Raw genomic sequence first — 72,089 nt, 5'->3', positions numbered from 1 at the left:
GATCTCATGTGTGAGTGACATCATCAGAAAAGAGAAGAGATGTTGCTGCAAGAGGGATCTTGATTTAAAGAGTAGGACTCATGAATAAAATAAATGATGTGCATGGATACATTATTTATTATATACACTGCAGTACTGGCAATACTGCAATACTACAAAACTGGCTGTCCAATTGAGTAATAATTAGGTGTTGAAATTGTGGTTTAGATTACTTCCAGATCATTTATCACTGTCAAAATGAAAGTCAAGTTGAACACATTGCATTATGGGATACAGTATGCCATATTTCTAGTCTATAGCCTAGGTACTGCATACTTTTACAGATGTTTTTGACCTTTCAGGCGTCTACAAACTTTGCATACTGCATTCCAAGTAAGAGACAGTAAGACAGCCTTTTTCACAGATTTACAGGGTCCCTATGCAGTGTTCACTGCTCCTTACTCCCTGAGCACGCGATGTCTGTTGAGGTTGTCACAAATTCGCGTTTTTGTAGTTTACACAGAGACGATAACGGTAACTTTCACTTTGAAAACCATTTTCAGAAGCTTCATTTCAGGCCACCAAAATGCCGTTTGTCGTGTAAACGAACGGACAAAAAGTGTTTAGTTGAAAACGGTGTTGTGTAAACGTCCCCTTAGATGTGTATTTTATCTTATTTAACTGTAATCATGATAGTTGCGCTGTAATAATCTTCCCTGCACCACGCTATTGTTGCATCTTGCACAATTTATTGACTTATTTATGTATTCTTATGTACTCTTATGTATAACTTATATATTAAAAACGCTGGAGCCTCAAATAATTTTTATGCATATTTTAGTCAGTCTTCTTGCTATGACTGGTGGGTAATTTTCTCTCTCCACTTCCTGTGAAGTGATGTATCGATGTTCCCAGTGTCCTTTAGACTGAACATGTGCGCTCCCTTCGGATCGGAATCTCATTTGGTTGAAGACACTGTGATGTTCACTTCGCTGGACATTTACTGTGTAATGGAGCACACTTCCAGCCTTTGCTGAAGTAAACTGTGAACTGTATAGCATGTCTCCGCAGCCAGTAGTGTGAGTTGTTGTGGTGCAAAGCCCTAGACGTGAGGCAACTTCCCTGCCTGCATTGCTGGGCTAGATAGGAATGTGTGGTTTTGAATGTTTTTTTTTTTTTGCTCGTCAGACAACCTTTGAAAAGGCCATAACAAAGACTGAGAACTCAGATATCTTGCATTGCTTTCCCAAAGCTGTGATTGGTTCAGGAAGCAGGAAGGTGAATCTGTCTGCATTCCTGATCATTACACAGCCAGTGTTAAAGGAAGAGGTCACTTAAAAATAAAAAATTCTGTCATCATTTACTCACCCTCAAGCTGTTCCAGACCTGTATGAGTTTCTTTCTTCTGCTGAACACAAAGGAAGATGTTTTGAAGAATGTCGGTCACCAGACAGTTGTTGGACCCCATTGACTTCCATAGTATTTTTTTTCCTACTATGGAAGTCAATGGGGTCCAACAATTCTCTGGTTGCCGACATTCTTTAAAATATCTTCCCTTGTGTTCAACAGCTAAATGATGACAGAATTTTCAAGTGATTTTTTTCAGTGAGCTATTCTAGCTTTGTCCTCTTCGAAACACTGTTCATCCTGGTTTCTTTCATGCTGTGGTTATATTCTTCCTTCTCAAACCCTTCATTCTTCAGCTGTAAGTGTTACTTGCCGCCGGTTCACTGGAGCATGTTCTTGGTCAGAGCCGTTCCTGGAGAACGGTGTGGTTTGGACGCCATTGGTTAAAGTGATGTCAGGACAAAAATGCCTCAGCAATGTCTGTGGGAGGCTGTTTGCTCATGGCCTCCAAGCATTTGACTATTGTGCTGAATGAATCTTGATTATTTTTAATGATAAGCCATGCCTCTCAGGAAGGATAGACAGTGAGAGGAAGTATTCAGCGCTGTATTGAAGACACCACAGTCACAGACTAAAGTGTCTCAAGGTTGGCTTCTATTCTGATTCCCTAACTAATATTCCTCAGGCCTGTTGTGTCTCTCCGTCTCCTCTAGTGGGCGTATAACTAACGGTCTTGAATGATAATGAAAAAAAAATCTGCTGGGCTCTTAGTGTTTTGACTGTCCGGGAAGTCCAGATGGTTCCACCCCAGTTTTGCCACATTTTCCCCTCATAAAAGCCACCAAACTTTGAGTCTTGATATGCAACAGCACTCCAAGAAAAGCCTGTAAAAACAGGGACCGATGAACTGCGTTACTGTTAATTTGAAGGAATTTTCCGTGTTGATTTTTTACGTTTGTATTTTGAATTGCACGTTCCACTATGTTGTGTTTTAGGGTTAAAAGAAAATGTCTGTAAACTTGGCAGAAAATTACTGGTGCCTTTTCTATTTTCCAACATTTTTTTTTTTCTTACAGTGAATAAGACCTTTTTCCACTTGGAAAGAAGCATAAAATGCATTTTTACATGTTGTAAAGACATTGGCTGCGTCTGAAATCGCATACTCTCTTGATTAGCTACTTTTTTTGAATAAGTATTTTGTATGCGCTAAAAGGGTAATGGGTATGAATGTAATCTGGTTCTGCATTCTCCATGTTGTCATTATCATGTGACCTTCCAGCGCGCTTCACTGCCATTTATTAACATTAGCAACACATTATTAGCTGTTTGATAACGTAGTTAAGCCCAAGGCTAGTCATATCAATTACCATTATGTTTCTGACGTTGTAGAGAGCGATACATAAAGCGCTTTACCATTCTGAGACGAGGACTTGTAGACGAGCCTGTATGATTCACTCTTCCTCTTCTTTTGTGGATCAGTTTCTGGGTCAAACATGGCTGAATTAAACCAGTTTAGCAAGTGGATCTGGTCATTCGAGCTGCTGCGATTGAGTGGAGGCGGAGCTCATTTGCATATTTATGATCTGCGTAGATTCAAGCTGTTTTAAGGCATGAAGAAATTTTCAAAGGAAAAAAACATTTAAACGTCATTTTGATTCTCAAAGATTAAGCGTAGCGTCAGTTCTGGCAGGCCTCGTTAGTCAATCGCATCAGCTGATCCACGTCTACCTATAGGAATACAACGCCTATCACTGTATACATATATAAGCTCCTTCTGTATTATCAGCAGCTATTGTGTTTCTCAGGAGCTCATTACCCTCCTCCCTCCCCAGCTCCACCTCTCGTCAGTCAGGATTTGGCATTCATATTCCCCTTGAATCAGAATAATTTCTCGAATTATGTTGTACTTTAAAATCTTGAATTAATGATATCTGCAATACATTCATGTTGGTTCTGTTCTGTTTACCCTAAGTGGGGTTATTGCTGCTCTTACCCATGCTAGACTGCATGGACGCGCATGGAGTTCTCGCCCAGAACAGAACCATACCGCCAATCCAAACTGTATGCTAATTGTCAATCGTATTTGACGATAGTGGTCCTGACAGAAATTAGTTTTAAGGGATCAAATGATTGACTGCAGGGGGACTTTAATGCGAAACCTGACGGATCCAGTGAGAACTACATGTAACAGAACAAACTTACAGTTAGACTAGATGTAAAAAAAAAAAAAAAAAAAAAAAAAAAAAAAGGGGGGGGGGAAATGTCACTACTTTTAAGAGGCTTTTTGTTGTTTTTGGAACTTGACAGATGTGATCGCCATTGATTGTATGGAAAAGAGCAACGTGAACATTCTGCTAAACATCTCCTTTTGTGTTCTATATAAGAAAGAGAGTTGTATGCTTGGGACGACTTGACAACAGCATTTTCAGACCGGTAGTCTGTCTTTTTTATGTGGTTTTGTAGTACTTCACTGGTTTATTCATGCTTTATGATCTGTGATAACCCGGTGGAGGCTGTAGACTAAACATGCTCTGACCACACAAACCTGCATTCACCTCTAATGTCCGGCCTTGTGAATCTGAATGTTGTGAATATTGTTGCTCTTCTCTTGGCTGGACTTCATGTTCCTTTCTTTTCTTCAGTGGTTAAGTTCTTCCTCGATTGAATGCTAGGAAGGGGTCATATCAACAATCAGCGATTCCTTCCTCTAATTTGTTGTGTGACTCTGAATCCAATTTGCATTACTCTAAATATACTGAAGATTACAGTGTGTGTTTTGATATGTCTTCATGATGTTGTTTTGAAACGGTACATTTCACATCACTCTGTTGGTCGATTTTATCACTTTGAATGGGACTGGTTATAAGCTCGTGTTACGTAGAGCCGTTAGGAGTGAACATGTTTGCTTGAAGTGTCAGGTTTACTGTGCCATTCAGGTTCCTCCACTTGTAATTATTTTGAGAGAATGTCCCGTTTCAACATATATTTTGCTTAAAGAATTGTGAGAGTTTTGACGATTTGATGATAGTTAAGAACATTTCCCTCACAAATTACTTTGTTTTTACTGTAATGCATGTTTTTTACTAGTAATTATTATTAGTTCTTATTTTCTGTGGTGATCCTTATTTTCATTACTGTAATCATTTTAGTTTTTTTTTAAATACTATTGTGAAATGTTTTTTTTTTATTATTTTTTTTTATTATTATAATCTGCATTAATAGCCTAATCCACAAAATACGTCAGGGATCAAATTTGTATATCACAGAATGATTAATTTATTTATCAAAGTAACAATATACAAAGTAATAAAATACAAATAAAACAATCCAGTTATAGGAATGTTACAATGTTTTGAATTTAAATACTTTAAATACTACACAGCCTGCTACAAAACTGATATCACTTTACTTGTAGAAATGATTTAAAAGTTTAAAAATATATTTTTTTTTTGCATTATAGTAATAAGATTTTCCAAGATGTTATTTCTTGGTTCATATAAAATCATCTCTCTGTCTCTCTCTCTCTCTCTCTCTCTCTCTCTCTCTCTCTCTCTCTCTTTTGTATCTTTAATAACTTTTGTGTCTTTAATAAGAATCAGTATACGTTTAATTGATACAGTGAAAACTAAGCAGTTTTTTTTTTTTTTTTACATTTGACTATTCAGTTTCTGTTGTTAAATAACCCTAATGTAGGATAACCTGAAACCCTGAACCCTGTGGTTTACACTGATGTTAAAATAACACTTGCTATGCTGCAGTAGAACACTGCTGTTCACTTTCAGGAGCTGAAGAGATGTTTTCTTGTCACAAAAGGAATGTGAAACACGTATGTAGATTACATAATTTTAAATGAATAGATAATTTGACTTTATTTTACACACTTTAAGCACATTTATTGTATCGCATATCACATTTTTCTTCAATATCGTGCAGCCCTAGTTTGCACTGAAGTAGACCTTTGTTCTGCTGCTTTACCATTGTTTCTTCTGGCAACAAAATGCCAGCAAGTTTCAGCAACTGTTGAGAAGAACAGAGATGAGAGAGCTTTCAAATCTTAGTTGTTTTGCAATGGTGGAATTTGAAGATCCAACACAACTGTGTTCTCCAGCTGTTACGGGGATTGTTCCTCTTGATACTGAATGTTCCTGATCTTCAAGATCTGACTTGTTTAACAGGTGTTGTGTTGTGTTGTAACCTGAGCTTCAGGAATGCCGAAATCAGGAATTCCTCTGTGGTCTGGTAACACATTTACACATTCATAATGAAAGGAACCTTTCAATTGAAATGTATGCAATGTGAGCAGGGCTCCTGTAAAACCTTTTATTTGTGAATAATGTTAGTCACGATTGTTTTCAAAAGGGATTTATAAACGCATCATCCATTGGTTATGATTGGACAAACGGATAGTCCCGCCCCCAGATCGTGCCATTGGTTTGAGCAGTTGTTGTGTCTGATTTGGATGTTTTGTGCCACAATGTTTTCGCTTTTTGGAAATCAACTGATGATTTAAGCTGAGATATGAAAAAATATTTCAACAATCCTTAATATTAGCCTACACACACATCTACATAGAATAGAGGCTCGTTAGAAAACATGCATGTGACGACATGTCTGCAAAATGATATAACATTGCTTCCTCCATGTTTTGAGACACTTTCAGAGTGAAATACCCAGCATGATCAGTTTAATCAGTTTAATCTGTGGATCTGGCAATGTTTTATGTTGGTTGTCCGTATCATGGCAGTTCAGAAATGAAGTGTTCAGTGAGTGGCACTGCAAGGTTAATGATCTCGTTTGAAAATAACGTAGCACCAAAACTAAACCCGACCCTAAACCTAACCGATAGTGTTAACAAAAGCCAAGACATTGAAGCAACAATGCCATTTTAGCTTGCCTCTAGTGTCTGAGCTCTTTTCTGGTGACTCATGTTTCACAGGACTTGTGTAATATTGTATTAGGTGAGCTACCGAGCAAGTTTACTATGGTAGAAAAGATGCATATGGAACTGGTTATGTGATGCTAACATCAAAATGTATTAGTTCACCAATCATGCGCGTGGTAAAAGGCCATAACATAGTATTTTATAATGAATCGCATTTAAAAAAGTCTTTATTTATCAATGATCTGCTCCTGTGAAAATGATTAGAAGATGTTGGTGTTTTACTGTCTCTACTGTTCATTTCAGCTGGAAACTGCATATGTATAGATAAGCTATTGGGGTTTTGTAAAAATGTAAAGGCGTGTTTTTTTCAATGAGCCTGGGTGGTATAGATCTCCACATGTAAATGAGATCTGGTATGATTAGCTAACCTTGTATTGTGAAATAAAACATAGTTCACACTCTTTCATCAGGGTGCGGCCAAGTTTCTTCTGAAAAGGCATTGGTATGTAAATGTGAGTGGTTATATGTTAATGAGCGTTTCTGCTGTCGTGTAACTTGTCCCAGATCATGAGAGCTGTGCTCTTACTTTTCATAGAGACTCATGTTTTCATGAAATGGGCAAAAAAGGAGGTCTTTGGACATATCTGAGGGCCACAATATGTGGAGGTGGGCTATCTTAACTTGGGAGCCCTGGCAAATGCATAGCAGTTCGCTAAAACCCCAGACCCATTTATAACCCACATGCAACTTGTGCTTAAGGCTATGAGAAATAAGATTATGATGCACAAGCCAAATTTGATGAATTTAATGCTGAACTGAAACAGTAAGAGTGTGTTTTGAGGTCATCATGCCCTCATTTAAGGTCTGTCTCTGTGAATGTTCTGTTATTTATCATGTGGCCTGTTTCCTTAGCAAATGAATGAGTCTTTGTTACGTTAGCCGCTCAGCCGTCCTTGAAATTAGTTTACCACTGATAGACTGTGGGAGGATATTACAAAATGTTTTATTTATTTTCGCAGCCAAATGGCAGCAGTTTTTGCGCTGACTGTATGTGATTTTTGACTAAAATAAAAGCACAATCTGTTTATTTGAACAGTCTTTCTGCTTGGACATGCAAAGATATGACATGTTCAGCATGTGTTTCCAAGTGATTCAGTGGAGTGATTCAGCATATGTCTGTCCACACTGTTATTTTTTCCCCTCCGGTAGCGACTTTTTAAAGCAACAGGATGTTTTAAGGTGAGTGACGGTATGTGGATTTGAGAGATGCATTGAACTTTTCCCTGCCCCTTTTTTCTCTCGTGACTTTATTGCATTACTCGGTACATCTGTGATGGAGACGTTGGTAGTAAAGAAAAAAGCAAAGCATGCACGCTTTCCCCTCCCCCTCTCCTTCTCGCCTGCCGATCCCTCCTCCCTCTCCGGCGGACACGCCGACCGCGTCTCCCATAGCCTGTCAGGAAGTGTTATGACTTGCTGCCTAGGTCTTTGTGAGGCAGGAATGCTGGTGTTTCAGATTAGCCTTGAAGGGTGTGGAGCGAGCACTGCCTCTTCTGCTGCGACCGCTGCTGCCTACAGACCCATTCTCTGCACGCATCCCAAAGGTTTGGCTCTCTTTTTCTCTTTTTTTTGCTGCTTCTCCTCTCCTGTTCATCTCACACTCTCTCATTAACGTTATACACTGGGGAAAAGCAGTCTCTGTTTGTCTGTCTGTCTCTCTTCCCAGCTGCTCTGCCAACAGCACAACATCTGTGAAAGACGTCTGTTGTTTGAGTTCACATTTGTTGCCTCTGTTTGCAGTTTTGGAGTGAAAGAAGCAGTTTTTGTGCAACTGGTCGTGTTAACTAAGCTTTTCTTTTTTGCATCTCGTCAGACTGGTAAATCCATTTTGTGTGGTGGAGCACATGCTCCGCTTTGTGTTTTTCAATCAAAACCCAAAGAAAGCGATTCTGTGGCTGTTTTTCCGTTGCTTTTGCTTTGTAACTTAACACTGCATAATGGTTTTGACTTTGTTCAATCACTCGTGCAGTGTTGGCAGTCCTTAGAGACTCTGAAAATCTAGTGACTAGACAGGATTCTCTGGTTGCTTAGATTTGTGCATGACTCAGTCCCATGAGGTCAAGCTACTCCTCACTCATTTGGGAAGTAAACAAACCTTAGTCAAATTAGACTTGATCTATGCTTGGATTGTGATGAAGGTTATTAAAGCATGACTTGTGGAAGAATCGATTCCAGCTGATGATTCAGTAAAGGTATGTAGCACACAGCACTGTGTCCATGAAAGGGATGCCACAAGGGTGGAGATTTGGGCCGTTTGTGTTTTGTGTTTTTCTTAAAAATTCCAGCAAAGTTTCTGTGTTGGCCTTCCGAATAGCTGAAAGATGACGTCAAATGTAGACCTTGAGACAAATAAGCGCTGTCTTTAAGAGTTATTCAAACAATAAACAGTTTAACCATTATGTAACATTGGCATGCCATTGTCTCCTTTTAGAGCATTTTTAGAAGTCTCTAACTTTATGCTGTCCCACTGGGGTGTGGTTGGACAGCTGGCACCGCTAATGACATAACTAACTGCTGGAAAAAAGCACGAGCTGGATGCGCTGCGGGTGTGTCCTGAATCATCATGAGTTCTTGTAAGGTAGTGGATAATAGGTAGATGTGTCTTGGGTTGCCTGAAGTGCTGCAGTGCTGTGATCGCTGCCCGTAAGAGCAGATCTCAGGTCAGTGTGTGCAACGGAGGCTGGAACGCTGCATCTGTTCTCGGTTCAGCTGCTGTGGGTGGACTCTGCTCAACAGGTTTTATTTTGTTGTGGCCTCGATTCAAACGGTACGTCAACATAGTGTGTTCACTGACACATTGGGCCAATGCCATAATACTGCATTCAAATGGACGATATTAATTATTGTTATATCCTGGACAAATATTTACCATGGTTTTAGTGTATTGTGTTTAGTGTTTTACTGCTTATTGTGTGTTTGGATGATAAGGTTTATGCCACACTTATGTTCTTTAATGGGATTGATGGTTCAATGAAGAACCTTTAAAGGGATGAAAATAGAACAAAATGGGAATTCTGTCCTCATTTATTAACCCTTGTTTTGTTCCAAACCTGTATGAGTTTGTTTCTTCTGTTGAACATTGGGTGTCGTCAGCTGTCTGATTACCCACATTCTTTAAAATATCTTCTTTTGTGTTCAACAGAAGAGAGAAACTCATACAGGTTTGGAACAACTTGAGGGTGAGTAAATTAATTTTAGTGTTTAGTGTATTACTGCTTATTGTGTGTTTGGATGATAAGGTTTATGCTATACTCGTATATGTAAAGTTCTTTATTGGCATTGATGGTTCCATGAAAGAACCTTTAACATCAATGGGACCTTTGCATTACACAAAAGGTTCTTTATAGTGGAAAAGGGTTATTTTTAGATTATTAAAATGATCTTCACACTAAGAAAAAGGGCTCTTTTATGAACTGTTCTCTGAAATGTTCTTTGGGGAACTCAATTGGTTCTTCTATGGCTTGACTTCGGAGCCTTTATTTTTAAGAAGGTAGTTAGGTCCACTTTCACAATTAAACAAAAACAGACCGACTGTTGCACAGTTCAGTATAGACTGCATCTGGTGTTCAGATCTGAACTCATCTATCATAACTCAGAGATAAAATAACGCACTGATCTTCCAAAGAAACACGTCCAGACTTTTGGCTGTGGATTAAACTCTTTCCTTTAGTTTGATCTTTTTTGGTTTTCTACCATTTTCAGTGTGCAATAACTGGATATGTGACTGTTTGCTCGTTTTTTCCAGTCGACTCTGCAGTTGACTCAACACAAAAACTAGCCTAGTCATTTAAATAAATGAAGTAGTGTTTCAATCATTGTCTTGGCAAAGAACCATGTGACTGCACTGCTTGCATTACAGTCATGTTACATTCAAAAGGACCTGTCTTGACACGCCCTCTCGAACATATGTTTTGCCCATATATAGTCTGCTCTTGTTTCATACTTGATAGTCGTTTGCATGTCATTTGCATGTCTTATCATCTTACTGTACAATCCCACTTCCAGGTTTCTCTTGCAGAAGACAGGCGCCATTGTGCATTTACCACAATTTGGAAGTCCACACAATAAAGTTTTTGTCTTCTCTCCATAGAAGGACACATTTTATTCGACTGAGAGAGCTTCAGGTTGTTCTTCGGGGAGATGGCAGGAAAGATATCTAAAGATGAGCTGGAGGAGTTGCGGGAGGCCTTCGGGAAAGTCGGTGAGTGTTCTTCCTGTCCAACCAGTTTTGTCTCCTCTAATCACAACTTGGCATGCCGCCTGACCGTAAAGGTGTCCTTTTTCCTTTACATGTCTTGTGATTTCTACTGATTTGTCTTTGTTTTCTTTGCATGGATGGAAACAGCTAGCCTACATCCCTGTGCAAAGCCTAATTTAGGATCTACTTTCAAATGTCTCATTTGGCTTCTAGTTTTAAATGCCATTGATGAGGAAACTCTAGATGTTTTTTTTGTGTGTGTGTGTGTGTGTGTGTTGATGGCCTAATTGTTTTGTAATGGTGTTATCTCTCCCCCTGACTTCACGTGCAGCGTGTTTCTTTAAAGTCTGGATTGTTATTGCTCAGAAAAACATCTGGGTTTTTCATTTGAGTTCATGAAGTTTTTGGCATAACCTGTTGCCTGGCTTTTAAACTGTCCTCATGGACTTTTGTCTCCAAAACCAACCAAGTGTTTACTGTCACATGTGTGTGTATGTGTGTGTGTTCCAAGTCCTATTCAAACTAAATCTTTTGTATAAATATTTGAATAATACTTGGATCTGTTAACAAGTAATTATTTTATTTGCTAGCATTAGGGTAACTGTGCACTGAATATTTGCCTTATTTTGCACACTGAGAGTGTCAGCTTCGAAATAAGTCAAAACGGTACAGATAGAAGGCTGTTCTAATGTTACGTCATCAACATTACGTCAGTGTCCTTGGCGAATATTTCAATATTAACATGAGCGGAGAGTGTAGCAGGATTGATATTCAAAACGGTAAGCACACTGCTTTGTTTATGGTCTGCAGCGTCAGTTTCCCTTTTTGAATGACGAATATATCTTCAGAAATAGACAATTGTCTCATTTACACGACAACACAGTCGACAACATCGTCGGCTTTCATCAGCGCTGATCTTAAGACTTTTGCTCATTTTAAAAACACAAATTAAGATATTTTAAATGATCTCTGAGATATTTTTGTCCTTCCAATGAAAGTTCATTCACCCAAAACTTTGAATCTTCAAAACGTTCATAAAGAGATCGTAAACCCATTAGAATCAAGTGGCTTAATTCATCAAGATCACTTTATTTGATTAAAAACAGGTATAATTTAGGCTTTTATTCACATATAAACATTGATCAACACACATACATAGAGCACAAGAAATATGGTCAACGGAAGCTCAAATGTACGCACAAGGACAATGATTGTTCTCACGTGTCAAGCAAGTCCATTTGAGATTTTTAGAAATGGTTAGATTATTAGATATTATTAGAATTCAACTACGGAAAAATATTGCCACTGTTTTACTGTAGTGAGATACTAAGATACTTATGATGCTTAAATAACATGTTAAATCAGCAAAAATAGTATAACAATTTTGCTTCTTTGGCTTGCAAAATGTCATGCAAAAATTGCTTTTTTTTCAGGCTGGCCCGACTATTGCATTTTCAATAGAAAAAAAATAAAATAAAGCTCAGCCAATGTCTCTAAAAAAATGTGATTGGTTCTTTTAACTAAAATATTTAACTATATATATACTTTTATTAATATGGTATGTCTGTAGTTTTACAAAAAGCAAGTCATTAAAGGGGTCATGAACTGGAATTTTTTCATTATTATTATTTTTTTCCTGTGGTGCACTTATGTTAGTATTTTTTTTATATAAAAATGTCATAATTTAGAAATAAAAGGCCATTTTCTGCCCTGATTTTAGCCTCTGACTTTAACGCTCTGTTTGAAGGGGTGTGTCTGCTGTGAGAATGTAAATGCTGTGATTGGCTAACAGCTTTGCATATGAAATGAGCATTACATGTGGAACTCTTTTAAACATTTACTACGCTTTTTCTATTAGGCTACAGCTGTCGAGATAGTTGAAAAGTGTTGATTGCAGCATTATATTAAGATCTACTCCCATGGCATGAAAGGTTGCAGCGATGAGCACTGTAGCCCATGACAGACATGTTTGTTGATCGCATGAATGCAGTGATATTGTCATTGCATCTCAATTTCTGCACTCTCACGAATGTCTTCATCATAACTAACAGTGTAAGCACGATGTAAATAAGAGTTGTGCAGTCTCTTGAATAGACCAGCTCCACCAATCATCGACCCAGCCATCTCAGACTTACCCATCAACTGTAACAAGCCAACCAGAGAGGAAATCAAGAAAGCCATCACTCGGTTGAAGGATGCGTAGGGGGCTGTTGTAGTCAGCATCATTGATTATAACGGGAGGTTTGGCGAGAGTCCAGAACTCAGACACTGATAAACACACGCTGTTTGATTGACAGCTAAAGGGCGAGTTCTTTGATTGCATTCTGTATATTATTATTTAATTATAATTTAATCACAATATAAATAACAGATTAGTTTCATGCTACTTTGAGAAACAATGTGAAGTTGAACATTGATTGATTTACTGACGCATAAAAAGCAATAAACAATTTAAAGACAAAGAACGAAGGGAGGATTAAAGGAAAAGGAAAGAATTATTATTATTTTTTTCTGAGGTTAAGTGCTCACGGAAGAGATGGGTATTCAGCTGTCTTCTGAACTTTGTCAGGGATTCTGCATTCCGGATGAGGATGGGAAGAGCATTCCACCAGCATGGAACCGTGAATGAGAATGTTCTGGAAAGTGATTTTGTGGCTTTCTGTGATGGAACAACAAGACGTCGCTCGTTGACCGATCGTAGGCTTCTGGCAGGGATGTAGACTCGTAGGAGGGAGCTGACCCTGTGATAGATCTGTAAGCAAACGTCAATGCCTTGAACTTGATGCGAGCAGCGAGAGGTAGCCAGTGCAGAGAGATGAACAGAGGAGTGACGTGGGCCCTTTTTGGCTTGTTGAAGATGATCTGCAGCATTCTGAATCATTTGTAGAGGTTTAGTTGCACTTGATGGAAGTCCAGCCAGAAGAGCATTGCAGTAATCAAGCCTAGATATGACCAGGGCTTGATTAAGTTACTTACTTATGGTGGCATTACTGTCAGGTCCATTTCTTACTGTAAAAGTCTGTTTTTTAAAGCCTGTGTCGAAATGCGTGTGAACAAACAAAGAATGCTCTACTGAGACATTCACATAGTTGAATATAAATAACCACCACATTCATAGCATTAGGATCCTTTGTAAGGTAATGTTTTAGTCCAGTGATCCTCTATCTTTCATCTCTCTAACGCGCCAGTGGGCGGAGCCAAAGATGTGATGATGTAGAAGTAGGCATTGATCTTCTTCTGCTGATGCGGTCTTTCATCATACTACTACGCCATAATGTGACAAAATCCGAAATGAGCTTGGATTCAATAAAAGCTGGTTTTGAACTAACAAGGAAGTTTTTGACTTCTGATCAAGGAAAATTAGTTTTTTTTTTCAATTCATGACCCCTTTAAAGGGTATACTGCGATTGGTGATCTTAGACTTCGGTGTATAAGTCTGGGTTTTGAAGTTTGTGGAATTTGGATTTTTTCTAATGGTCCTTGACAAGAATGTGGTTCAGACTGCATTTCCCCATTTATCAGATATCTCCCACAGACTAGGCAGAACTTTGGAGCCTAAATTGTTGCCCGTGTCCTGGTATTGTAATGCACATATACTAGAAAAACCCCAGTGGCTGACAATTCTTAATGGTTATTTTCTAATGTTGTTTATTCTGTTTTAGTTTTTAGACACACATAACACAACAGCTCTGTTTCAAACCCAGTGCGCTGCCTATCTACTGTAGCGTTTCTAGTGGCTTCTTTTGCCTCTGTGAAAAATCACTCTTGAAGTCTTGGAGTTTAGATGCTAGAAGATGGCTTTATTTCTTTGTAATAAAGTCTAAGTTCCTATAGCTCTCCCCCAAGGTGGGGTCAATTCATCCTCTACATTTTCAAACTCTGCACCAATATTGTTTATCAATTCTTCCATTTTTGGTTGTGAATCCAGTCTGTTTTTAAAAAGTGGAACGAAAGGACCCAACCTATTTACATTAGAGGCCCCTGCTCATCCTACAAATATTCTTTAATGGGACGCACAGCTTACCATTTATATCATATATCTAATGGCAGAGCGAGAGACTCCAACATACGCAAACACATTCTAGTCTCTTACAGGCATCTACACACTCACATACTCAGATGCATGGTTATAATTCACATATTTAGGTACATGATCATAATACTTGAATAAAAATGGCTATATTCAATTTTAAATATTTATATTATGATTAAAAAAAAAATCTAGACCTCGTTCTGGCTAGTATCTGTCATGTTGTGTGTCTCTTTTGTGGATAAGACAATACCAGAATGCTTTGCTTGAAGCTCAGTGACAATGTTAAGTGTGGCCTATGTTTTACTCTTAAGCATAAATTCTATAAAAATAAATATTTTCCTTACATTTTAGGAGTTTAATTTAAGTGTACAGATGTATTTGTTTTTGTGCCGGAATGTTACATTGACATTTTAGGCTGATTAAAACCTACTCGAGAGATTTTCACATTTCCAAAACATTTTATTTTACATGCAAATGCAGGAAAATACAGTTTTTCCTCAAAGTTGCAGTTTGCTGTTGATAATTTTGGCTAATCAAACTATTTCAATTGGATATCTCTCTTTTTTTTTTCAGTGTTGCTGTGGGTTCTTAATATTTTGAATTGCAACGTTAACTAATTGCAACCTTAATGTTTTGTGCTTGTTGGGAAGAGGAAAGATGTTGCACCAAACCAATACTTTTCATTTCTCTCCATAGATTTGAATGGCAATGGCTTTATTTGTGACCATGAGCTCCACGATCTGTTCAAAGAGGCCAATCTGCCCCTGCCAGGGTACAAAGTCAGAGAGATCATCCAGAAACTGATGGAAGATGGTGACAAAAACAAGGACAACAAGATCAGCTTTGAAGAATTCCTGTCTGTAAGTGTCTACGAACTGTTCCGTAATATCCAAAAATAATTCGAAACATCTACATACACATGCTAACTACGCTTAAAACTTGCTACACATATACATCACTTTTCATTGTAGTGCTTTGAAAAAATAAAAAGTAGTTGTGTGATTCAATGCTTTGTTCAGTCCATAAACTTAATTTGCAAATCAAATGTTATTGTCGTGAGAAAACATTTACATGATCACATATGCTGTTCTAAAATTGTACTGTGCAAGCATGACTTTAATGGATGAACGCAAGGTGCATGGTTTAGAGTGAGTTAAATGATTACAGTTAAAAGGTTTCTGCGTGATTAATAAATTAGACTTAAATTAATAAATAAATTAAGAGCGCTATGTGATGCTGTTTAGTTGGAACGGAATTTGAAACCCAACAAATTTTTAAAACATGCCATTTAAAGCTTAAAATCCCTGATTTGCATATTCGGCAGTAGCTTTCACCATATATGGACACCAGATAATACACTGCATTTTGAGATTAGCGTTTCAGTGCTGAATCCAGATGGCCTGTTCACCATTTCATCATTTTTAGTAATTAGTGGTACTAAAAGAATGATGAAATAATTACTGTGTGTGGATCTCATCCCATGTGCTACTGACATGATACCTTAAACTGTGCAGGCTGGTTGAGGAGAGTTGTGAAATAGGCCGAAAATTCCCATAAACTAATGGTGAAAAGTTTGGAATAACTAAGATTTTTAATGTTTCTTATTCTCATTAAGGCTGCATTGATCAGTAATAGAGTAGAACCAGACAAATTGTGAAATATTATTACAAGTTAAAGTAACTGTTTTCTATTTAAATATATTTTAAAGTGTAATTTATTCTTGTGATGCAAAGCTGTATTTTCAGCATCATTACTCCAGTCTTCAGTGTCACATGATCCTCCAGAAATCATTCTAATATGATGATTTGATGCTCAATGATAATTATTGGTGCTCATTTATTAATAATGAGTCGTATTATTATTATGATATGAAGGGTTCAGATGCAAATCTGAAATTTCCATCTGATAATTTTTATCAAGCTTGAATATTTAAGTTCAGTAATTGCACTTAAATGGCAATGAAAATTACCTATGAATTGTCATTTAAGTGAAATTACTGAACTTAAATATTCAAGCTTGATAAATAGTATCATTCTAGAAGGAAATTTCAGATAGCACTTAGAGGCTTTTGCATCTGAACTCTTCATATATAGTTATGTGATAATATATATATATTTTTTTTTCTGTTATTTTTGATCCATTTAATGTGACCTTGTTAAATAATTCTGCAGTCCAGAATATCACAGAGACTCTTTTGCAGTCAGTAAATGTTGATATACAGGCTAGTTTATTGAGACTGTTGCCGCTGCAAATGGGGCATCATCTAGTTGAGCGGCCCTGTGTTTGTTTGCACTGCTGTGAGGAGGTTATGCGCAGCTGCTGGCACCCTTGGCACTGACAATCATGCCTTAATTACCCACACATGCCACACGCCATTAAATATGTGCATCTGTTCAGTTTCACGGACCTCTTGTGCATTAGTGTATTTTTAAATTAGTAGTACATAGATTATTTGTTATGTGTGGATGAAAAGTCTCAGTGAACGGATGTTGCAGCAGTTTCTGTATCATGTATCATGCATCCAGAAACAATCTTATTTATAATTAATTTTATGGTCCCATGTGTCTGTCTGCACAGATCTTTCAGGAGCTGAAGAGCAGTGACATTGCAAAGAGCTTCCGGAAGGCCATCAACAGGAAAGAGGGAATCTTGGCCATCGGCGGCACATCCGAGCTGTCCAGTGCGGGCACACAGCACTCCTTCTCAGGTAAAAACGCCTCGGATATCACCGGATCAGACAAACCACTGTTTCCTTTTGCTATAATTGCAAATTATAATGGCATCAGATGATAATAATATGTTTTTTGAATGGACTGCCGTATTCATACCTTGAGATCTACAAGCTACTCTAATGCAGTGGTAATACCAGGTTCTAAATCCTATAACATTATAATATAGTACCATGTACTTTTTGGTATTTTTAGGTTGGTAGCACTTTATTTTTTACAGTCCTGTTCCTCATACATACTATTTACTTATTATAATAATTGCAATAACTGGGTAATAACTAGATACTAACCCTGAACCTACCCCTAAACCTAGCCTTAACCCATGTAGTTAACTTATATTACCCAGTACTTTCTTAGGTAAGTACACTGTAAGTGCACGTACTGTAAAACAAAGTGCAACCTTAATGTTTTTAGTGGTTAGTGGTATGTGATCTTGTTTTCTGTGTCTTTGTCCAGAGGAGGAGAGGTTTGCTTTCGTGAACTGGATCAACACAGCGCTGGAACAGGACCCTGACTGTAAACATGTGCTGCCCATGAACCCCAATACAGATTCTCTCTTCAAGGCTGTTGGTGACGGTATTGTGCTGTGGTAAGTCAGACACACTCCTCAACATGCCTGTGAGTTTTAATTATTTTAAATTATTTAAGAAACCTCCTCATTGCATATGTCATTGATTCCTTTTAGTAAAATGATCAACCTGTCAGTACCTGATACTATTGATGAGAGGACCATTAACAAGAAGAAACTAACACCATTCACAATACAGGTTTGGTTTTGATTAATTTTTGCAGCCGTCTCTGTTTGAAGATTATTCTTTAAAATATGACTCTGAATCACTTTCAGTGCCTTTTTTTTCCAAATTTCTTAAATCGTATGTGTTAGAGAGAGAGAGAGAGAGAGAGAGAGAGAGATTTGGGTCTAACAGAGATCATTGCTTCTGTATTGCAGGAGAATCTTAACCTGGCTCTTAACTCGGCCTCTGCCATTGGCTGTCACGTGGTCAACATCGGAGCTCTGGACCTTCGGGAAGGCAAACCGCATCTGGTTTTGGGCCTTTTGTGGCAGATCATTAAGATCGGCCTGTTTGCTGACATTGAGCTGAGCAGAAACGAGGGTACGTGTGTCTGTTGCACAAATACGATCACACGTCTAGTCCAAACAGTGCTGGCATTGCCACAGCTGATGACAACATCCAGGAATCCTGGCAAACAGATTTAGCGTCTCTTTTCTAGTTAAATGTTAACCCGACTGACTGATTTGACTGTTATGGCGGACTTGAGCTCTTAGATCTGACAGTTTGTTTTCTCCCTTAAATTGAACTTAAGGGAGTTTGGGTCTGTCTCAAAGGCTCTGTACAGATCTATAGAGAGAGTTGTCTAGCCTACTAAGATGAACCTTCTTAATGAATGAGAATCATACTGAAAGGATAAATAAACAAGTTAATTTATTACATAATATTGCTTTTCATCTGACACACTGCCAGGAATGATTAGTCACAAAGCAGACTTGAGATGATAAATGATAAACAAATACAATAATTGCCTTGGCTTGACATTTATAGATCCAGTGAAGATTCTCTATGCAAACATCAATGGTTTGAACTACGGGCAACAACTAGCAGCCAGTAAAAGTGAGAAAGAAAAGTGTAGCATGCCCTGTCTTTTGGGTTCTCATTGAGTTACAGACAACAGACCTACTGGATTGTTTCCAGAGGTTTGTGTGCGTAAACAGAAAGGCCAGCTAGAAGAGCATAGCAGTAATCCAGTCTAAAGACAGTGTTATCATCGAAGAACATTGCTAAACAGTGATTTTGTGGTGAATTGTTGGGGGGGTTCCCTCATCCACATCCGCATCAGAGTTTGCCAGGCTGGCTGTGATCTGTGCAAGTACTTATTAGAGCCATGTGTCCTTAGTGTATCAAGAAAATCAATGCGAATGTATGGTAGGTACCAGCAACATTGTTTAAATCAAGAAAGGAAACGGACCCAGCACCGAACCCTGAGGTACTCCGGTGGGTGGTTAGTTAATATGACTTAGACATCTCTCCCTTCCGAGACGCCCTGAAGGATCTACCTTTAAGGTAATACTCACACCAGTGGGATGTAGTTCCTGTAATGCACATTAAGAAGAGGGTAGATAAAAGGATTTGGTCATTTAATGTGTCAAAATCTGCAGTACTACAGCATAATGAGGACACATGATCTGGAGGCTGCTTTTAAAGTCTGACTGTTGCATAGAAATGTTTCCTGTAAAAGTAAGGAAGAGACCTGGTTGAAAACAAGTGTTTCCATCATGAACAAGTTAATATAGACTGGTCTGTAATTTTCTGATAGTGTAGGGGTTTTAAAGTTGAAGGCTTAACTACTTGAATGTGGTGGGAGAAGTATGGGCACCTACAGGATACACTACAGCAGGGATGAGCAAATCCGGTCCTGGAGGGCCACTATCCTGCAGAGTTTAGCTCCATTCCTGAAAAATCGAATCTACATCTTCAGGATTGCTTGAAAACTACAGGCAGATATGTTGAATTAAACGCTGCAGGACAGTGAACCTCCATGACAGAACCATCCCTGAACTAGAAATCTAGTATTTGACACAGAAAATGAGTTGTGGTGTACAATGAGGTCGTGGAAAGAGCCTGGTCAGTTTGAAATGAAGTGAATTGGCTTTCTGAAAGCACAACTGGACCTATCTGCCCGAAATTATCAGTGGTTAGAGGATGCCTATGTCTCAGTGTGGCAAAGGTAATAGCCATTAAAATCAGCGGGTTCACATTATTCTCTGATGCAAAATCTAGGTGAAAACAGTGAGATTAAATGTCACTGTGTTCTTTTTCCAGCTCTTGCAGCGCTGTTGAGGGATGGAGAGACACTTGAGGATCTGATGAAACTGTCTCCAGAGGAACTGTTGCTCCGCTGGGCCAACTTCCACCTGGAGAATGCTGGCTGGAGCAAGATCAACAACTTCAGCCATGATATTAAGGTCAGCCTTAAAGTGTCCATTTACTGTACTCTGCTTGTGTGTCTGTGTGCTGATGAAGTATCAGATAGAGTCCATGCTGTTTTCATGAGGATATTGAGCATGAGAATTGTGATTGTAGTCCTGTCTATTTTTTTATATTAATTTAGTTGTAAAATATGTAAGCTGCTCTGGGATCCTATGGAAAAGGGTTAAATGCATAGTTTTAATGCATGAACACTATAATATCAGGGCCTTTATTCTCTATCGAGATTACATAAAACTGATATCAAATTTCCTCCTTATTGAAATAGCCAGTCAGTGTAACAGAGGACTAACAGTCACAGATAAAGTTGTTGTCATTAGTGGCGTTTATTTTGCTAGGACCAGAGAACTAAAGTGCAACAGAGTGGTTATGAATGATGCCTGAATTGTGGCTTATATAGAATATAGGCATGGCATTACTCTTCTATGCAAATTCCGAGCTATATATAGATATTATAGGGACTTGGGAATGGGCTCTTTTGACTTCATAACATCTGCATATTAACACCCTAGCATTAAGGCTCTTTAAGAAACCATAACACTAAGAAACCCTCAGAAATGTGAACGTGTAATTATAGCTTTTTATTAAATGCAGTTGACTTTAAATGATAAATATAGTACTTTACACTAACATTAAATTACATGTAGCTACAAGAATTATTTGAATAACATGAAACCCTGTGTGGGTGAATTGGAAAGTTTTGCGTAGATGTTTTGCATATTTTAAATCTCTTGAAGAACTTATGGGTAGATGCCCAATGTACAGCTTTACTTTAGCTTTAGCTTTAATCATGAAATAAAAAATCATGTTGCCAAATTTATCCAAATTAGAATTTACATAACAGCTAGCTCCATTTTCTGTTCCATAAAGGCATTTCGCCAGAGCAAGAGTGCAGTTACTTTGACTTTCAAATGGCTCTGGATGGCAAACCCACGAAAAAAATGTGTAAAACATGTGAGGGATCATTTAGTGTCTAATAAAAGATGTGTGACCCCAGCTCTGTTAGGTGATTGACTCGTGACATGTCATGTATTTTCATGAAATTCAAGTAATTTGGTGATGAAGATAAAGATGAAAAACACAGTGAATGATTTAACTAATATCTCTCTCTATCTTCCTCTGTGCTGCAGTTAACAGATTTTTCAAAGTGTGTAAAGGTACTTTCCTAAATGTACTGTGAGATCAGTTATGTCTATTTCGTTGTTTTGTTTACAAGTTCATTCATTCACATCTACCACGGTCATGTTCTCAGGAATTCACGCATGATTGTCTGTCTCATATTTTCACACATTTCTCTGGATTGTGTCTCATGTAAATGTAATTCACAGTGTAAATTATCTTTTGATGCCTTCAAGTCCCTTTGGTCAGATTTTGTGATTTTTGGACGGAATAAAATGGATGCGTTGGAGCATTGCAGTATTGTAGTTGCACTAGTCTGTTGCCTCATGGTATTTTTGACAGGCTTTATAATTATTCTTCAACAACTGTACGCAAAAATGTATAGAAACTAATTCTCTGTATGATTAATACCAGCTGTGGCCATGATTCTTTTACCCTATTAAGCTGACTTTATGATATTTGATACAGCCTCTAAATTATCAACATGATCTAACGGTTGTGGAAAAACCTGTTGTACATGATGTACTTCACAGACGTCCACCTTCAGCTTGTGCTTCACTTGTCTCTTTGCTGATTTTTATAAAGTAAACATAAGAATAACTTTTAAACTGTTAGTAATATTTCAAGATGGACACTTACTTGACCGAAGCACCTTAGGTTTACTTTATTATCCAGACATATATATATTTTTAAACTCTTTGAGTATCAAATATGATCATCAGGCTTTTGAGAAAGGAATTGCATTGCATTATATGTTTTAAAATTACAGAGCTTTGATCATAAAGCTAAGCATTTAAATATCCTACAAGACATATTATTGGAGATATTAGAGTGACGACTATCTGCTATACTGTTATTAAGAGCTCATTGATTTACATTACAATTAGAACATCATCTTATTACTTTTTTGTTCATATAAATATCACCAAATTGTATATTTTTGTTCAGTTTTAGCACACAAATGTGAGCTTCATATTCTCTCTATTTATGACTTTAAGAACCATGATGTATCAAATATGATACTTGACAAAAAAACTGTTGTAGATGTTTTTTTTTTTTTTTTATCTTGCTTAAAGTTTTAATAAACTGTCTATTTAAAAATATATATTTTTCAGAATATTTTTTCATGTGCCAGGCTCAGCTCAGAACCCCTCCAGTACTCTGTACAGATTGTTTTTCATGACTGATACTGATTATTTTTAAGTGTCTGATAATCAATGAATTTATGTTGGCTTTTAACGCAAAAATAACTTCGGTTTGTTTTCTGTTGAGCGCAGGGGGGTAATGGTGTTGAGTCCGAGAGTGTGTCTCTAGTAATGACACCATTAGGACATTCATATGCTCTCAGCTCATAAATAAAATCTTGCTGACGTGACTTGAAGGCCGCATTATTACGCTACACGTTTCACTGAAAGATTTTTTGTGTTCTCACTCTTGAATCTGCAGGACTCGAGGGCTTATTTCCACCTGCTCAACCAGATCGCACCTAAAGGACAGAAGGAGGGCGAAAAACACATTGACATCGACATGTCAGGCTTCAGCGTGAGTTCACATTATACACTTTTAAAGTTTTATAAACCAGTATACAAATGGAAGACTGAAGTGGTTATTGAACCACTCTTCTGATGCATCCGGTAGTGTGCTGTTCTCAGTAGAAGAGTGTGTCTTATATAGATATATCAAAGCTTCATTCACTGGAGCGGCTCATTGTAAGTCTGGAGGACAGAAGCAGTTCCTCTCAGATCCGACCGGGATCTTCCTGGTTTATGAAGCGCCGTTATCAAGCATCAGCAGATCAAACACTAGTTTCTCTGGGGTCTAAACTCGGCACAGGAGGGTGAAAGTTTATCCAAACCTGGGATTGATTCGTATAATCATTGCCAAAATGAAGAACTGCAAATTCTGAGCAGGATGTTTTTTACGATAGTGGTTTCCGGTAGGAGAATCATCAAAAAGCCAGTGTTTATTGCACATTGTGTTCCAGTCTGTCGTGGCAGTCACAACACGAGCGGCCACCGCAGACGCCAGATCCTCCCCCAGCATGCCATGGGGCAAGTCATTCACTGCTTTGGTTTGGGACAGCAACAATGTTGGCCGTTTCCCAGCAGCGTGTAAACAGCCCATGTGTTCAACCCCACGCGCTGTTATTGACTGTGTGCTGAATGAGTCGGCTGTGGCCGAGACACGCTCAGGGTCGTTTCACCGTCAACATCAGCCAGTGTTTCAGCTCTCTGCTGCCTTTGAAAGGAAACATTATTCATTATCTGAGACTCTTTTCCAAGCCCCAGTGAACTGCATCAAGGGCTGTTATTGCGACATATGCTGTTCCTTTCTAAGAAAGACTGGGCAAGATAGCTAAAAAAAAAATATTTTTCATGCTTTTGACCATATTCAGTGTTGAAATGTATCTACCGTTCAACATTTTGGAGCCAGTTAGATTTGTTTTTGAAAGAAGTATTTTATACTAACCAAGGCTGCATTTATTTGATCAAAAATACAGTAAAAATAGTATTATTGTGAAATATTATTACAATTTAAAATAACAGTTTTCCATGTGAAAATGTAGTAAACTCAAATTTATTCCTGTGATCAAAGCTGAATTTTCAGCATCATTACTCCAGTCTTCAGGGTCACGTGATCCTTTAGAAACCATTCTGATATGATGATTTGCTTAGTTATTATTTGTGATAATTTATCAATTATTATTGGCGATCAAATAATAATTGTTATTATTATTATAATTATTATCGATAATGAATAATGTGCTGCTTTAAATATTTTCAGGATTCTTTGATGATTAGAAAGTTCAAAACCACAGCATTTATTTCAAATACAAATCTTTTGTAACAAACACTATAAATGTATTTAGTGTCACTTTGAATCAATGTAATGCATCCATGCAGATTCAAATTATTCATTTCTTCAAAAAAAAACATACTGACCCCAAACTTTTGAACGCTAGTTCAAGGACCGATCCTTTCAAAATGATAAAAGAAAAAACAATTAAAGCAAGGATAAAAATGCAATTAAACACACACACATTTTTTTAGCATATATAAGGCATCATAGCTGCTTATTGCTTGCTTGTCTTTTATTCATTGCTTGAGTTGTGAGGGAGCCCTAAAATCTCTGCTTAGGTAGTCGACTGACTAGGGTTTGGGACAAAGCCTTAATGTACATTGCATCAGATTTCTGCACTTTTACACATTCAACTATTTCTGAAGGTTATGTAGTACTGTACCACCAAATGAATCTGGCTCTCGAGTAATGTTCAAGCACTTCACCTCTGCGATTGTTCTTAAAGAGTTAGTTGCCCTAAAAATTAAAACTGTCCCATGATTTACTCTCTCCCTCAAGCCATCCTAGGTGTATATGACTTTCTTTTCTCAGATGAATATAATCAGAGTTATATTAAAAAACATCCTGGCTCTTCCAAGCTTTATAATGGGAGTATATGGTATAGATTTTGAAGCCCAAAAAAGCACATCCATCCATCATAAAAGTAATCCATACGGCTCCAGGGGGTTGATAAAGAAAAAAAAAAGTAAGAATAATATCCATATTTATAACTTTATAAACTATAATCAGTGGCTTCCGGTAACGGCCGTTCGCGAGTCGAGTTTCGGCCGAAGAGAATTAACCCTTTAATTCTGTTGATGTTTGATTTGAGTTGTCTTATTATCTTATTTTCTACATGACCCATGAAACAGAAGAGGAGAATATTTTGCATCTGAGGCTTAAGCAAATCCGTCCCACCGAAGCAGAGAGGGAAACATGCGCTGAATTGTGTTTTAACTGTCGTGTGTCCCGCAGGAGAAGGATGACCTGAAGAGAGCCGAGTGTATGTTGCAGCAGGCAGACAGGCTGGGCTGTAGACAGTTCGTCACGTCTACTGACGTCGTGTCTGGCAACCCCAAACTCAACTTGGCCTTCGTTGCCAATCTCTTCAACAAGTACCCAGCGCTGACCAAACCCGAGAATCAAGACATCAACTGGGGCCTTCTGGAGGGTGGGTCGTCTGCTCCTGATTGTTGCTCTTTCCTGTCTCCTATTACCATTTTAGCATTTGCTAAATACACGCACCACGTAATGACTCATGAAAATGGCTGACACTGCCCCCAAACACTTGCTTCTAAAAATACACTCGATGGCATCACAAATGAGACATTCAGGACTTTTTTTGTGGAAACTGGTGAAGCGCGTCGGCCAGTGACTCAAAGGGAGGGACTGTTTGGCTCATTTCCTGAGGCTGGAACAGTTTACGCCCTTTCGATGAAGACTGTGCCCTCTTGTGGTGGAAAACATCTGCTGTCAGACCTAATCCTCAGTTATAGATTAACCCCAGTTAGGTTTAAGATAGTCTCAGACTAAAATGCATGTTTTAACTGACAGCAACTTGCACAGATCTTAAAATATGTCAGATTCATTGATTTGTCTCAAGATGCACCAGTAATGTTTTTTATAAGGCGCATTTATAAAAGCTACTTAAATGCCCTAATTAAACTAAGACTTAATCCTTTCTTAATCTAATCCATAGGATTACAAAAATCATCATGCGTAACTAATGTGGTCCATATAATTTGAATGTATGGTTATTTATATACAGATTATTAGTGGCAATTATGGTCATCAAGAAATATTGGTAACACTTTACAATAAAATTAAATTAGTTAACATCAGTTAACCACGATAATTAACAAGAACCACCAATGAAAAACACTTCTAAAGCATTTATTAATCTCAATTAAATGTTAATTTAATTTACGAACACATGATAAAAAAAAAAGTTATATCTGTTCATATTAGTTAATAGACCTGAGATGACATGAATTAACAAAAATCTGTTGTATTTTTATTAACTAACAATATGCATTAACTAATGTTATATAATGGATTATGATTGAGTAACCTTATAACCTGGAGTAATGATATTCACATAAAGTGTGGCTAAAATGTTCTCTGTGGATTAAAAATGCAGTTTGTAATTCTTGTGTTAGTGATTAACTCCTGCTTTTGCTTGGTTTCTGTAGGAGAGACCAGAGAGGAGAGGACTTTCAGAAACTGGATGAATTCTCTGGGCGTCAACCCTCATGTCAATCACTTATACGGGTAAATCACAAATCAAGTTGAAAGTGAAATCAAATTAGATTTTTCTCATGTATTGAATGTGTATTTCACTTGATTCTCAAGACTTTATGGGATCAGTGATCAACTCAATCACATGAGTGACGTCTCATTTATATCGTTAATATAATGTTACATTTGAGTTATGATCTTTTTCATACCTTCTCAGTGACCTTCAGGATGCTCTGGTCATCCTGCAACTCTATGAGAAGATCAAGGTTCCTGTCGACTGGAACAACAAAGTCAACAAGCCTCCATATCCCAAACTAGGAGCCAACATGAAGAAGGTATTAATTCCTAACGCATTACCTTTTCTCCGAAACCCCTTCCTCTGAGGAAGTCAGCCAATCCAATCCTGCTCAATGAGTGGCAGTTTTCTGATAGGATAAAGTGCTGTTTCAGTCTTTACATCTGTGTGTGTGTGTGTGTGTGTGTTCAGCTGGAGAACTGTAACTACGCTGTGGAACTGGGGAAGACCAAAGCCAATTTCTCCCTGGTGGGCATCGGGGGACAGGACTTGAATGATGGGAACCCGACTCTCACACTCGCCCTGGTCTGGCAGCTCATGAGGAGGTAAAACCTTGACAGATGTGTCCTAGAAGCTAAAAAATGTACATAAAACATTCACAGTGTTATTACTAAACAAATAGAAAGTACATTGTAGTAAAGCATGTACAGTATAGTAAATCTTGCATAGTGGATATCCATATGTAATGAATAATAAATGTTGTAAACATCAGCAAGGAAGTATTAAATGGATCAAAAATGGTGTTACGAAATATTCTATATTCTTTTGAACTTTCTATTCATCAAAGAATCCTAAAAAAGTATCATGGTTTCCACAGAAATATGAAACAGCACAACTGTTTTCAACATTGATTAGTAATAATGAATGTTTCTTGAGCATCAAATCATCATATTATACTGATTTCTGAAAGGATCATGTGACACTGAAGACTGGAGTAATGATGCTGAAAATTCAGCTTTGAGCACAGAAATAAATTACAGTTTAAAATATATTCACATAGAAAACAGTTATTTTAAATCGTAATAATATATCACAGTATTACTGTTTGCTGTTTTTTTGATCAAATAAATGTAGCCTTGGTGAGCAGAAGTCTTATTTCAAAGATATATATAAAAAACTTTTGATCTGTAGTTTAATATGAGACTGAACAATAGCAAATTAATAAATGGACAATAACCTTGATCAATAAATGTGAAATATTTGTTTAACTATAAGGTCTTGATGCCTTAACTGCATTAACTAATGTTAACAGATTTAACCTTATTGTAAAACTTTTTATGCAAATACTGTTAAATTCATATTTGATTTAAAAACAAACACACCAGCATTAACATTTAAAAATTTATTTTACAATAAACACCTAAAAGTCTATAAGCAAAGATTGTATTTATTTAATTTAATTTGCTTATTAGAGCATGTATATGTGTATAAAGCTTAAGTGGTTTGGAGGAAATGTCATGTTGATGAGTGTGTGCTGTGTTCTCTTCCAGATACACTCTGAATGTACTAGAGAACCTGGGCGACGGGCAGAAGGTCAACGATGAAATCATCGTCAACTGGGTTAACAAGACTTTGTCGCAGGCAGGAAAATCAACCAAAATATCGAGTTTCAAGGTGCGCAACCCTTCATTTATCAGACTAACATACTGTAGCCAGTATTCATGTTCCCTACACGTGTGTGCTGAACATCAGAAGTAAGTGTTGTGTTCTGAACTACAGGATAAAGAGATCAGCTCCAGTCTGGCGGTCCTGGACCTGATTGATGCCATCCAGCCCGGCTGCGTCAACTACGACCTCGTGAAGAGAGGAAGTCTTAGCGAAGAAGACAAACTGGACAATGCAAAGTAAGATTTCAAAAGAGTGTTCACTAGATAACGTGCATCAAGAATTAAAGGTGCTCTAAGCAATGTTGGGTTACATCACTTCTTGTTGACGTTCGAAGTATTGTCAAACAAAACGGAGGCTAGCTCAACCCTCCCTCCCTCCTCATCCCGTCCCCTCCCCCTCGCTCTCCCTCCTCCCGTCCCCTCCCCCTCCCTCCCGTGCTTCCTGAAACAGTCATGATCCATATAGAAAAAACAAACTGGATTTACCCTGTCCAGCAGAAACAGATCCTCCTGAGTGTCGGATCGGAAGCCCTTCTGACGGCGGAGTTCTCGCCACCTTTTGAACGCTTTTCCGATGTAAATTCGGGACTTTGCGTTCCTTCTCCTTTTTCCTATTCTTTGTTATTTGTTCATCGGAACGTCGTCTCTTTGGTCGTGTGTCGGCCATATCAAAATTCTCACGAATATACCATTTTAACGTTAGTCGTTGTTAGGACATCTCTCGTCTAGCTAACTTCCCTCTTCATGCTTCTCTCTCCTCCACCCCCCACACCCCCCTTCATGTGCACGCGCACTAACCCACCAACCCCCACCTCCAAATCATTCTGGTCGGTTATTGGCTGGAACACTGTTTGTTATGTTCCGTGGTCCAGGCTGGGCCAGTTTGTTTTTCTTGCCGTTTTTTTTCTGATCTTTGCTTAGAAGTAGGAAGGAATTAGAAATACGTGAGCAGCGATATAGCAAACATCCCAATGCCGTCCATGATGCTGAAAGCGACATTTAGATTATTATATAAATATGTGCTGTGCACTTTCCTCTCAATAACAAAATAAACACAATAGAAATGACAGCGTTGAGAAAACAGCAGTTCAGAAAGCATCTGATTATTGTGATGTAGATGTGTTTGCTCTCTAAGATTCACCCGAATCATGATGACAGATGAGGTCGTTAAAATTACACTGTTACGATAGTTTGATTATGAAGTATATTTGAGACTATATAGATCTTTGTATGATATATTGACATTACAGTACAGAATGGCTGTTTCGGCATTATCCCGAACATTGTATAAGCATTCATTTCATGTGTCACTGAACGGAAGAGAGGCTCTCAGGAGCGAGTAAACATCACATGCTTTTCATTTTACCAGCAAAACCGTCCCGAGTCCTTCACTTAAAAATCAGTCTACAGGCTTTCATAGACAACATTAGAAGTCGCTGAAGGTTTTGTTTTTTAAGTTTAGTTACAAGCTGTTCCCACATTAGCAAGAACACAGCGATTAACATATGAAAAGGTTCTCCAATAAGGGTGTAAATGTATGAAGAAAAGTATATAAATACTGTGAGAACTATTAGTCGTGGATTAATAGTTTTAATCGTGGGTCTGTGTAATGTTTCCAGGATAGTGAGGTTCTGTGTGTCTTGCAGGTTTGCCGTGTCCATGGCCAGGAAGATCGGGGCTCGTGTCTACGCTCTGCCTGATGATCTAGTGGAGGTCAAACCCAAGATGGTCATGACCGTGTTCGCGTGTCTAATGGGCCGAGGGATGAAGAGGGCGTAACGCGGGACCCTGTGGACAATCGAGCGCTGATGTCCTACCCAAAAGCCATTTTGCTGGTTGAAAGGCTTCTGGTTCAGTAAATTTATGACAACCACAATAAAAAATGGCAACAGATGTTAAAGAATCATGCTTAAGTTTGGCAGGACATCAAAGTTGAAATGGGCTTGAAGTTTATGGAAAGGGAGGGTCGGTTCTTTTAGACCAAAACAATTACGATTCCATCTGCGAAAGGGACAAATTAAACCCAAATTTTATTGTCAATGAAATGCAAGATGACTAAAGCATTGGATCTAAACCATGTCGGACTCTGCTTTGCAATACTCTATTTACATAATCGATAAAGGAAGAATGTACGAGTGCTAGCTGTAGGTCTCAATCGGACAGCTTTGGACATTTAGAGTCACGACTGGCCTTACTAGATGCAGTATTGCCTCTATGCAGAACATGATTGTGTTTGAACCATTGAATTGGGCCGCTTATTTTCCTTATGTTTTACACACGTTACGGAATTTGCCAGAAACTTTCCAGTGAGACACTTTAACGCATTCCATAGTTGTGTCCTATGTCTTATGTATATGTATACTCAAAAAGGCTTTTTTTACATTCAAGAGACATCCAAACAGAATGAACTATGCATGATCTATATTTTTTATTTAAAACAATACACTCCTCAGAAAATGTCTTTTAAAAGCTTTAACATTAACCAATCCATGCTGTACGTTAAATGCAAAGATGACAAATAAACGCTGACGCAGGGGAAGGTCATCACGTGGGGTCAGTGTCAAACCCGTTACCGTGGGTTGATGGTGAGGGACTGTTTCCGGGAATGAAACTGGAAGTGTCTGGTCATACGACAGCATGTTATCTGTGGACCGAAGCAGCTGACACCAAATGTCTGTAACTGAAAAACATCATTAAAATAAAGCAGAAAATGCAACTGTGCATAGCATTACTCTTTCCTTTTCTTTTTTCCAGAAACAGTTTTGTGCTCTAGGTTGATGTGAACACAGAGGGGTCAAACAGTGGCACGTCACGTTGAAAATCGCTTTATTTGTTTGTCATTTTAGAATATCAAAACATTTTACAATTCTTCACAGTAGAATGTAACAGCCCCCCTAATTTTTCATTCATTTCTGAAAAGTCGTCATTAAAGCGTTATAGGCCATGAACCAAACCAAACAGCTACGAGGAGAAGCATAACATTACAAACATAAACAGTTTCCTATAGACTTACCTGGGTTAAAAAGGCCTTTGGTCCCTTCAGACCGGAATTTTGGCCACTGAGAAAAAAAAAGGATCTACTTGATATTTGCCTTTCTCCAATGTATAAATGAGTATAAAAATAAGATTTGTTCAACTCATTTATGTTATTATTATTATTTATTTTTTTATGTCCACTAATGGACACTTAAAGCAATAATTCTTCATATTTTAACCATCCATATGAACCAGAGTTCAGACATATACAGTAAGTGAACTAGTCTTAAAGATTTTGAAAAGAACACATAGGCCTACCGTAACAATAAGCAATGCTATAAGAATGTAGAAAAAGGTTGTTGAATGATAAGATGGTCTAAAAAAAATAGCATACGTGTACTGTTGGATTACGTGTTGGATTCCTTCTTATCATGAACAACTCCACTCTCTCTCTCATTCTCTCTAAAGCCAAATGAAAAATTCATATTTAAGCTTTGAAATTATTTGGAAAAACTGTTTTTGTAAAATCCTGTGTTCTATACATCTCTAAAAAGATAATCAAATTAACTCTGAGTATTATCAATTGATACTATTAGGATTTTAATAAGTACAAGGTGAGGCCACCATGAACATAAATTAGCATATCAAATGTAAAAAGGAGCTCCTCCTGTCTTGGTTGATGCCTGATTCGCAATCAGATTAAGGCCTAGTCCACACGTACAAGGGTATTTTTATAAAGTTTTTTATTTTATAGAGTTTTTCCTCCTTTGTTAAAAAAAAAAACATGTGTCCACACGAAAATGCTAAAGAATTGCTATTAAGCACTGTCAAGAGCATGCCAAACCAACAGGTGGCGATATAACCCTAACTGTAAAGCCATGTTGGCCAATCAGAAGCCTAGAAAGGTTATTACCAGTTCTGATAGGCCAACAACAAGTTGTCATAAGCAGAGACCTGCGTAGTATTGCATTCTGACGCCTCTGTTCCGCAATATAATGGGAGAACTGTGCATGTATAGGTGCGTTCCATTCGACAGGGTCCCTACGCTGTGTTCACTGCTCCCTACTCCCTGAGCACGGTATATCAGTTGAAGTGGACTTCACTGACAATAACCGCTCATTTGGGATGCCCTGCAAGCGTCATCAAAGAAAGTCAACGACGGGGTCGCGCAGATAATGATATAACAAATATATATAGGACTATATTCATATTTTAATTTTTATTTACTATCACATTTAAAATATCACTTTACTTCACAAACTAGCTAGGCTGGCTGCATTCACTGAGGTAAATTATAATCATCAAAAATAGTATATGTAATATTCACAAGAATAACCGTTAAAAATACTGTAATTTGTATAACAATGGTGAAATGTTTGAATAATTACACACATACGTAAACTCCTCCATCGTTAGTTATAACCGTTCTGACTGGTGACGACGTGATGCGTGCAATGACAGTTGGGTGATCATCGCTCTCCACTTCCTGTGAAGTGATGTATCGATGTTCCCTTATTCCCTATGCCGTGCACAGTGCCCTTCGAACTGAACATGTTCGCTCCCTTCGGATTGGAATCTCACTTAAGATGGCGGAATACCCTGTGAAGTCCACTTCGCAGTCCACTTACGGTCGAATGGAACGCACCTTATGTTAGAAGCCCTGTTAGCACAGTTATTAGCAGCAATATTTTGGCTACGTCCGCCATTGCACATGTCTTGTCTCATGTAAACAAAGGAGACAGCGATGCACAATCTGATGTCAAACAAAGGAGATAACAGCGCACACTGCGACGTCACAAGTCGGTTTCACCAGCTACACTGCCGTGACAGTTTCAAAGGTGGAGGGATGTCAGGTCAGGCCCGTGAGGTGGTGGAGCAGGGAGCCAGGGTAGAGCTGGAGACCACCCATCAGAGTATTTGTGTTGACCATTTTGAGACCATACACTCATTTCCCATTAATGACACAACTTGTACCCACATAGGAAGCCCACCTGGGTTTACCCAAGTGGGAACTACATGGTTGAACAAGGTAGGCTACACATCTATTTATCCATTCTGAAACCATATACTGATTACCTACCTGTGCACCTAGGAACCATGTAGGTAGCCTATACTGTCAGGGTTTGGGTTGATGGAGCGAGGACTCAAATGCAGAGTAACAGACTTTTATTAATTATAAAATAAAACAAAGAATTCCCCGTGGGGGAAACAAGACAGGCAGCAAGACTTAACAAGAACTGGAAGTGTAAGGCAGGTGGTGCAAATTAACCAAATAATCAGGTAACAAGATGGACAGGGTTAGACAATCGACAGGAGAGCACATGGCACAAAGAAGCACATGACAAGCCATGTGCTCACACCAAACATGACTAAAACACAAGCACATGGCCAATGAAAACAATCAAAAGCCATAAAACGAGACATGCACATGCAGCTAATGAGACCTCATAAGCTGTGTGTTCACACAAAACATGACAAGAAAGCATGCAGCCAATGAAAAACACAAGCTGCAAGCAACACAGCACAAGACAAAACAAGACATGAAAGCACGCGGCGATGTAAACATTAAGCGCGTGCTACACAAAGCACAACAAACACATGGACAGAAGAGCGTACGGCCCGAGCGAACTCGAAACTGAACGCTAACACAACAAGACAGAGCGCACGAGAATGAGCAAATACACAACAGACGACAAACACACGGAGCATGAATGTCTGAATCTCGACACAAAACCAAAACCAAACTAGACCGAAGTGCCGGGATCCAAACACCACGCCCCGCTCACAAGACAATACACATGGACAGAAGATCGCACGGCTCGAGCACGCTCAAAACCGTGCGCTCACACACAGACAAGACCATACAGGAGTGTCAGGGCTCTGTCACAAAACTGAGAATAAACTAGACAGAAGTGACAGAACCCTGACATATGGGACTGATTGTGTTTGCCCATGTCAAACCTATTTGTTAAATCCAACTGGACCTCATTTGTGTGAGCCCATACAATTATTTCCCATGAGTTACCCAACTTGTACCCACATAGGGACAACATGGTTGACCCAAATAAGCCCCAGATGAAATGCCCACCAATTTATCTAAAAAATAACCCATGTGGGTCCCACATACACATGTTGGCTGGGAGGGCAGAGCTGGAGACCACCATGGTGGAGCCGGCGGAGATGGAGACGGGGCCGTTGGAGCTGGACAGAGAGAGAGAGTCCAGAGAGATCAGGGATGGCTTTAGTGGGCACGACGGTGTAACGAGTTAGCTCAAAGGGGAAATATTAATAATAACTTATAACTTGTTATGATTAATTATTAATATTTGGGTCAGTTAATTGGATTAACTTGATGTAGCTAAATTAATATTGCAATCAATGAATCAGTTTGTCCAACGAAATCTTTTGATTATTCATTTCACTGAAAAATAATTATTTCTTAGCATGTACAGCGCTTAAAGCATGTAACAAGATCAAGATCGTAAAATAGATATTTATTTATTAATAGAATTAGAAAATTATTTCTGAAGAATCATGTGACTGAAGGAAAAGTAAATTCTGCTTTGAATCATTGTAAAAAATCCCATTTTAAAATGTATTTAAATAGAAAAAAGTTATTTTAATTTGTAATAATATTTCACAATATTACTGTTTTTGCTGTATAAATGCAGCAATGGTGTGCATAAGAGACTTCTTTCCAAACATAAATAAATATTAAATATTAAATATTCCTAACTTTTGACTGGTAGTGTATATCTTCCTCTATTACTATATCTTGCCCAGGTGTCTTTTGGCTAATTTCCTTAAGGCCCCCCTGTGGTGAAAATCAAGCTTTTAATGTTGTTTCTATGTCTATGTGGTGTTTTTAATATGCTTTAAGACAAAACATGTGTAAATTCATAAGTCGACACCATTGAACCAAAGACAGTCTCAAAAACACGCTTTGAAATCGCTTGTGTTTCTGATGTCACAAACTACCTTGTAACCAATCAGATCAACGTGTGGATCTCTGAGCTGAGTGAGTGAGTGGAGGTGGGGCTCATTTGCATATTCATAGAACCATGTATACTAAATAAGGCAAGGGTGTTGCGTTACATTCAAGCTATTTTAAGGCATAAAAATGTTTGTCATTTTGGTGATCAAAGATATGTTTTAAGGGACAACATTATTGTCTATGGGGGGACTTTAAGATGAGCGTTTAGACCAACTATTATATACAGACAAAGTATTTGAGTCTATATATTTCTGTCAATCAGACAGCAGCAGTAAAACCACTGATGACATGGTTGAGAAATACAACAGCAAACAGTGCTTGTGTGTCTATTCAAGTGCTCGCCGGAGCAAAGGCTGAGCATCAAAAACACAACGCTGCAATCAGTGCACTTCAAACGCACAAGCATCTGCTGGAATAACAATCAGCCTCTCTGCTCTCACAAAACCACAGGACCACCTTTGAATCTCACAACTGCGCTGGGCATACAAACAGATCAGAGCTTAGAGAAACAGAGGACGGAGAAAAAGACACTGAGATTGATGATGCTCCGCTGGGAGAGATGGAGTGGGATGTGAGGAGGCGGTGGAGAGGTGTGTGATGTCTGGAGAGCTGTATGGTAATGTGTCCCACGTCCCCCTCCCTGCCTCCAGACACTCAACTGCCCTCTCAGCCTCATTTCAATCACAACACAGCCCTTCACTTCAGATTTCTCTGGAACAAACGCAGCAGATCCATAAACCAGACAGATAAAACATCACTGCGCTGAAGTCAGAGGAAGACTCTTCAGAACTCAGGAGAGGAAGGATGTTTCAACACTTCAGATGCACGTTCTTCAAAGTTATGAAGAATTAATTCAAAGCATCTCTTCAAAAACCTGAAACAGCCCAAAATACAAGAAGGTGAGTGAATCACTTCTGTTCCTAATCGTCAATGTACTGCTATATGCTACTACATGGTCATAAGTAATAGTATTAATTAATTTGTTTAAATAATATGTGGAAATATTACCTTGTCAGATCTTGATGAGTTCCTGAAAAAGCTGTTGGTGTATAGTGCTATTCACAGCAATGGCTTCAAATGCAGTCATAATTTATATTTATTCTAAGGTCACTTCATTTCATGATCACAGTGTTTTTAAAAGCTGCGAACAGCTCTACAGTTTTAACCATTTTCGATTCAGTTTCTAAATTGTGGTCAAATGTGTACATATATGTTGCAAAATCTGCAAAATGTTCATTATGTTAACAAAATATAGAGTACAGTCACTGCTGAAAAGGGTTCAAATATGCGAAAGATGCTGGAAAACCAAATCATTTGACCTGGAGGATTTTTCTGAAGAACGGTGCTCAGTTTAACTGCTCGGGACAAACAAGGGATTCATTAACAACCATCACAAAACACACACACACACACACACACACACACACACACACACACACACACACACACACAAAAAAAAAAAACAGTCGTGGATCATCTGCGGTGATACGTCCTACAGTAATGACACACAGTATTAAGATTCAAGGGGCATTTTAATGAATTCTACTATGTTTTTGTCTTGTGAACTATATGCTAACATCTTATTTGTACAATATCTTATTCAGGACACTATAAAGTATTATTTTTCCACTATCAAGAACCTTTTGTGGGATAGGATGATTTCATAGATGTTAAAGCTTCTTCATGGAACCATAGATGCCTGTATATTATTAAAACATTTCCCTTTCACAACATATTTTGTGCAACAACATTTCAACCTTGTTAAAATTATTAATGTTTTCGGGGTTGTTTGTTAACAATAGGGTGGTTGATAAATAGTCAATGTAAAAATGTCCAAACTGCAGATGTCATCATATTACTCATCAGACAAAACTATCAGTAAGAAAAACAACATAACACAGCTGAATATATTACAATAGTGAGCTTGTTTTTTAAGGGCAAAGCATAAGTATTACACATACAGACCAAAATCTAACAAAAGTAATTAATTTCCAATAAATCAGTAACTGGTGTGAATGAACCCAATCCATTTAACTGCCATGAATACTAAGAGCCTCCCCATAATTACATTGGATTTTCAGAGAGTCCTGCATAGTTGTCCATCTTGACCTTTGAACAGTGAACACCATACTTTACTGCTATAGCATTAAACACAGCCAGGCCTGTGCTGATCTTGTGTTACAAAAGGAATGTCACTTTAATGTCTTCATTTAGTAAGTAAAATTTACAATTAACACAATCATGTCCTGTCATCAAGAAACCTTTGAAATGCTTATAGATCATTAAATGTTAATTTAACTTTTGTATATCCCAGTAATATTGACAAGCTGATATTATTAAATAAATTGCTGAAATTAACAAAATTAACACACCATTTAATGTCTCTTTTAAAATCATATGATAGTATAACCTTAACAGACTTCTTTAGTGTTATGGTATGAATAATGTTAAACTGCAAGCATAAGTAATCATACAGACGGAACAAACTCATACAATCTAACACCAGCTGAGAAGTATGTGCACGCCACAAAATTATTTGAGATATTTCTAACTTGTTTTCTTCAGTAATATGACAATTTGTTCAATATAGCATTTTTGCATTGCAGTATTTCTATAGTATCATTTGTACAAATTATATTTTGTGTTATCAATGTGCAAATACACAGATGCTGCTATGAATGAGACTCTAATAATATTAAACTGTTTATTAAATTGTCACGGTTTTCAGATGCATTGTTTCCTTCTTGTCTCGTGCCTTTGTTATTTGTGTGTGTGTCTGTGTCGCGTGGGTTGGGCGTGGCCCAAACAATCATCCATTCATTCAATCTCTAATCAGCTCGGCGCCAGCTGCAACTCATCTCCATAGCCTATTTATACTCACCGGTTTCTTCTCTCCACTGTCAGATCGTTGTCGATGTCTAGATGTCTGGTGTTCCTCGTCTGTGATCGTGTGGTGTTGTTCGAGTTTCCTGTTACCTGTTCCAGTTCGTGTTCACGTCGGATTCATCATCATCATCATCATCACATCACCCTGCACCAGCTCATCTCTCTGTGTTTGGCCATCGAGGTCCCTGCGCTGCCCACCCACCAGTGTTGTTTGTTGCCTCTGTTTAACCTTGCCTCTAATAAAGAGTTGACTGCACCTGCTTTTGCTTCCTCGTTAATCCAGCATGACAGAACGATCTGACCACAGCATGGAAGCAGCGGGCGGAGCTCAGATCGCCATGGAGGCTTTCATCAATCGCAGTATTCAACGCATGGATGCCCAGGAGGACGGGCTGAACAACACTGGTCGCGCGGTTCAAGCTCTGGTGGCGCAGGTGTCCGAGCTCACCCAGCAGATCCAACAGCTGCGTGTTCCCACTGCGCCGCCCACACCGGCCGCTCCCCCTATACCATCTGATCCTCTCTCCCAGTCGGAACCTCGTCTGCCTGCACCCGAGAGGTATGCCGGAGAACCCAGTTTCTGTCGAGCGTTCCTGAATGCATGTTCTTTGCACTTTGCTTTACAGCCTAGAACCTTCAACAATGAGCGAGCCAAAGTCGCCTTTGTGCTGTCACTACTGACTGGGAGAGCGGCACTTTGGGGGACGGCGGTGTGGGAGAACCAAGACCCTTGCTGCGCGTCGTTCCAGGCACTCTCCGCCGCCATGAAGCAGGTGTTCGACCGGGCGGTCACGGGAAGAGAGGCGGCAAGAGTACTCGCCGAGCTTCGTCAGGGTGATCGCTCGGTATCGGATTATTCGATCGAATTCCGGACCCTCGCGGCAGAGTGCCGATGGAACGACGAGGCGCAGTGGGACATGTTCCTGCATGGGCTGGCTGACCGCGTCCAGAAGGAAATCTACGCCCTGGACCTGCCCACTACGTTGAACGGACTTATTGACTTAGCACTACGAGTGGATGCTAGACTGTCGAGAGTCGAGCGACATGCCCTTTCCAGTCGTTCGTTTGGAGCTACAGAGAGTCTGCGGTCCAGCGGCATGGACGCGGTCAGCCCTACCCACGATCCCGAGCCCATGCAGGTAGGGCGAGCTCGGCTTTCCCGGGAGGAGAAGGAAAGGCGGAGGTCCCGTGGCCTTTGCCTTTACTGCGGCGGAGCGGGACATTTTTCCATCACGTGTCCGGTAAAAGGCCACGCCCGATAGTAACAGTGAGGCTACTATCGGGTGGGATCTCCGCCGAGAAGACCTCATCGACATCTACTCTCCTCCCGGTAAGACTAAGATGGTCAACACTTCAACACGACTGTCATGCACTATTGGACTCCGGGGCGGAAGGTAATTTTATGGACTACACTCTTGCACATAACCTCCAGATCCCCCTTCAGTCACTCCCTCAAGACATTTCTGTTCACGCTCTAAATGGTCAAGAACTTCCTAGGATTTCACTCTCCACTGGTCCCATCACCCTCATCACGTCTGGTAACCACTCAGAGACTCTGTCATTTTACATCATGGATTCACCTCTTGCACCCATAGTACTCGGACATCCCTGGTTAACAAGACATAATCCCAAGGTGGACTGGCTCCGTAAATCTATCACGGAGTGGAGCACTGAGTGTCATGAGTCCTGTCTTTTGTCTGCCTGTTCGTCTGTTCCTATGTCTGTGTTACAGGAGGAAGCAGTGGATTTGTCTAACGTGCCCGCGGAGTACCACGACCTGAGGGAAGTGTTCAGTAAGTCTCGAGCTGCTTCTCTACCTCCGCATCGTCCCTACGACTGTGCCATAGATTTATTACCAGGTAAATCTCCGCCTAAGGGCAAGTTATATTCACTTTCTGCTCCAGAAAGGGAGGCCATGGAGAAATATATTTCTGATTCTCTAGCAACGAAGTTCATTCGCCCTTCCTCTTCTCCGGCGGGGGCGGGGTTCTTTTTCGTGGGGAAGAAGGATGGATCTCTGCGACCTTGTATTGACTACCGGGGGCTGAACAACATCACGGTAAAGAATACTTATCCTTTGCCGTTGATGTCTTCAGCTTTCGAGAGGTTGCAGGGAGCGTCACTTTTCACGAAATTGGATTTACGTAATGCTTATCATTTGGTCCGCATCAGGGAGGGGGATGAATGGAAGACTGCTTTTAACACCCCCAGGGGTCACTTTGAATACTTGGTCATGCCCTTCGGGTTGTCCAACTCCCCAGCAGTCTTCCAGGCTCTCGTCAATGACGTGCTGCGAGATATGGTCGATCAGTTCATATATGTTTACCTGGATGACATATTGATTTTTTCTTCTTCTCTCCAGGAACATGTGCAGCACGTCCGACGAGTGCTTCAGAGGTTGCTAGAGAATGGGCTTTTTGTCAAGGCGGAGAAATGCGAGTTCCACGCACAGTCGGTTCCATTTCTTGGGTACATCATTTCGTCTGAGGGAGTACGTATGGACCCTGATAAGGTTAAGGCTGTGGTGGAGTGGCCAATCCCAGATTCCCGCAAGGCCCTGCAGAGGTTTCTGGGATTCGCCAACTTTTACCGACGTTTCATTCGTAATTTCAGCCAACTAGCCGCACCTCTGACTGCCTTGACCTCCCCCAGAACTACGTTCAGGTGGTCAGACGCGGCTGAAGCCGCGTTTGCCAAACTGAAGAGCCGCTTCGTTTCGGCTCCCATTCTGATAGCCCCTGATTCTTCACGTCAGTTCGTGGTGGAGGTCGATGCGTCAGAGGTGGGGGTAGGTGCGGTGTTGTCCCAACGTTCTCTCACAGACGAAAAGATGCATCCCTGCGCGTTTTTATCTCATCGTTTGTCCTCTGCCGAACGTAACTATGACATTGGTAATAGGGAGTTGTTGGCAGTCAAGTTGGCGTTGGAGGAATGGCGTCACTGGTTAGAAGGGTCGGGGGTACCTTTTATCGTCTGGACCGATCACAAGAATTTGGAATACATTCGATCTGCCAAAAGACTGAACTCCAGGCAGGCTCGGTGGGCACTTTTTTTCGGTCGTTTTGATTTTACTCTATCGTACCGCCCGGGTTCTAAAAACATCAAACCCGATTCCTTATCTCGCATTTTTGATCGCTCCGAACGCCTGGTTACTCCCGAGTGCATTTTACCCGAGACCCTATTTGTCTCCACACTCACATGGGAGGTCGAGTCGAAGGTCAAGAAGGCCTTAGAAGGGGTAACGCCCCCGGTCGGTTGCCCACCGAACCGTTTATTTGTGCCGGAGGGATTACGGTCAGACGTTATTCAGTGGGGACATTGTTCCAACGTAGCCTGTCATCCAGGAGTGACTCGTACTAGTTTTCTGGTTAAACAACGATTCTGGTGGCCTCTCATGGCCCGGGACATTCACAGTTTTGTTTTGGCTTGCTCGGTTTGTGCCATTGGTAAGTCTTCCAATCGACCCCCAGATGGGTTACTTCAACCGCTGCCTGTCCCTTCGAGACCCTGGTCCCACATCGCGCTAGATTTTGTTACCGCCCTCCCACCCTCCCAGGGCAACACGGTAGTTTTGACCGTGGTGGACCGGTTCTCGAAGGCGACTCACTTTATTCCCTTGCCCAAATTACCCTCAGCCAAGGAGACAGCGGTGGCTGTCGTGGATCACGTCTTTCGTTTACATGGCCTTCCGATTGACGTGGTTTCCGACAGGGGACCCCAATTTGTGTCCAAATTTTGGAGAGAGTTTTGTAAACTACTGGGCGCGACTGTTAGTCTGTCCTCAGGGTTTCATCCCCAGAGCAATGGTCAAACCGAGAGAGCCAACCAGGATCTGGAGAGAATGTTGCGGTGTTTGGTATCCAAGAATCCTTCTTCCTGGAGTCAACAACTGTCTATGGTGGAGTACGCCCACAATACATTACCAGTGTCATCCACGGGTCTTTCTCCGTTTGAGTGTAGTGTAGGTTACCAGCCACCTATTTTTCCCAGTCTGGAGTCCGAAGTCGCGGTTCCCTCCGCACACGCCTTTGTCCAGAGGTGTCACCGCACCTGGACTAGAGCCCGTGAGACTCTACTCCAGGTGAGGTCGCGCACCAAGGCTAAAGCCGATCGCCACCGGTCGAAGCCTCCCGTATACGTCGTTGGTCAAAAAGTGTGGCTTTCTACTAAGAATATTCCTCTCCGCTCCGTATCGAATAAGCTCGCACCCAAATTTATTGGCCCGTTTTCTGTCACCAAGATCATTAGTCCGGTGGCAGTCCGCCTCAACCTTCCTCCCGCGTACAGGAGAATTCACCCCGCCTTCCATGTGTCCAAGATTAAGCCTGTGTTTCGATCAGCGATTAACCCGCCAGTTCCGGTTCCTCCCCCGCCGCGTCTCGTAGATGGGGAACCTACTTATTCGGTAAATCGTATTCTGGACTCTAGGCGGAGGGGACGCGGAGTCCAGTACTTGGTGGACTGGGAAGGTTACGGTGCGGAGGAGAGAAGTTGGGTTCCTACAAGAGACATTCTGGATCACTCCCTTATCGATGATTACAATCGACAGGTAAGGGAGTCTGGGGACGCCAGGAGGCGTTCCTAGGAGGGAGGGTACTGTCACGGTTTTCAGATGCATTGTTTCCTTCTTGTCTCGTGCCTTTGTTATTTGTGTGTGTGTCTGTGTCGCGTGGGTTGGGCGTGGCCCAAACAATCATCCATTCATTCAATCTCTAATCAGCTCGGCGCCAGCTGCAACTCATCTCCATAGCCTATTTATACTCACCGGTTTCTTCTCTCCACTGTCAGATCGTTGTCGATGTCTAGATGTCTGGTGTTCCTCGTCTGTGATCGTGTGGTGTTGTTCGAGTTTCCTGTTACCTGTTCCAGTTCGTGTTCACGTCGGATTCATCATCATCATCATCATCATCATCATCACATCACCCTGCACCAGCTCATCTCTCTGTGTTTGGCCATCGAGGTCCCTGCGCTGCCCACCCACCAGTGTTGTTTGTTGCCTCTGTTTAACCTTGCCTCTAATAAAGAGTTGACTGCACCTGCTTTTGCTTCCTCGTTAATCCAGCATGACATAAATTGTTTGATTAGCTGTAGATTCAGTTCTACAAAACTCTTTTACAGAATGACCGGACAAGTGTTGGTGGAGAGCATGGATTTATCAGCCCACAGACTGTCTGTGAAGACTTCTGTTGAAGATGAGTCAGAGCGTGCCGATAGCACTATCAGCCGGTGAGATATTTTAGAACTCAACAATCAACTGTTATGGTCTATCAGTCTGTATAAATCCCAGTTTGACTCTTTTGCTAATGCAGTGGTCAGTCCATATGTGATGACACTTCATCAGAATTACAGCGAGTGGCCACCCTCGAACCACATGGACTGAACTCACAGAACTCCTTCCGTGGCAGAGGGGCGCTGTCCAGGTGAGTGTCACAGACAGTTTCTTTAGTTCATTTGGGTTTATTCAAGTATGGCCTGCTTGGGAATTTGAATTTAAAATTGGTTAAAGGTACACTATGGTCCTATAGCGGTTAAGAGACAAAACGTCATGCATTTTGCGGAAGAACATTGTTTTGGTTGTGCTTTGGCTCTGTGTGACTGTGTGGATAAATATGGTTATTTCTCATAACTAAAGAGAGAGATTATCCTACTGCTCATAAAACATTCACTACTAGGCTTAAGAGATATAAGCAGTTTAGATGATAAGGATCTCAAGCTGACTAGCTGAAGACATTACTGTAGCTTTACCCATTAATAGACATAGTAATGAAAATAAATTCCAACACAGCGCTACAACAACCATAATGAAATGATCTTCACAATATATAATGATTTACAATTAATTCTGTTAGAGAGATACATATGACAATTTATCTGTTCAAAAAAAAACTTTACTCACCTGTTGAGTAATGAAAACAGCATCATCTCCACATCGCTTTTACAACATTTCAAATCGTCTCGGTTGCGTATGCAACCCTCGTTCCCTGAAGGAGGGAACGGAGACGTAGTCGACCCGGCTCGAGAGGCTCGAGAGGCCCGAAGGCGGTCCGAAGGCAGGGTTTGAGTGTGCAGTGCAACACTTACCTGTCTCCACAAGACAGCCAAGGATGCGTGAGAAGACGGATGACCGGGTCCTCGAACCGCACCCAGCTGCCGTCCTGGAGAACAAGAGGGGGCTGAGGGGTGCAAGGCTTTACAGGGTCGCACACCACCAGACTTGCCCTCTTGGAACCCAGGAACAAAGGAATTTGCTCTTTCTTTGAAGTGTGGGTACCGCTTGCTTTGCCTTTTTTGGGAGCCAGCGGTGGAACAGACTCACACACAAACAAAGACTCCACCCGGCCTTCATCCGGGGGGAGGGAGTGGATCGGTGACCAATTCCAAAAGCACCCTCCTCCGTCCCTGAGCGGGCCGCTCAGGAATGTTTTCGCTGTCGCTTGCCACTTGGCTTGGCAGCACCTAGAGTGGGCTGGGCATCCCTATTGTGGCCGGCTCTTAGCTGAGGCCTGGCTGGAGGCTGCTGCGGAGGCCCAGCGGGAGCAGCGGAGGGGAACACCCTCGGCCATGAGCAGGCAGAGGAACTGCCACCGGTGGAGGGGTAGAGGCAGCAGCGGGCCGCCGGGGCAGGATGTGCCGGATGGCCTCCGTCTTCGCTTGGGCGCAGTTCTCCGCCGCATCGCTGACCAGGCCAACCTGGGAAATTGGGGAGACCAGGAACCGAACCTTGTCCACATCCGCCATAACAACCAGGCTGAGCCAACAATGGCGCTCCTGGACTACTAACATTGACATCGCCAGACCAATCGCGCACGCCGCGACACCCGTGCCCCAGAGGGCGAGGTTGGATGCGGTGCGGAGCTCACCTACGAGCGCGTGGTCTGGGCTACCCTCGTGCATGTTCATGAGTGCCCTGGCCTTATAGACCTGTAGCAGCGCCATGGCACACAAAAGGAGGAGGCGGCTTGCCCACAGGCCTTATAAGCTCTGCCCGTCAAAACGAGCGAGAAGTCACTCGGGCCCCATCCAAAAAGCAGCAGCCGCCGGACGCAGGTGCACCTGTGTCACGCCAGACTGCTCTATTGGAGGGACAGCCTCGCAACCCTTCACCATTCCTCCGTCAAGGGTAGTGAGGGGGGAAAAGCTTATTCGGGCAGTTTCTGGCAGAGAAACGTGCCGTCTCCGACCTGGTAATCTCTCCATGCACTTCGGGAAAAGAAAGGCACTGGGGTGGCGAGCTGAGAACCAGCACTGCCCGTCCCGAGATACCAATCATCCAACCGAGACTGTTCGGGACCCGGTGGAGGATTCCACTCGAGCTCGACAGACTCGGCGGCCCAATTCAGCATAGCTGATGTTTCTGGATCTGGCACTGGCAACGTTACACTCCCAGAGGGAGATAACACAGCCAAGTCATAATTTCCAGAGGTCAGCTCACCCTCCGATACTGCAATCGGCATCCTGACCTCTGGAGGGGCCCTGAATGAAACGGCTGGTCGGTCCATTACAGAGGGACCAGCACGCTCAACGGGGGGCTCCACCGGCTGAGATGTGATAGAGGAGTGAGGGACCCACAGGGATTGGTTAACGGGCGGGGAAGTCTCACTATGATCCTCTGCTCACCCATCCCACATGGCACCGTAGCAGGGTGAAGTAATGGGGACTCCACCTTCACGCATGAAGGCGAGTCTTGATCTCAACACCGCGATAGTCATATCCTCGCAATGAGAAAATAAACTATCCACAAAAGCTGCTTCAATGTGCTGTATATATATACTAGAGGTGGGCATAGATTATTTTTTTTAATCTAGATTAATCTAGATTAATTTTGAAATTAATCTAGATTAATCTAGATTAATTTTGAAATTAATCTAGATTAATCTAGATTAAAATGGCTCAATTGAATTCTGCCGAAGGCATTCAGAATATGTGTGCTACCCAAATAATGACTATAAAAGTAAGTCTTTGAGAACGGGTTTCTCAAGTCAGGTGGCGCATTAGACCAGGGGCTCATCTCCTGTTTCCAAAATGCATCACAAACTGCTTGAGAAAGCTGTTCTACTCATAGACTGTAAAAAGTTACTACTGTACTGTTACCGTCCGTAGGCAACATTAGGTAGGCCTATGTTATTATCAACTACTATAGGCTATCAATTAGGGATGGGCGATATGGCCTAAAATCCATATTGTGATATACATTGCAGCCTCTTGCGATAACGATATTATAATAAAACCATTTCAGAACAGGTTACACAGACCCTGCTAAACAACTGCTAAATGTTTTTTTTTTTTAAAGGGTGCATGTAGTTTTGAGAACATATATTGTGCAAAACTGTAAGTATACAACATAATTTTGCAGATAAATAAAATTTAAGTACACTAGCTGCAGAGACTTAAGTAGGTCTAATGTTTATTATGGCTTGGAGCTTATGAAACCCCAAATTTAAAATTAGAATATTCTAACTGATGTTTTTTCAGTTAAAAAGAAACACAACAACGATTCTTTAAATCGGGCGCAGACAGAGATTATGTTCTACACCACTCAGATATATTGGGAATAATACGCGCGCGCTGGTATTCAGTGATATGTTTCGTTTTGAATTTGAGGTGGTAGAACGGATTAGTCGTGTGTTAACTTACCGAACTGTTACACCACACAGTCTACGTCGGACAGCTTAAATCCGAACCAAGTCCAAATAATGGATGTTGCACCGATCTTTTACACCAGCTTGAACTTTCAGCCGTGGTAACTTAGGATGACGACGAATATGATAAGCGCGATAAGAGTCTAGCGTTAATGCAGCGCGTTAATGCCGATAACGGCCCACCACTAATATATACACATACATTATATATACAATACATTATATAAGCACTCATTTTTCCGCCCTCTAACCAGCCGTCAACAAACACAGACATTTGATGCTGTTAAAACAGCAGTTGAGATCTCAAAGCTCACGATCACCGCTGCACTCGCGCTGTAGAACCACCAGCAACTGGGAGAGTCTTCCTAGAAGAACACCGACACACTTGCTCGTTGTATACAACAATACTCTTCAGAGACATCAAAAAGGATCGGCTCCGAAGCAAAAAGTAACTAGTGTGTGCATCCACTTCCGTTTTTATACCCGCGCCGCGGGGGCGGAGTGTGTGATGCGAATCACACATGCCAATTGCATTGGCTCGTTCAATAGTACTCGAAGATGACAGGCTCCCTAGTGTAATCCCATTCAGTTGAACATGGACTACGTCGAACGTGAACCACTGAAAGGGAACCCTCACTTCTCGCCCTATCCGAAAAGCTAAGCCAATGTTGATTTTGATTTTATTACAAGCTTTTTCACGCTCTCTTTTTGCTAGCAGACACTCTAAACATGTTCGCTGTTGTTTAAAACATCTCAGTTACTATTGTAACCTCCATTCCCCGATGGAGAGAACCAGACGTTGTGTCAAGACTGACACTAGGGGTCACACTTGGGAGGCTTGGCACGTCTGACATTTCAGAAAAGGCTAATGAGAATTGGTGAATGGAATTTGCATGCCAGCCCCTTTCCCAGACATACAGGTAAAAGAGGCAATTTCTCCCAGGACTCCCCAGAACCAAAGGACAGGGCACTCTTGTTGAAATCCTTTGGGAAGCTGCAGTGCATTTCAAAGTTCTCCATAAATGAAGTTAGGGAACATCTAGAAGGCTATTTAGTTTATTTCTATTTAGACTTGGATGGAAGGTGAACTCTTGAAATTAAATTCTGGTCAATTGCTCACAATGGGTATTTCCACATTGATTTATTATTTCCCTTTGTTTCTAAGGTTGGTGAGTATGGTAGTCACTCTTAGAGACTGGGCCCATAAGAGCCTTCAGGAAGAGGAGGAAAGGCCAGATTCTTTTTTAGAGCGCTTCCGAGGACCTGAACTTCAAGTTGCTCCCAGTCGGATAAGCATTAGTAGATCTGATGCTCATGATGGGAACAACAGCGCCAAAACCAAGTGAGTTTGTCCTGTCACACCATTATCACCATTCATACATAGCTGTATGAAATATCCATTGCCCTTTTTAACAAACATGCAACCACATAAAATTATGAAATGCATTTGGTTATCAGGAAAAAGTCTGATGTTTTCATACTGGCACCTGCTGATGACCTGTACTACCGCTGGCTGTTTGTTATTGCCACAGCTGTATTGTACAACTGGTGCTTTGTGGTGGCTAGGTAAGACAAAAGAAACGTTAATTTATCTACACACTAATCATTTTATTTGGAGTTTAAAGTTGATATATTGATCATCAATAGCATTTCTTAGCTAAGGACCTAAAATAAATCCAATGATTCCAATGAAAAACTGGACAGCAAATTATACAGTAAATTAATCTGAATACTGTAAGCGGAAGAAATAATATACCTACTAATTTTGCATGCTGAACACTGCATGTATATGGCCTGTGAGTAAATTATTTGTAGCAGCTGTTCGTCCATTAAATCCAAGCGGTATAATTAGACCTCATAAGCAAGAGTGTGTGATCTAGGCTCTCATTTTGATGATGATTCATGTAAATAAGTGTTGTTGTGCCATATGTGAAAGGGTTAGTCCTGTCTCGATCTGATGGTGTTTCATTATTCATATCCCAAACACAGAGCCTGCTTTGATGAGCTTCAAACCAGGAACTTCATTCTGTGGCTGGTTTTGGATTATCTCTCTGATGTCATTTATATACTGGACACCTGTGCGAGACTGAGAACAGGTCAGAATCTTTTAGCATCTATCATGTTTTTCAAAGAGTTGTTGTGACACTTTTCACTATTGATTAGATAGGTGCTTTGGTGCTAAAATTAAGTGTATATGAGCAATAATTAAGAATTGACAATGTATATCTTCACTATAGGTTTCCTTGAGCAGGGTCTTCTGGTGAAGGACCTTACCAAGTTAAGAGAAAGCTACTTTCATACTTTGCAGTTCAAGCTAGACCTCCTATCCATACTGCCCACAGATCTAGCCTACATCGTCATTGGCATTCATGTACCAGAGCTGCGTTTCAATCGGCTGATGCGCTTCTCACGTCTGTTCGAGTTCTTCGACCGCACAGAGACCCGCACAAATTACCCCAACATTTTCCGCATTTGCATCTTGGTGCTCTATATCCTAGTCATCATTCACTGGAATGCCTGCATCTACTTTGCCATTTCCAAGTCTCTGGGCTTTGGATCCGACCAGTGGGTCTACCCAAACATTTCTGACCCTGAGTTTGGGACTCTCACGCGAGGATATGTCTACTGCCTCTACTGGTCAACCCTCACTTTGACGACCATTGGGGAAATGCCAGCTCCAGTGCGGGATGAGGAGTATCTTTTTGTTGTTTTTGATTTCCTTGTTGGCGTTCTCATTTTCGCCACCATAGTTGGTAATGTAGGAGCCATGATATCAAACATGAATGCCACACGGACCGAGTTCCAAGCTCACATTGACGCCATCAAACACTACATGCAGTTCAGAAAGGTCAGCAAAGAGCTAGAAGCTAGAGTCATCAAATGGTTTGACTACTTGTGGACCAACAAGAAAGCAATTGATGAGCAGGATGTCCTAAAGAATCTGCCAAACAAACTGCGGGCTGAGATTGCTATCAATGTGCACTTAGAAACATTGAAGAAGGTCCGTATCTTCCAGGACTGTGAGGCAGGGCTTTTAGTGGAGCTGGTGCTCAAGCTGCGGCCACAGGTCTTCAGCCCTGGAGACTACATCTGCCGAAAGGGAGACATAGGAAAAGAGATGTACATCATTAAAGAGGGTCGCCTTGCTGTTGTGGCTGATGATGGGGTGACCCAGTATGCACACTTGACGGGCGGCAGCTGCTTTGGCGAGATTAGCATCCTCAACATCAAAGGGAGCAAAATGGGCAACCGTCGTACAGCTAACATCCGTAGCATTGGCTACTCTGACCTCTTTTGTTTGTCAAAGGATGACCTGATGGAGGCTGTAATGGAGTATCCGGATGCTAAGAAAGTTCTGGAAGAGAGGGGAAGACAGATTCTCCTGAAAGAGGGTCTGCTGGAGGAGTTGGAGGCCGGTGGAATGGGAGAAGAACGGGTTGAGGAGAAAGTGGAGAGGTTGGAAGCTTCTCTTGAAATACTTCAGACTCGGTTTGCACGGTTACTGGCTGAATACACAGCTACTCAACAGCGGCTGAAGCAGAGACTTACAGCATTTGAGTGTAGGACACATCACTCTGGAAGCGGATTCCTCTCGGATGGCAATGAAAGCACTATTGATGGTGATGGTACACACAGTGAGGTCAACATCCAACTCTGAGCACTTGCTTTTAAGAGAGAACCTTGTACTAGTCTTAATGACCACTCAATAGCAATAATATATGAACACTTTACAACAATTATAGCTGTCAAAACAGTTAGTATACATGTGGAATTGTTTCATTTATATTTATAAATGTCATGGAACAAACCTTAGTTATATACAAAATAACTCAATTTCCTTACGTTTTTTGACCATCCTGCCTGTACTTTGTTTGCTTATTGTGCGATGTTTTCCAAAATAAAAAAAAATCCCACATAAAACAATTAACCGTACTTCTGACAAATACAATTAAACTTGTCTATACCCACATGAGATGAGGACTCCAGACATATTAGTCTTCTAGAAAAACTAAAATAATAATAATAATGTTTTATTCTACATGAAGCAGAACCCCCAGAGTTACAAATAATTGTCATTTCGGGTGGTGACAGTTAAAACATATTTGTTAATATAGTTTATTTTGATTACAGTTTTTCTCGATTGCTTAAACACATTTCTTGAAACCATGCCTCGTATTCTCAAAATTGTAAACACAAATCCATAACGTCTCACCCAATTCCCCAAACATCCTATTTTCAGTTCAGAATGAAGCTCTAGACCAGGGCTATTCAATTAGTTTCATTCGAGGGCCGCATTATCAAATCGAAAAGTTGAGGTGGGCCGGTGGGTTGGTTTGGGGGTTTATCTTATTTATTGAAACATAACAGTTTCAATAAATAAGTTAAAGTAACCCTAAAAAAGTGTGGTATTTACTTGGAAATGTGGTACCCAACAGTAGCCTTTGCAAATATATAAAACCATATAAAAACTTGATAATTTACAGCTGTGTACAACTATTTTCCTTGGAACAAATAAATTATTTATACAAACTCGTAGCTGTTGGTGAGAAATAATAATTATTTTATTTATAATTGTTATGCTTAAATGAAAATATTCTGACAGTGAGACTTGTTAACCACAGGCTACTCACTCCCACTGCATAAAAAATGCCTAAACACAAGTTAAAACTATACGCACCTTTACAAAGAAACTGACATAATTTCATAACAAGCATTAATTACATATTCCTCTACCCACCTAATAAAACTAATGCAATATAAATCACTATATTTACTATTATACTATATAATATTATAGTATATATATTTACTATATTTATTTATTACTACATAGTATTCAATATAAATATTGCACATTTCTCCCCAACCATGGTAAACTACTACAGTACATTCATGGTAAATGTTTGTAAGGGTGATTAGGGTATTTAAAGTCTTCTAATTTCGTTCATGCCACATTGTTTCTCCTGCTTTCCTCATCAGTCTTGTTGGGAATGTTGAGGCTGTTTCATCCGATTTAATACTAGTTAAATCATCGAGTGATTTGTGGTTTGTAACAGAGAGGTTTCTGTCGAACTGAAACGCTTCCCACTGGTTGTCGCAACGCTGTTTAATATAGTAACTCCGCGCTGGGCCGTGTTGAAACAACTAGTGAAACAACAGAAAACATCGCTATTTGTTGTTATACTGTACTGAACGAGAAACCGCTTCAGATGATTCAGTGACGGAGCGGTCCGAATGAATCCAAATAGTTTTAGACCGTTATGCAAGCGCGTTTAGAACCGAACCAAAATAATGATTCATTCACGAATGATTGGTAGCCTATCGCTGGTTCAGTCGACATAAATTCGGGACACATATAATAACTGCTGAAATATTAGCGCGTAAAACGTTTCTCAGGTCAATCGGAGCGAGTATCAAACTGAATTAGCCGCACTGCCAGGAAAAGAGGAGGAGGGAGGTTGGTGCCGTCGGGCCGCATGGAGATGATTGGCGGGCCGCATTTGGCCCGCGGGCCGCCAATTGAATAGCCCTGCTCTAGACTCAAAACCATTCACTCTTGCTGAAAAACCAAACTTTGCCCTCAGACAGGACACACAAGCCCTCAAAATCACACACACTACAACATAGTCTAACACACTGGTGCAATAAATTCAAAACAACATTTCCAAAACTGGTCAGTTATGTTGCTTGTGGTTCCCCCCCCCCCCCCCTCGCAAACCTTTTCACATGATGAACACAAAAGACACAACCAATGGATATATTGGCACATTTTTATTCATTCATGTACTACACAGTACAACACACATAGGCCTACAACAAAACAAATCAAACATTTTCTTCCCTTTTACTTTTTTTTGTTATTCACTCCTCTAAAATTTTTTATATTTCCTTACAGTAAGATGTGAGTGACCATCATATGACAGTAAAAGAGAATTTTACACAAACCTTATTCAAATATGGAATTGTATTGGAATGGTAAAGAGTGTTGGTCGTGACAGGAGAGCCTCCACTCAAGGATAAAATATGATGGACACGTCTAAGAATGTTCCACATATGGTTGAAAATACCATCATTGGCCTAGAAAGATAACATTCTGGGAGTCGAGACTATAAAGGAGAAAGGATGCTTCACTGTCACACTCTGCAGCCACTCTGTGTGACTGTACGACTGCTGGCCTTTTCTTGCAAGAAAATAAACCTCATCAAAGACTATTGGAAATGTTTGTCTTTTATTCAGTGATATAATTTTCTTTGCCACCACACCTCCCTGAAGGCTCTCGAGGCGACGGTAAAGCGACTCAAATTTGGCCTTACTCGTAGCCCAGCCTCCCTCATAGTCATACCATTGACTAAGACATGGGCAACTAGAGTGGCTTGAATTTCATCTGAGACTGCTTGTCTTCTTGTCCTTCCTCCTCCTCCTCCACCTTATCCCTCCTCGATCTCTTCCTTCATGTCTTTCTGGATCCATTGTTCCAAAACTCAATAAACTGATTTGGGCCCTTTTATCTATCTATTACATAGTTCTGAATGATGTGTGTTAAATTTTGACTCTTAGGGCCCTATTTTAACGATCTGAAACGCAAGTATCAAGTGCAAAACGCAAGTAACTTTGTGGACGGGTCTTGGCGCTGTTGCTATTATACCGGTGGGATAAATTACTCTTGCGCCCGACGCAAATCTAAAATGGGTTTGTCTGAAGTCGCTTCATTACTCATAGGTGTGGTTTGAGCAAACGTGAAATAAACCAATCAGAGCGTCATCTATCTATCTATCTATCGTAATAATGTATGATTTGCAAAAATGAAAACTGCTGCTTCTGTGTAGATTAGAGAATCAATATGCGCGTTGTGCACACGCTACATTGATTATGGCCAAGCATGCGCCCTTAAAATTGCACATGAATAACATATGTAACAAGTCAGCGCCACTGACTTTAAACTATTTATTTTTTTCCTGGTTAGTGGCGCAATTGTTTTCTAAACCTGAAAAATAGCTTGAAGGAATGTTTGCGCCGGAACACGCCTCCTCTTTGTGCTGAACCGCCCCAGGGAGCGCAAGTGTATTTCTTAGTTAACCGACGAGCGTCTGTGGAGGGAAAAGTCCGTTGTGCGCGGGTGCAAAATAGGAATGATACATGCGTCGGTGTACAATGTCAATTGCGCTGGGTGCAAGATAGGGCCCTTAGTGTTTCCACTTGGGTAATTGTGTGCTAACCGAGCTGAAGCTGTGCTGACTTGAGTGAACAATATTGAATGCTAGTGCTTTCTAAATGACAACATGGTCTAAGCAATGAAAAATGAAGGGATTTGTGTGTAGAGTTTTGCAATGACAGTTCAACAAATCTGACTCGTGTCAAAACAGGGAATAGTGTTTATAGTTTAGTGAAATGGGTGTGCTTTTTGATAAGTGGCATTATGGTTTTGAAATTTTAGTTCAAAAGCCTGGTTATAGTGTTTAAGCAATCGAGAAAAACTTTCACAGTTGTGCCAGTGTTAGCTGCGTTACTCACACTCTACTTTACCTTATGTTACAGATTTATGGTAATATCATGGAAATATTTACCTGATTTGTGAATGTAATTTGAATCTGAATTTGATGATAAAAATAATGCACATGACCTGTCCTCGCAAGCTGCATGCAAAAACAAACACAGTCTCAGATTCACAAATGATTAATTCTGTCATGACCACTATCGTCAAATACGATTGACAATTAGAATAGAGTTTGGATTGGCGTTATGGTTCTGTTCTGGGCGAGAACTCCCTGCGCGTCCATGCAGTCTAGCATGGATAAGAGCAGCAATAACCCCCTTAGGGTAAACAGAACAGAACCAACATGAATGTATTGCAGATATTATTAATTCAAGATTTTAAAGTACAACATAATTTGAGAATTTATTCTGATTCAAGGGGAATCTGAATGCCAAATCCTGACTGGACTGGAGGAGCTGGGGAGGGAGGAGGATCATGAGCTCCTGAGAAATGCGATAGCAGCTGATAATACTGAATGAGCTTATATATGAATACAGTGATGGGCGTCGTATTCCTATAGGTAGACGTGGATCAGCTGAGTGTAGGACTCTAATGTGCTCTATTGTGCTAACGTGACCCGCCAGAACTGACACTACGCTTAATTTTGAGCAGCTTATTTTAATAATTCACTTTCAAACACGTTACTGGTTTTAATGAGTTTGACTAATCTTTCAGTAAAATAATTCAATATTGTGTTTGGGGGCAGAAATGTCCTGCAGTATTTTCTGTTGTGCTTAAATGGAACTGGTGCAAGTAAACTCAAGGCACACTTTAAATATCTTGCATTTAAAGACAGATATGATACAGAAATTGTGATAATTGTGATATTAAAACATTTTAGGCTTAATATAAAAAAATGTGCAATAAAGAAGTACTCCAAATAAAGTTTAATTATAATAGTTATACCAGTAAATCTCAAGCAATATGTCAGTAAATATGTTAATGGGTTTGTACTTCAGTGAAATAAGATTGTGAACCACATTCCACATAGTGAAATAAATGTATTTTAAATATATTTTGGTATAGGTTTTTCTCACTAGGGCTGCAGGGTTGGGAAATGCTGTGTAAAAGCATCCTCCCTTACACTACATGAGCCTGTCCAGCAGAGGGAGTTGGTAACACACACACACACACACACACACACACACACACACACACACACACACACACACACACACACACACACTCAGACTGTGTCCCATTTCAAAGGCTGTAATTCAGCAATTTCTCTCAAAAAATTAATTCTGCAAGGCTGCGAATGAGACGCATTTGGATGATCAGATTTTGATGTCCTTATATCAAGTTCCTTATCAATTTTCCTTGACGCAGGGAAGAGGAAGAGTAGAGAAAATCATTTAACTTTGAACTTTTATTTCAGTAAAATTTAATTTACACCAGGTTATTGTGACAAGTGCATATAAAAGAAAAAAATTGGAATGAAATTAAATTTATTTTGAAAAAGCGCAGATCTTATTGTAAATGATTCATCCATGTATTTTTATTTTTATTTAAATTTTTGTCATATTTAATCCAATCATTTATTCTCCTTAAACTCTACAATCGACTGTTAGCTCACATTCATTTTTGAGAGCAACATCCACATCTCAACATCTGATTCATTACCAACTGATGAACCTGCCCTAAACTATTATTTTTTTTTATTAAGTTACACTTGGATGTGCGTCTCAATATGTAAGAAAAGATCTGTCACTATTTCCTTTTCATTGCTACTTTAGGTCAAATTACCTTTATTTATAACAGGCAGAATTTATATATTATTAGCAGAATGCTAATATATTTATATACCTTTATTTTATAAAGCAGCTTTACAGATAAACAGGAAAATAATGATCAATGATGGAAGCTCTAAAAAGACGACAGTGTGATTGTTCAGCTGAAGTCAGTTCAGTGTTGATTCAGTTCAGTTCAATAACTATGTAACGATCATCAACTATGAAATGAGTTCAGTTCATCTATAAGCAGCTCTACAGAAGATGATAATGTTGTTATTCACTTTGAGTCAGTTCAACATTGATTCCATTCAGTTCAATAACAGTGTTGATGTTTTTGTTACTGTCACCAAATCATATACATATTTGACATATTTGACATATTTGTCACTGCAGATGAACTTAAAATAAATTTAAGTGCATTAGTTTGCATATGGTGCTCTATTATACATACATATTTAAACAGAATGACTTAACAAAACTCTGATTTTTAAGTAAGCTCAAAGTTTAACATTTAAGTGTGATTGATGAACGTGACCCTTTGATTACAGTGTTATTAGTGCATAATTTGCAAAACTGAATTAGTCTAGAAGCAGAATCAGATTTAACTGTGATTTTCTGCTGTAATAAAGAGTTTAACTGGTAAGATCCTCAGAGGAGTTGTGCAGCGATTATATAAGAATGGAAAGACTGTGTCGTTGAAGGTGGATGTGAATGTGAGTAAATGTGTGTTAGTTACAGGATCAGAGAATGACACTGTTCCTCTGTCATAGTCCAGCTGAACTCTCACACGCTGAAGCTTCTGTTTAACAGTAAAGACAGTGTCAGATTGCTCTGGGGATTTTGAGCTGTATTTGCTGTTCCAGTACCACACATACCAGACATTAGAGTCAAAGAAATCCTCTCCCTTCCTTTGGTTTGATGCTGTGGTTATTCCAAGATCCCAGCATGTATTGTCTCCAACCTCCACATCCCAGCAGTGTGTTCCCGAGTTAAAGCCCTCAGATCCCAGGACACATGGATACCCGTCAAACCTCTCTGGATTATCAGGAAGTGTTTTATAAACATCACTGTTCGACACACTGGTCAGATCAGCAGAGAGTGTGAGACAAGGATGTGCTGTGTTTGGATCCAGAGTCAACGGAGCTGCAAAGAGAATAACATCAGATTACAGGATGAAATATGATGTATTAGAAATGTAAATGTAAAACACATAAAGACTTTGTTGAAAGAAATCATAAATCATAACAATGGTCTCTCAGTTACTGTCAGAATGGATTAATGTCATGATTAATATCAGTATTCAATAAACACTATTGTCTCCTAATACATAAACATAAACCATGAGGAATGGACTTTTCATTATGAGTTCGCTGTATGATCTGATGATTTTCTGAAATACACAGGGCCGTTTGAAGGAATTTGGGGGCCCCAAGCAAAATGGACATGGAGGCCCCCCCAATAAAAAACATATTATATGAAACCATATTCCGTCCGTTCGAAAAAAAAGTTGCACTAACTGTTTGTTACAAGCAGCATTTGCCGTCAGGCAGGTAGCTAACATAAACATATTTTTTCTAGCCTACCTGCTGCAAAATTACACCATTTGTACAGGACAAGTGGAGCTATTTTATCCAGTGTAATTTATCACTTACCACTAGGGGTGTAACAAAATTCACGGTTCGGTTCAATACGATACACGTGTTACGGTTTGGTATGTTTTCGATACAGCAAAAAGAAAGAAATGCCAATTTCCTTGATTTATTTATTTTTCTTCTTTTTTAAATTAAAACTAGCACCATAAAATATTATTTCTTTTTACTTTGAGCAATTCTGGAGCTATAATTGACTCTTCTTAGGAGCATATAAAACAAAACAGCTCCTTGGAAAAAAAAAAATTAATATTGTAGTAGTTATAAACAAATGTTTATTTTAGTTAAGATTAACATTTGAGGGCATTGTATTCATAATGTCAAAATAAAACCGACGTAATGTTACTTGAAGGCATTATAGCCTACTATTCCTGCCAAACAATGTGAATGTTTCTCACTAGATCTCGCAGCGATGTTATTACTTCTGTGGCGAATTCAAATGCTTTCTTTACTGGATCTCTTATTAGTGCTGTGTAGTAACAGTGTCGCATGATCACGGCTCGTGCTGCACTGGTCCAAACTGATAAACAACGGACCGTCAACCACACAATAACGAGTAGCTCAGTTTCGTTCCGCTTACATTACGTTTGCCATTTGATGTTGGCCAATGTTGTGGTCGCGCCTGCGTCTCTACATTATGAGCGTGCTTGCCACGCGCAACACGCCTACATTTGAAATAACGAAATTTTGGTCGGCAGGAAAAATGATCCAACGAACCGTTCGGTTTGAAAACGCGTACCGATCACCAAACCGAAAGCCTCGTACCGAACGGTTCAATACGAATACGTGTATCGTTACACCCCTACCACTATCTTGTTTTTTCTTTCCTCCTCTTCCTTTCTCCTCATTCTTTTCTGGCTTCCTGAAGCATAATCCCACTTCATGATGACTGCCGAGGAGGTTTTGTATTTTGCCGGCAGCAGAGATTACGCAGTTGGCTGGCTGCTGTCAGAGACTACTGAGGGGGGCCCCCTTGAGGGGGATCCCGATAACAGTGTCATTGCACTTTACTGCATTGACTATCAAAGGGGCGCTCACACAGTTTGTCTTGCATTTTATTCTTAACCAGTCGTTGTCTTGGGGCCCCAGGACAGCTCGGGGCCCCAAGCAATTGCTTGGTTTGCCTGCCTTGTCGCGACGGGCCTGGAAATACAGTTCAAATTCACTTGGAAATTATTAAATATATTTCTATCAAATGTTGATGTTGTGTATGTTTATATGTGAACTATCTTCTGCACTGGTGTCAAATCTGCTGAGACTCACTGTGTTGGACAGTTTCCAGCATCTTCTTCCAGACTCTGAACGGCAGGTTACCCAGATAACGCGACACATGAATCAAAGCTCCAGAACTCATCCGTGGATCCGGCTGTGAGATCTGGACTCTGAGGAACATTCAGGAGTCAGAACTGCAGTGAATTTGAGTTCAGATCCACTGAGAGAAGAGATATGAGCAGCTCACTCACCTTTCCATCGTGACTTTATAGTTCTGGAAAATATAGAGTTTGAAAACATTTTAATATCTTATCAAACACTCTCAGTGTCAATGAGTCTCTCTATACAAGTTGTTTTATTCACAAAGAATGAAGCCAGATTGATTTGTCACCTTTAGAAACGAGACGTCATTGTCTTTCATCATCTCCTCCATGTCTCTGATTGTGTGTGAAAGAGCTGAGATGTGTGTGTTCATCTCCTCCAGCTTCTCCTTCATCCTCTGCTTCTTCTGCTCCTCTTCCTCTCTCAGTGCAGTGATTGTAGCTTCTTCTTCGTCTCTGAGAAACTGATGAAGCTTCTCAAACTCTTCTTTAATCTGACGCTTTGTGTGCTCAGCTTGAGACTGAAATCAAATCACATTCACTTCAGTCAGCGCTGTATGAACACACACTCCACTAATGTCAATAATAAACTCTGTTTGTGAATGTTGAGTATTTAACTCTTTATATCCTCACCTTGATGTGTTCAATTGTTTTATCACACTCTTCTTTCATTTCTTCTCCATGTTTGAGCTTGTTTTGTAAGGACGTCAGTGCTGTATTAAATTCCTCCTACAGGTTAAGATGAAAATCTGTGAAACTTATGCAACTCTAAGAGGTTTAAACATTGTATGTTTGGATGTTTTTAAATTATTCATATGATGAATGGGTCATTCTCATGGAAGCATTTGCGTCTGAAAATTGCAGGACATCAAGAAACATCAAGAAATCATCATGGCCAATTCTAATTATTATATCCATGCAGTTGTAAATTTGTGGTTGTGCAAATACAGAACATTTCTATCTTTTCAAAAGATGTTTTGTGCCAATGCTGTTACATTCAAGAAGATTTGAACATCAGAGGATCGAAGAGCCGAATTTTATATCAGAGAGATATAAAGATTTAGTCTGAGTAAAAATAAATACTGGTCTATTGTGTACACAAATAATACTCTATGTTTAGCACTGTATTCAGCATATGAAATTAGAGATATTAGTGTTACCTTGTAAGATGAAAGCACTTCACTGATGGGTCTGAATGTGTGATTGGTGTGTTTCTCTGAGTCTCTGCACACTAAACACACCGGCTGTTTGTCCTCCAGACAGAAGAGTTTGAGTTTCTCACTGTGTAAACTGCAGATCTCCTCAGATCCTGATGAACGTTTCTCATTTCCCTCCTTTATCAATGAATCACACAAGTTTTTTAACACAAGAATAACTGGTGGATCATCTTTTGAGGATCTTCTCCTGCAGACAGGACACTCCTGAGTCTCCTTAGTTTTCCAGAACTGTTTTAAACACTCTTTACAAATACTGTGACTACAGGACAGAATAACAGGAGTCTTGAAGATGTCACAGCAAACAGGACAAGAAAGCTCTTCCACAGATTCTGAATCCATTTTCTTGTCTTGTAAAAGATCCAATGATCTACAATTTACTTTCACTTTCTGAACTTTGGTTTAAAGAGTAAACAACTATTACAATCAAAATCTAATCTGGGTTAATTCAGAAATAAACAAAAATGCTATAATATAATGTGTCCTCCTCTGTTCTTCACAACACTGACTCATTTCAGTTTTCAGTAAAAATGAAAGTCAAAAATAATGACTAGTCACTTCCTGGTAAGGTTTGTAAGAGGGTGGAGTTTGTGTGTGTGTGTGTGTGTGTGTGTGTGTGTATATGTACTTGTACTGTATTTCTTAGTTTGTGGGGCCCTGTGTGTACGTGTGTGTGTGGCGGTGTTGGGGGGGGGGGGGGGGTCTTGTCTTGTGTTCCCCTTGTTTTGTGTGGACTAATGTTATTTCCTGTTCTGTGCCATGTTTTGTAGTCCTTTGTAGTTTTTCATGTTGATATCTGTTTTACTTTATTTACTTAAAAAAAAAAAAAAAAAAAAATACTGCATTTAGATCCTCACCTTCTCCTGCTTTCTCTGGCACGTTACAGTATCAGTTGCAGAATTCAGACAGCATACAAGCATACTACTCTTCCTATTTCTGCCATAAAAGAATATGGTAAATGTAGTACGAGTAGTGTACTAGTATGTGCTTCTGAATTTAGAGTTTTTTCTTTTTTTTTGTGATCAATCATTTATTTATTTTCTTACAATCATTATTTACACATTGGAGAGGAAACAGCTTCACAAGAGAAAGAAAAACCTTAGGCTGATTACATCATCATTGAAAATATAACAGAGGCACAGTAAAGTGTTGCTTATTCTGATGCCTGTTTCTCTTCTCCTCCCCATATCCTACCCAGCCCAAGCCCACCCTCCAACCCCTAACCTAACAAGATTCGCTCAAGGTATTAAACCCTTAACAAAAAAAAAAAAAAAGGGGGACACACACACACACCTCTCAACCCTTTCCCATTGCCACCCGTCCATCCTTCCTCCATCATTATGATATCCACAGGGATCCTATTGAGAAGAAGACGCCTATTGTTAATAGTTAGCTTTAGAGACGATGTGTCATTGAGCAGAAAGAGGGATGGGTCCTTTGATAATACTTGACATGATGGATGAAACACTATGCCAAAATCTATTGACCTCTGGACACTGCCACACCATATGGTAAAAAGTAGCAATGGTATTGTCTGGACAATATTTATTTTATTTTTTAATGCCGGTAGGAAAACTTACATCACCATCTTCCAGTTCAGCATGGAGTGAGCATCAAGTCTGTGAATCAATGTTGATTCAATATCTATTCATTTGGATGTTTATACACTGTGTGGCGTGAGAGCGTGAGCAACCCTGCCATCTACTGTCAGAAAAGGGAAATGCATCCCATCTGTTCAGAAACGTGGAAAATAACTTATCCTGTCAGCAATAATGCAACAAAAACAAGAAACATCTAGTTTTATGTTTCTAGTATTCTATTTTCAATTAATGTTATTTGTTCTGGTCCTTATAGGGGGTCTCTAATGCTTATGAATGGTCCAGACACTTATAATAACACTTTTTTGTTTATTTTAGGCTTAAAGGGACAATAAGTAGCTTTTTAGGTATTTTATTATCTAAATTCAATATTTTTATTCATAAATATGCCCTCAATGGTGTACAAATACCTATGCCAATGATCAGACTAATCCTCGTAAACAAAGAATTTATTATCTTTATATACATGGGATGGGTAGGTCCACGGAGGCTTCCATGTAGTTCCGCCATCTTGAAAAACTATAATAGCAGAGAGGGACAAAAAGTACTAGGCCAACGCGTTTCCACAACGCGTTTCGTTCAGAGCCAGCGTCACGTGACTGAAGCCAGCAGAAGCGGAGGATCAGAGCAGAGAGAGGCGCTTGTCACTGCCGCGGCAAGTTTAAAAGGCTGCACTGCACGGTTATTTATACACCGTTCATTCATACATACATATGAGTCACAGGATAATGAGTCCTCGTCATCGAAAAAGTCCAAAATAGACCGTAAAAGGAAACGTGACCGGAGATTACAAAAACAAGGGTTAATGTCGGGATAGCTAATGCAGGAGAAAGCTTTCAAAAGAGACCCTGAAGTTGCCTGCTTTCTTCTCGACAGGTAAGTCAATGTTACGGTCTTAATTACAAGCTTATTTTTCATTGCTTGGTTGTGTACTTTATTATATAGACAGTAGAACATTTATAGTTATATCTATTTATCTATTCTATTCATAGTAAGTTAAACAGGCTCTTTGATGAATAGCAGCTATTGAGTAAAGTAACGTTAGAGAAGGCACGGATGATGATGATATCTAACAATGCACGTACTTCAAAAATATAACGAATAAAGGCGGCATTACTACTAACTACCATAGTTAATGTTTTTCACAGTCAGTAATTTATACTGTAACATTCTTTTTTTCGTTGATTCAAGTTTCAGTTTGTTTTAAATAACAAACCTGTTCACCCGAAGAAAAACTCGAAGTGCTATTATAAGACATCATGTCATAGCTTTTTAGTACATAACGGCTACCGTAGATGCAACGCGCATTCGAAAAAGTGAGGCGCTGGAGAGCATTATTCGTTTGAATGCAAAATACAGTTTCACCACTAGATGGGGGAAATTCCTACTTAGTGTCCCTTTAAGTTTTAAAACTTTGCATCAGCATCTTTGATGCCAGCCGTTATTATTAAAGGAGAACTCCGGTCAATTTTAACATTGAGCTCATTTTTTTGTACATTTGGAGTGCTGTCAATACAGAGAACAACGACAAAAATCGGTGTTGCCTACACCGAGTTATTCTATTTTTAAAATTTGCACCCTGTTGACTTCAATGGGGCAAGTAGTAAGCCTGCTTTTTAGCCTCTTAACATCCTTTAAGTGTCATTACAAGTGCACAGAAAATGTGAGTGATTCCTTCCGAGTGAACACGGGTGGATCTGACTGCAGTAGATGTTAGAGATATTAATCGATTGTCGAGTTCACGCGCATAGGTTTAGTACCTATGATCACGCGCGTGAACTCGACAATCGACTACTATGGCCTTCCACCGAAAACAGGATGTAAACAAAGGTATGAGCGCTGGCTGAATTAACTTCATTTTTATTAATATCTCTAACATCTACTGCAGTCAGATCCACCCGTGTTCACTCGGAAGGAATCACTCACATTTTCTGTGCACTTGTAATGACACTTAAAGGATGTTAAGAGGCTAAAAAGCAGGCTTACTACTTGCCCTATTGAAGTCAATAGGGTGCAAATTTTAAAAATAGAATAACTCGGTGTAGGCAACACCGATTTTTGTCGTTGTTCTCTGTATTGACAGCACTCCAAATGTACAAAAAAATGAGCTCAATGTTAAAATTGACCGGAGTTCTCATTTAAATCTATAAATATATTTGAATCCATCATTTTAATATTGACTCTCTTTTGTGCAAATGATCCACTGACTTTTAAAAACAACAACAACAACATAATATTTTCATGGTAGCTATTGTGGTGAAAATCAGTTAAGATGGCATTCCAGGGACCGCCATAAAACCGCCATAAAAATTCCTTCAGGACCTCCTAGATGTAGAAGCAAAGAGAGAGGCCACAGAGACCTATCTTAATCCATTCATACATATGTTTGAAGGCCTTATACTAATATAAACTGCAAAACATCCACTTCAACTTCATGCAAAGCACAGTTTATGTTAATGGTTATTGACTGTTAACACAACAGTTCACAGGACAGACCTAATAACTGATAAACGAATGCATGAACGATGACTTGATAATTTTTTAAATCATGTTTGGTCTCTATCTGTTCCATACAATGCCTTGGATATTTTAAAGAACTACTGCCCACATTGTCGTGATTTGCTGCCATCACAGCCACATACACCTTAAGGGTGGAAGTGGATAACTACTTATCTAGGCCCTACTGAAGGAAGGAAAGCACCGATCCAGTGCCACACCTCTGTGGATCTTAATCTCGGAAAGAACACCATGTAGTGAAAAGACGCCACTTCAAAGCATATAGCCGTCTAGTAGAGGGGGTTCTTGTCTGAATGATTGTATCTATCACCGCTGGTGATAGCCCCCTGAATTCATCCATGTCCCATCCAGGGACCAGACATGGAGGTTCCAGTGTTCTGGATGCAGGTGCCAGATTGTGCAACAAATAGGACTTATTGTCCTTCTCCCTGATTCGCATACTTGCACAGACCCCTGGGCCAGTTGTGTGTTGATGCTGAGGCCTAGGTCAGTTAATACCACAGAAGGCAGTGGGCGGATTCCCGGGAAGCGAACAGATCTATTTGTGCCTTGCATAATTTACTCCAAATCAGCTTATCCACCTGGGGAGGGAGTCTCCACTGCGAGACTGAGGTCACCTAGGATATGAGTGGCTCGCAGTGACTTCAGATGCTGCTGACTCCACAGGAGTTGTGACATGCAACGAAAGTGGACACCGCCCTGGCGATTTATATTCACCTTATTTTCGAACGCGGAAGTAAATATGGGTCCAGTTTCCGGTTTTTGTGCGGCACTTCCGTTTCCTCGCTTCTCTGGGCTAACTAATGATATCGATTGCGAAGGATTATGCAGAGTTGACAGAAAAATGTTACACATGCCTTAGCAGATGAATACAACAAAGAACTAAAGCCCCGCCTCACCCAGGTCGGGTACTGGACCTGGTTGAAAACACTCATGCATCTAGCTGGCAGATTGCCAAAACTTCGCCGGCGCCTTCAGCACCGCCCTAAACACGGTCGAGCCAACGCTGGACTAAGTTAATATATCTATGGAGGTAGGCTATTTTGTCATGTCAAATGTATTAATGTCATCAGAATGCAACCAAAGCACATGATAGCAATAAGTAGATGGCTATAAATAATTATAAATCATACAAAATAAATGCCATGATGACTAGATTTTATACAGGGGTTACTATAATGATTTTGTTTCTCCTTGGAGTTTTTATTCAGACTTCGTAGCCCAGCCACTTTTCTGGTATCGGGTGGTCTTCTGTAGGTCTTGTGTTCACGAAATGAAAAGAACAAACATACGGTCGTTTCTTCAAATGGGCTGCGTGGCGTGTCCGTTATTTCGGCTCCCATGTTAACCGGTTATTTAGCGCTTGCACACTGCCTGCGTGACACGCGCGTCTCAGGGAAAACGCGTGCATGCTAGAAATAGAATCGACGCCTATTTTTCACGCGACACGCAAGCGTTTTGGAAGCGCTTCCAGGCCAAATAGAATAGGAAAATATGTTTGTATGTCATTTTGATATGAATACATATTAATAAATGACATTTTGATGTTTGAATTTAGGTTTTGACATAAATGCAGATATAGCCTAAATGTAAAAAAAAAAAAATATTATCGATTTTCAAATATTGCACCTGTCAATACAGAACGAAATATTCTGTAGCCTATTTTGCCGTCAATACTGCCGACGTTGTCTTTGCTGCTATATATTTATGTTTAACATTAAGTGCCTTCCACAACTCTCTCCCCATATGTCGAATATATCACCAATGAGGCTTATCATGTCACCTAGCAGCAGCAACGCCTCGTCAGAGACGTTTCTGGTGTGCAAAGACATAGAAAACACCACGCAACAGAAACGCCACGCAGCCAGTGTGTCGCCGGTCGTATTTATTAAAATGTCAATAATTCGATGATTAAAACACTCCTGCTCCAAGTAAATCTTTCTTTTGTGCCAGTTATTATGACAACCTCTAACTGCACAAACAATCCCGGTCTTCCTCGAAGCCATAACGATGAGTTTGTTGTTACGAACAACGCTCGCCAGTGACCGGAAGTGCCTGACCGGAAGTCTCGCACAAAATACCATCAACTGGCTGCGTCCGTATTTCCGTTAAAAATAAGGTGAATACTGTGACAAGAAATCACTGGCTCCCCACTCGTCACCCCTGGCAACACTAATCATGGGGAACACCTGGCGATCCCAGGTGATGACGATGAGGCAATCACTCAGAGGGGGATAAAAACTACAGCAAGGAAGATAGAGAGAGGAGAGCTGTATAGACTCTCACTGGGTGCGGTTTTAACCTCTGTGTCTTTTCTTTACCTAGAGAGTGATTGACTTACCCAAGTGAGTGCGGATCACCTAGCTATTTGGCTAATCTCCCCTCTCTTCGCTGGACAAGGAGGAACTTCACTTCTTACTACGGAACACTTCACCTGTACTAAACACAGACTGAGTTTGATTGCACCTAAGTTCTCACTGTTAGAACAAATAAAGACGCCTTCCGGGGTGACGCTACACTGCATTCCGTGTGTGTTCTCCTCTTTCCCCTTAGTGGAGCGCTACAATACATACCGTAAACATAGCCATGTTCATGTTCGACCTAGGCATTCAAGACAGCGATTGTGGCCATCTGAAGGAGAGAGAAATTGGCCACATCCAAAAGGACACAGACAGACAGGCATCTTTTAAAAGACGGGATTCACTGTGTTGCTCTTTTAGAGGGGAACCCTTTTAGGTCACCACTGAAGCACATAGGGGTACTCCCTGCACTTATCTGTGCATTGTTTAAAGAGAGACAGCTGAAATGTGCTGCGAGATCCGTAGATCTGTAATTTTCCTAAGCTTCACATCCTTACATACAGCAGAAACTACAGCATTTAGGAACCCTGGTAAAGTACGTTTGAACCAAATTAATCAGGCAATTTCTCCCAGGACTCCCCAGAACCAAAGGACAGGGCACTCTTGTTGAGATCCTTTGGGAAGCTGCAGTACCTTTCAAAGTTCTCCATATATGAAGTTAGGGAATATCTAGAAGGCTATTTAGTTTATTATGACCGCCGCTAGCTACGCTAGCGAAAGCGGTCATATAGGGATTGTCAAAGTTTTTTTTTCTTTTTTTTTTTCTATCATCTACCTGAATTTTTCGTCAACGATACCAGGGACACCGAAACACCGGGGAACATGAAATTTGGTGGGCATGTAGCCCCACTAGACTTCTACGGAAAAATTTCGTTTGGTCCCCGGGGGCCACTGCCTCCCCGCGCTGGGCCCCCCCAAACCCAAAAAAATCAGTTTTTCCTAAATAACTACCTGAACCGTGGCACCAAGGATGAAGAAATTTTTATGGTATGTTGGTCTACTAGACTTTTACGGAAAAATTTCGTTTGGTCCCCGGGGGCCATTTCCCCCCACGCGCTGGGGCCCCCGTTAATTTTTCGTCAACGATACCAGGGACACCGAAACACCGGGGAACATGAAATTTGGTGGGCATGTAGCCCCACTAGACTTCTAAGGAAAAATTTCGTTTGGTCCCCGGGGGCCACTCCCCCCCCCGCGCTGGGCCCCCCCAAACCCAAAAAATGCAGTTTTTCCTAAATAACTACCTGAACCGTGGCACCGAGGATGAAGAAATTTGTATGGTATGTTGCTCTTAAGGGCCCACATCAACCTAGCCCATAATCACTCATTTGTGATTTGCGCCCCTCCCATAAAAAATGAAAATGCAATATTATTCTGCTTTAATCGCCCCTATCTTCAGTTGAGATGTTCAGAACTGCACCATATTTCATGTGTATGATTAACTTAACATCCTCTGGGGGTATGCTAAGTTTCGTAGAATTTCATCCATGGGGGGGTATAAAATAAATTCATTTATGTGCACATTTAGTGACTGTACACTCATCGGCCTGTAGATGGTGGTGTTGAGCGAAGGGTTGCTGGTTTAGGATGATACTGTCACACACACACATGCAGGAATACAAACAAACGCAAGCATGCACACACACTGACATCCACACACACAGACACACACCCATACACACACATACAATACACACACGCGCACACATACATGTACGCACGCATACATACACGCACAGCAGAGGTGGGAGACTCGAGTCATATGACTTGACTCGAGTCACACTCGAGTCGCAATTTTCTGGACTTGAGACTTACTTGACTAGATCTCTGAAAAGACTCGACTTGACTTTAGACTTGCTCCTGTGACTTTAGACTTGACTCGGACTTGTGCCTATTTACTTGAAATGACTTGTGGAAAATAATTAATTTCAATTATTGTGAATTATTTTATTTTTTTACGGAAACTCGTTTTCCCTCCTCTGTGGCTGTCAATCATTCTCCATTCAGTATTCAAACAGCGCGCGCGCCTCTTCCGGTTGGATGCACGGTAAAACTCTCTCCATTCTCCAATATGATATATTCACATTATAATGCATGATCTGTAGATAAAAGGCTGTGGATTTGCATAAAATGACTTTATTTTGTTGGAGTTTGTTGCTGTTTTTAAACGACTCACTACCGTGTGCTTGTTAGATCACGCACATCACAAGGACTATGAATCGGCATCAAACGCACAATAACTGGAATTTAAAACTGTGAAACAAATTATCAATAAACTGTTGGACAGATATACACTAGGATTTGTGCGCTCGACATTTCTTCGCTTTGTGCCGTGAACTTTTAAATGCGCACTTGTGCAGCGCAGGGCTGAACACTGTGACTCCATGTTGCTTTGAGCACATCATTCTGCATACGCGCTTTGTGCGTTCTGTTTTGAAGCGTTTCATTATCATAGTTTTGCGCACTGAAAGATTATTAAAAGCTTATATTTTTTTATACCTAGCCTGCTCAATACATTTAAAATAAGCATAATTTAATTGTATATTATTTCTGTGTAGTGTAGGCTATATAAATACACTTCTGAATTCTTGACATTAATATATAAATATAAAATTGTGAAATGTATGACTGCCTGATTGAATTTTATAAGAGTACTAATAGTAATTTGTTTTTATTAACATGTTTAGATTTTATAAAATTACTGTGCAGATTTTTTCAAGAATTACTTTTTGCTGCTGATTTATACACATTAAGTTTAATAAAAATGCATAATACATTTATGTAATATTTAAAGGTGTTAACTGGAATCTTACACTGCAAAATAATAACTTAAAAAGGATTAAATTCATCACAATTATGTAAGTATCTGGAAATTTGACATCACAGCAAAATAACTGTATGTATGGCTAGCACAAGATGGGAAAAGTTTTATTAATTCTTGTTTACTTGTGTTCATTTAATTTATTTTTATTTTAGAGCATTTAAAGTGCTTCTTAGTGATATTTTATTTATTACACACAAGTTAGTTTATTTATTTTTGTAACCCATCAGCCCTCTGTGTCTGTAATAAAAGTCCCAGAGTTAAAAAAAAATGTGTAAAACGAGCCTATGTGTGACTTGGTATGACTTGATGACTAAGTTGCGACTTGACTTGACTTGACTTGACAAAGAGTATGACTTGACTTGACTTGACTTGACCCTTACAACAGAATGACTTGACTTGACTTTGACTTGACCCATACAACAGAATGACTTGACTTGACTTTGACTTGACCCTTACAACAGAATGACTTGACTTGACTTTGACTTGCAATGTTAAGACTTGGACTTGACTTGAGACTTGCATTTAGTGACTTACTCCCACCTCTGACGCACAGACACACACACACACACACACAGACACACACATACACAAACACACACACATACACACACAGACAGACATGCACATACTACTACTTTTTTTAGGTATATACATAAACACGCAATACAGCCAAATTGCTCCACGTCATTTATTTTTGTGGAAAGCCAGTGCAGGCCTGAGCGGCGGTCATATTTTGTACCGCCATGCGGTACATCTAGTTTATGTCCCGTTGACCGGTCCATTACGTTACGAATAAAAGCAGAATCAATAAAGTCAAAAATGTAATGTGCAGTCAGGTTTGAGTGTGCGCTATTTGAACAAGTGTTCTCACTGATACGCTTGTTGTGATTCGCGGAGATTTGACGAGTTTAATAGTCTTGATATTGTTTCTTATTCAAAAGTGGTGACGCCGCTATACCCCCCCCCCCCCCCAAAAAAGCACCCCCAAGGCCCCAACCTAAAATCTCTTCCCGCGACCCTGCTACAACATGTAGTTTTTCCCAGGGGGGAAGTAAGTCGACCGGAAGTTGAAGTCGGCCGCGTGCCGCCATCTTGTAGCAGAACTTCACCTGCAGTTAGCATCCCATTGACTCCCATTCATTTTGGCGTCACTTTGACAGCGAATAACTTTACATCTGAGGCGTTTAAAGACTCCATTTGTCCATTATTTATTTCTAAAGAAACACGACAATGTATAAAATGCTCCATTACCTTGTAGCTTATGTTATGGCCCCGTAGATGCAGTTTTTGTAAAAGTAGGCTAACGATTGCGTCATAACCACGCGACTCTCTGTCGCACAGTAGAGAGATTACCGTATGGACGGGAGGAGAAGCTCGCGGGCAATCGGGGGGACGTGGAGGCAAAATGACAATATAATTAATCAGAATACCTAGCAAAAGTTGCTCCTGCTCCAAGCTCATGGACAGCTCCTACTCACGCTCTCCGTCTCTGCAAGTTTCGGAAGGGAATGATTCAGATTTCTCTTGGCACAGCTACTAGAAGACAGACGGGTTGCTCACGTGGTCCGTGTAACGCTTTGCTCGGTTTGAGTCTGCGCGTCAGGAAAGGAAGTGCTAAGAAATCGCTAAAAATGGGCTTCACTTGTCTCAATTGAGTTCCAATGGGGTCGCTGTGTCCATTTATTTTACTGTCTATGGTTTTTCCCCCCAAACTAGAAAAGGCTTTTTTTGTGTGTGTAGGCTTTAAATGTTTTTGAATTGCTAGGCTAAAGGTTATGTGTTCTGTTTAGTGTTCTTTATATATTTCAGCATAAATGACTACTTTGTGTGCATTTACATGTCCCAGAAATATGCTACCTCATTTTCATTTTTTTTTTCTACTTCTGGAATACACAAGAATATATATAATATAAAGTAGGAGGAGGATAGTTTTTTTCCCTCTAATATATTTCTAGCAAGCTTTATTTTTTAATACAATTTCAAGCAATAAACCGAAAAAAATGCACAGCATGATGTTTATTTTCAAATTGTAGTGTTTTTTTAGCCATCAGTTATGGGTACATTTGTCTGAAGGTACATTTGTCTGAAGTTAAACAGGCAATTTTGGTGTTAAGAATGAGGTTAAGATGTTAAGAACTGTGGTTGTGTGTTTACAAGTGTAACATGCACACGTAAAAGTGTTGTTCCTTTAGCTTACGGTGTTTGTGTGTGGTGTTTCGCATGCGAGTTTGGGGCTCAAATTACAAGCAATATGTTACCTAATTTTCAAGGTCTTCTCATCATTCAAAGAAAGAGTAGAACATATTTTTGCTAATAGTAATAAGAGGGTTGCATTTTTGTACCACACACTTTACTATTTTTCATTGATGCATTTGAAACAATCTACCAGACACAGCACTGTTGAAAAAAAAAAAAAACATTTTATTTTAGAAATGGAGAAAAAGAATGTTTGTTCAGATGTGTCAACTCTACATTTGTTACTTAAGCAGGAAATAAAACAGTATTTCAAAGCAAAAAGTGTCCCCATTCCAACCATTTTAAATCAGACAAAACAGGTTCAGTATGTGAAGATGAACTCATCAAGGGAGATAACACACCTTAACTATTTGACATACTAGCTGTGTCCCAAAGTGAAGGCTGCGTCCTTCTAAGGACCCAGCCTTCCCAGCCGTCGAAGGACGCTCCGAGTCTAGCCTTCGTAGGATTGTAATTGCCACCAGGTGTTCCCCATTATGCTGTCG

General features: G+C 40.1%; 3 protein-coding genes across 7 annotated transcripts in view; 2 read left to right on the top strand and 1 right to left on the bottom strand.

The window, feature by feature from the left end:
- The window catches only part of pls3 (plastin 3 (T isoform)), a 32,022-nt gene extending 1,190 nt beyond the window's left edge, over positions 1 to 30,832 (top strand). The window contains exons 1-16 of one of the 4 annotated variants that reach the window (XM_081383318.1): positions 7,553 to 7,812; positions 10,359 to 10,469; positions 15,196 to 15,359; positions 17,077 to 17,206; positions 17,685 to 17,817; positions 17,914 to 17,995; positions 18,178 to 18,343; positions 20,069 to 20,211; positions 22,799 to 22,894; positions 25,166 to 25,361; positions 26,383 to 26,461; positions 26,646 to 26,763; positions 26,916 to 27,049; positions 27,995 to 28,118; positions 28,224 to 28,348; positions 29,758 to 30,832. In XM_081383318.1, coding sequence (XP_081239444.1) covers positions 10,409 to 10,469; positions 15,196 to 15,359; positions 17,077 to 17,206; positions 17,685 to 17,817; positions 17,914 to 17,995; positions 18,178 to 18,343; positions 20,069 to 20,211; positions 22,799 to 22,894; positions 25,166 to 25,361; positions 26,383 to 26,461; positions 26,646 to 26,763; positions 26,916 to 27,049; positions 27,995 to 28,118; positions 28,224 to 28,348; positions 29,758 to 29,890 — 1,884 coding nt within the window. In that variant the 5' untranslated portion in view covers positions 7,553 to 7,812; positions 10,359 to 10,408 and the 3' untranslated portion in view covers positions 29,891 to 30,832. Of the gene's footprint in view, positions 1 to 7,552; positions 7,813 to 8,892; positions 9,036 to 9,409; positions 9,448 to 10,358; positions 10,470 to 15,195; positions 15,360 to 17,076; positions 17,207 to 17,684; positions 17,818 to 17,913; positions 17,996 to 18,177; positions 18,344 to 20,068; positions 20,212 to 22,798; positions 22,895 to 25,165; positions 25,362 to 26,382; positions 26,462 to 26,645; positions 26,764 to 26,915; positions 27,050 to 27,994; positions 28,119 to 28,223; positions 28,349 to 29,757 lie in introns of those variants that run through there. The other 3 variants (XM_081383320.1, XM_081383321.1, XM_081383319.1) reach the window with 3 other exon arrangements.
- A 12,254-nt stretch (positions 30,833 to 43,086) lies between these two features.
- cnga2a (cyclic nucleotide gated channel subunit alpha 2a) lies at positions 43,087 to 50,264 on the top strand (the record flags this gene model as incomplete). Its single annotated transcript, XM_081383317.1, has 6 exons — positions 43,087 to 43,193; positions 43,277 to 43,387; positions 47,772 to 47,948; positions 48,065 to 48,172; positions 48,596 to 48,702; positions 48,844 to 50,264. The coding sequence occupies 6 exons, from the start codon at positions 43,087 to 43,089 to the stop codon at positions 50,262 to 50,264; spliced, it is 2,031 nt and encodes a 676-aa protein (XP_081239443.1).
- Positions 50,265 to 52,370: 2,106 nt separating this feature from the next.
- LOC308700871 (E3 ubiquitin-protein ligase TRIM35-like) lies at positions 52,371 to 60,617 on the bottom strand. Of its 2 annotated transcripts, XM_081382730.1 has the most exons (7): positions 59,996 to 60,588; positions 59,469 to 59,564; positions 59,126 to 59,356; positions 58,986 to 59,008; positions 58,786 to 58,904; positions 56,749 to 57,016; positions 52,371 to 56,672 (listed from the first exon to the last, which is right to left on the bottom strand). In XM_081382730.1, coding segments are annotated over exons 1-7 (1,134 nt in total). In that variant the 5' UTR covers positions 60,392 to 60,588; the 3' UTR covers positions 52,371 to 56,671. The 2 variants fall into 2 exon arrangements, with proteins under 2 accessions (XP_081238856.1, XP_081238855.1); XM_081382729.1 differs by having other exon boundaries at positions 52,371 to 57,016; positions 59,996 to 60,617.
- Positions 60,618 to 72,089: the final 11,472 nt, after the last annotated feature.

The sequence above is a fragment of the Scardinius erythrophthalmus genome (genome assembly GCF_964197995.2).
Source record: "Scardinius erythrophthalmus genome assembly, chromosome: 13".
Classification (NCBI taxonomy): domain Eukaryota; kingdom Metazoa; phylum Chordata; class Actinopteri; order Cypriniformes; family Leuciscidae; genus Scardinius; species Scardinius erythrophthalmus.
The sequence above is the reverse complement of the archived record's forward strand: the minus strand, read 5'-3'. Positions and strand labels throughout refer to the sequence as shown.

Bases quoted from the DNA above. Each gene is read 5' to 3' on its own strand.
- LOC308700871 (XM_081382729.1), bottom strand. From the start codon at position 60,391: ATGGATTCAGAATCTGTGGAAGAGCTTTCTTGTCCTGTTTGCTGTGAC. The intron at 59,357-59,468 runs GTGAGGATATAA...ATTTGATTTCAG, and splicing joins AAACAATTGAACACATCAAG to TCTCAAGCTGAGCACACAAA. The intron at 58,905-58,985 runs GTGAGTGAGCTG...AATGTTCCTCAG, and splicing joins TATAAAGTCACGATGGAAAG to AGTCCAGATCTCACAGCCGG.